The sequence below is a fragment of the Electrona antarctica genome (genome assembly GCF_951216825.1).
Source record: "Electrona antarctica genome assembly, chromosome: 18".
NCBI classification, from domain to species: domain Eukaryota; kingdom Metazoa; phylum Chordata; class Actinopteri; order Myctophiformes; family Myctophidae; genus Electrona; species Electrona antarctica.
This window is the reverse complement of record NC_136799.1, coordinates 27,095,906-27,167,994: the sequence shown is the minus strand read 5'-3', so window position 1 is coordinate 27,167,994 and position 72,089 is coordinate 27,095,906. Positions and strand designations below refer to the sequence as shown.

General features: G+C 42.7%; 2 protein-coding genes, 2 long non-coding RNA genes and 1 pseudogene across 10 annotated transcripts in view; all 5 read left to right on the top strand.

Annotated features, from left to right (window-relative positions):
• The window catches only part of aqr (aquarius intron-binding spliceosomal factor), an 88,647-nt gene extending 79,934 nt beyond the window's left edge, over window positions 1-8,713 (top strand). For 4 of the 6 annotated variants that reach the window (XM_079528505.1, XM_079528507.1, XM_079528504.1 and 1 more), the window contains exons 33-36: window positions 1,295-1,380; window positions 5,125-5,299; window positions 7,188-7,301; window positions 7,872-8,713. In XM_079528505.1, coding sequence (XP_079384631.1) covers window positions 1,295-1,380; window positions 5,125-5,299; window positions 7,188-7,301; window positions 7,872-8,483 — 987 coding nt within the window. In that variant the 3' untranslated portion in view covers window positions 8,484-8,713. The remainder of the gene's footprint in view (window positions 1-1,294; window positions 1,381-5,124; window positions 5,300-7,187; window positions 7,302-7,871) is intronic. The other 2 variants (XM_079528509.1, XM_079528508.1) reach the window with 2 other exon arrangements.
• A 4,431-nt stretch (window positions 8,714-13,144) lies between these two features.
• Window positions 13,145-16,693, top strand: LOC306942381. Its single transcript, XR_013792282.1, has 2 exons — window positions 13,145-13,381; window positions 15,902-16,693. It is a non-coding gene; the product is annotated as an uncharacterized lncRNA (long non-coding RNA).
• Window positions 16,694-23,795: 7,102 nt separating this feature from the next.
• On the top strand, window positions 23,796-26,953 carry LOC306942833 (actin, alpha cardiac muscle 1-like; annotated as a pseudogene). The gene is made up of 6 exons (XR_013792578.1): window positions 23,796-23,871; window positions 24,748-24,886; window positions 25,097-25,421; window positions 25,578-25,797; window positions 26,209-26,507; window positions 26,656-26,953. The product of XR_013792578.1 is annotated as an actin, alpha cardiac muscle 1-like (transcript).
• Window positions 26,954-28,482: 1,529 nt separating this feature from the next.
• On the top strand, window positions 28,483-31,392 carry LOC306941984 (gap junction delta-2 protein). Its single transcript, XM_079527635.1, has 2 exons — window positions 28,483-28,731; window positions 29,473-31,392. The coding sequence occupies exons 1-2, from the start codon at window positions 28,661-28,663 to the stop codon at window positions 30,317-30,319; spliced, it is 918 nt and encodes a 305-aa protein (XP_079383761.1). The 5' UTR covers window positions 28,483-28,660; the 3' UTR covers window positions 30,320-31,392.
• Window positions 31,393-33,640: 2,248 nt separating this feature from the next.
• On the top strand, window positions 33,641-49,206 carry LOC306941973. Its single transcript, XR_013792222.1, has 3 exons — window positions 33,641-33,834; window positions 41,194-41,262; window positions 48,759-49,206. It is a non-coding gene; the product is annotated as an uncharacterized lncRNA (long non-coding RNA).
• The last annotated feature ends 22,883 nt before the right edge of the window (window positions 49,207-72,089 follow it).

Here is a 72,089-nt window from a genome sequence, read left to right as displayed (position 1 = left end):
ATTGTTGCCTCTAGTGCTGCACCTGTTCTACATAGCAACAGGGAGACGCAAATAAATATTGGTCCACTTCCTTGTTTCAACCCCATCTATGGCACTACACACACAGACACCGTCACATGCACACCCTTCCTATTGGCCCTAAGGGGGCTTCAAGGGGTTTGGCAAGAGGTCCCAGAGTTGCTGAATGTTGCATTTGATCAGTGGGATGATTTATTTAAAGCTGTTGGTTGGTGGGCTAGTTGCTGTGGTCCTGGGGCAGTGGCCTCGTGATACCAGCTGCTGTCCTATTGATCCAGTATGGACTGGTAGAGGAAAACAGAGGACTTCTCCAGATGTCCTTCATATGGCCAATACTTATGTTTACCACTGCATTGATTGATGGCTTGTCGAGGCTATATTCACTGGAGAGAAGGGGGATATCACATTTCTTCTCTTCCAATGTGTATTTTTAGTAAAACGGTTGTTTTGTTAGCTAAGATAGGTTGGGACATCGAGTATGCAGCCAGTCACTTAATGTTCAGTACATACTGCTCATGGCATATAATTGTATGGTGATATGAATGCCACACACAGAGGAAAAACTAGCATACAGTATCTGTTGCATGTTCTGTTTTTACGTGGCTTATTGGCTTCTTGGGCATTCCAGCTAATCGCAAGCACACGAGCAGTATGTCGCCACTTATTATGCAAGGCTCTCACTCTCAACACAGATCTTTTACTCATCTGAAGCGGGCTGTGGAATAAGCACACTTCTCAAGAGGACAGAGGATTACCAGGGAATGAAAGCAAATGGGCTGACACGAGTTTCCTTTTGCACTGAGGAAGAAAATAAACCCATAGCTAGCTGCTTTTCCCGCAATTCTTCCATCACACTGAAATAGTCTCCCAGCGAGGCGGTGCGGCCCCCAGGTGCTGTGGCCCCTCAGTCCTGGGGCCTCAGGTAAGCTGTGAGCGGTGGAAGAATACCCCCTAAGCCGCATTAACGCCGCCAAGCTATACATATGGCCCACAGCGATAACGGAAATGACAACAAAAACTCATTCATCTTCGTAGTATAAAAACGAAACAAAAATTCTGCGTCTTCTCCGAATTTGGGATGGAAAGCTCTCTAACTTGCACTCTTAACGACTCTGCTAAATCCACCCCCGCCAACCTGCCACTACACACAAAAATGCATGTGCTCGAATACTCAGTAAAAAACATCAACATCATTCTGACTAGCATTGCTTAGCAGCAGTATCTTTATGCATTACTGTATGTGCATGATTCTTCATTGTCATGTCTGTGTGCTTAGGTGACAACAGTGGACAGGTTCCAGGGTCAGCAGAATGACTACATCATCCTCTCACTGGTCCGCACGAAGGCAGTGGGACACCTGAGGTAAGCAGTAAACCCATTCCCCCTGTCCCAAAATACACACACTTCACATGAAGGAACTACTCTACTTGAATCAAAAGAATAAAAGCATTGGGAAAAAGGACACTCCTTAGATGACTTTAGCTATCTAGAGACAACAATTCTCAAGGGATTTATTTTTCTTGTTTTCCTTTTTTAGCATACAACGTTGGCACACACAAAAAGGTTCTAGTTCTTGCTCTCTTAAGCTCTGCTTAATTTCACAGACGGGGGATAAAGGCAGCTTTTGGGACTGACTCATTCGGCAGAGGGCAGAATGAGTCTTTTGGAAGTTTTTTGTGTGTGTCGGGTTAAGAGAAGCCATTGTGCTGATGATTGGGGTGAGAATAACGAACAGACTGATCAAAGGCAATTCATAAGAGCGGTCTCTTGCAGGCTTTAAGTGACATGTTGGTTCACCACTGTGCAATGGTACAGTAGGTTTGATGTCTTTTCATCCTGTGTCCCATAGTTCTCGTTCTCCTTTCCTTCCTTGCTTCTCCTCTTAATATTTTGATTTATTTTCTATTTTTTTACTCTTTATAACCATGAATTGATATACAGTGTCTATAGTCAAAAAGCCTTTCATTTTTAGGGTTTTGCTGATGAGTTTTTAACGTCTTAATGCCAGACCACTGAGGCAAACTCTGCCTTCAGCACTTAAGCTGCTAATGTGCACCACATTGGTCTGATGTACCGTATAGTGACTCCAAGTGGAAACTTGCTCCTTACAGCCTCTTATCAACCCCTCGAACCGCCAACACACTTACCTGGCCTCACATTGGAAAGTCTGCAAATGGAGCCTAATTCCTGATTTATACTTATGGTTTCACGCCATGTTGCACACTGAAAATAGCCGATCTACAGGCTTACAATGCGTTGCAGTGCAACACATTATCAGCTTGTAGAATTTGAAGTGCACAACATCAACAACAAGTAGCAAATAAGTAATCCTTCTTCTTTTTCATACGGCCATACGCGCCCCCATTTCCCTGATAGCGAAGGGTGCAGATGAAAGCCGGCAGAGAAAACATTGAAGACTCCATTTTGTTTATTTATTTATTTTATCCCCGACCTCATCTCACAGATAAAGCCAGGAAATTGATGGCATTGCCTGTGAGAAGTGCAGTAGGGCCATTGAGAGTGGTAGTTTATCTTATTGGCGGTAACCCAGCCTGCTTTCCTTTCTGCTATCTTTCATTTAATGTTGTCATTTCATTCTCTGCCCGCACACTAGGAGGGATGGGTTTAGGAAGCACTCCCACCATAATACGTGCTAACGCTACAGTTATCCACTGAAGAGTACAAGAGACACTGCCTCCCCCTGCTTGCACCATGAAAGTAGTTCTCATTGGTGATGAATGCATTGTAAAATGTTTGCATCTTAACAAATTGTTGTATTTTTGAGTATGAGATATTTTATTAATACCTGACAACATTACAATTAATCACATCATTGGAAGTCATTCATGTCTTGTGCTGCTTCTGAATGGTTGAGTGAATGGCCTGTTAAGAGCAGTGATTCATGGGAGGTTCGTTGCTGTCGCTTGGATTTTACCCCATGCTGGGATCACTCTGGCATAGATTCCACCTCGCACCCATTCAACCCCCCCCTCCCCATGGCAACCTGCTGCCGTGACAACCACAGGGGATGCAGCTGACCATAAGTACAAGCTAACCCTGGATCTGACAGGAAAAACATTACTGCTGCAAGTCCCCCCCCCCCCACGCACATACACACACACACAGATTCCAACATCCTTTGGCATGTACAGTACATGATGCACTCACATGTGGGGTCACTCATTCTCTCTCACACACGCACACAGGGTATGTGACCACCTTGCCCTGTCGTGTCATGGAACAACTCAGGTGGGAGTCACTAAACCGAGCGATGTCCCCCGGCTACCGTGCTTCGTGATTCATTGGTTTGGCTCATCTCAAGCTCCGTGCTCATTGGTTGTCCGCTGTTGCGGTTTTGTCTCTGTGGCAATGTCGATGTACTTTAGAGTCTCATGCATGTACCGTGCAACCTCTTCAGCTTGAGATTTACAATGCAGTATTGATGCTATTGGCTGCACACATTAACTGACTCTTAAATCCTTCACATTCTTTTCCGTAAGCCCCCCCCCCACACACACACACACACACACAATTCATCCACACACTGTACATATTGCAGAGATTAATCTTCTTAATCTCATGCTCTGCTCATGTCCTCTCTGCATTCGGCATTTTTGGCTGCGTTAGTGTGTGTGAGTGAGAGTATGTGTGTGCTCATCATATGCATTCATACACATTCAACACATGGCGGTTGAGGGTGAGCCAAGTTGAGAGACAAATTATTCTACATAAAACCGAAGATTGTTTTGAATCAGCGTGGCCGCTGTGAGAAAGCCAAAGGTGTTATCCTTTCCTCCTCATATCATAACCTCTGCCACGTTTCCTTGGCCGAGAGAAAAGCTCTGCAAGTTATTTTTGTCTCTATGATTTATTGGCCAGATAAGGTATGCACTTCTTGGCAACAGCAACATTTTGCATATAGTTATACATGACATTAATGATGCAGAGTAGGTTCAAGTGTACAACCCACCTCCTTTTATCTTGAATAGATCTCACAGTTTTATGTCTCAAATGATAAAACATGACACTTGTCAATGCACTTGACATTGGTATCCTTCTCTATATATCATAATAGTCGCTGTCAGGCAGAAACCTTGGATTTTCAAATGTTATACTTTGTCTCATGAAAATCTTGTGCAAAACTACTGTAGCAAAGAATGTTGCGAGCGAGCAATTGTGGGATTGTACTGTACTGTAGATCAGCTACCTATGTTTCTAATTTTTCTCCTATAGCGTTATGCCCAAAATAGGAGTCCGTCTGTGGGTTTTCTAAATATTTTACCAATTAAAAGTATTAAAAGGTTTGACTAAATAACAACATTGGACATATCGAAACACTTTACTTTTCCCCATTGCTTGAAGTACAGTATGTATGCACTGTTGTACTGTTGCTGCCTGAGGTGGAATCTGTTTTTATTTCAACACCCTGTAGCTACAGCACTTATCTTACTAGGTTCCTCTAAAGTTAAAATTAGAATTTGTGTGTGTGTGTGTGTGTGTGTGTGTGTGTGTGTGTGTGTGTGTGTGTGTGTGTGTGTGTGTGTGTGTGTGTGTGTGTGTGTGTGTGTGTGTGTGTGTGTGTGTGTGTGTGTGTGTGTGTGTGTGTGTGTGTGTGTGTGTGTGTGTGTGTGTGTGTGTGTGTGTGTGTGTGTGTGTGTGTGTGTGTGTGTGTGTGTGTGTGTGTGTGTGTGTGTGTGTGTGTGTGTGTGTGTGTGTGTGCTTTTCTCTTCTCAGGCAGCTTAAATGTGGCATGTAGGCCGATGTGGCGTTTCACTATCACAAGACGATGTGTAAACGATCTTTTATTAAACACTTGGCCCATTGCAGACAGTCGAATCGACCCCTGGATTCGCTGATCCCTTAAACCTAGTGGATGGAGACTGGGCCAACATATCTGTCCTCTCTCTTCTCTTCCCCCGCCCTCTGTTCCTTTTTTATCTCCACCCTCAACTATAGCTAGCTTATCCTTCTCTAAACCTCTACCTCCTACACTGTTTATTTCATTTTAACTCCAATATGTTTCACTCCCCTTCCTAACTGATCCTTTCAGTTCAAGTTTCCACCCCCAGTTATTTATTTCCAATCCCTCTTCTTGTCTCATCCCAGGGATGTGAGGCGTCTGGTGGTAGCCATGTCCAGATCCAGGCTGGGTCTGTACATCTTCGCCCGAGTGTCTCTGTTCCAGAACTGCTTTGAGCTCACCCCCGCTTTCAACCAGCTCACCGCCAGACCTCTACAGCTGCACATCAGACCACACGAATACTTCAACCAGGAACAGCCCGTGAGTAGAGATGCACGCGCGTGCAGAGTCAGATGTGTTTTCCCAGAGCACCCTTATTTCCTATCCTTTTTTCACCACTTAAGCCCTATATTCCTTATACTGCAACGCTGTTCTCCAAGACTCCATCCTACCTCCCCCCATTTCCCTGTCTAATCCTGCCTCTATATTCTGAATGGAATTTTCATTCCTCTTCTTAGCCGTTGGTCACAAGTCTTACTGTGGCTTTAGCGCCCAAGGGCCTCCAGTCTGTTAACAGCATTCTGCAGGGGCTGTCTGCTAGCCAGGGGAACTATACAGGCCCTGGCTATAATTAACACCCAAAGGTCAGCAGTTCTGTGCTGCTCCCCTGGATGGAGACTGGCTCCCCCAAATCCTGCCAGAGCGAGACGGCCATTGTCTGGTCATTGTGCGTTTCACTGAGTGGTCTGAGTGGAAACACCCCTACCCCCACTTCCTCTAACACTGCAGCACTTGCTCCTGAGAGAGACAGCTCGTTTTGGGCACACGTGACCCCCGTTGCTGGGCCAAGTCTTATGTGGAGCCAGGCAACTCCTGCTGTTGCCTGTACCCTAATGCAGTTTTTAAGTCAGCCTCTTTTTTCTCCCATTTGCCTCGAGCATAGCTATTATAAATTGTTTAACAGTGTGGACGTGTAACCGGTTGCAGCTCTGCATGCAGCTTTATACATTTACAGCAGCTGATAACTGTGCTGGACAGACTGTAAAACATCTATTACTGCAAAATGGGGTTTGGGGAAGCACTTTGAGGCGCTCCGCCTGTGATAGTTTTACAGCCATAAAAGCATTAGCTTTACAACGCTGCAGCCCTCATTGTGCTCACATCCACTTGCTGCCCAACAGGCCGCTGTGATTTCAACCTATTACCTCGCTAGGATGCAACGGTCCAGTTCAACCTATTACCTCGCTAGGATGCAACGGTCCAGTGTGATTTCAACCTATTACCTCGCTAGGATGCAACGGTCCAGTGTGATTTCAACCTATTACCTCGCTAGGATGCAACGGTCCAGTTGTGATTTCAACCTATTACCTCGCTAGGATGCAACGGTCCAGTTGTGATTTCAACCTATTACCTCGCTAGGATGCAACGGTTCAGTTGTGATTTCAACCTATTACCTCGCTAGGATGCAACGGTCCAGTTGTGATTTCAACCTATTACCTCGCTAGGATGCAACGGTTCAGTTGTGATTTCAACCTATTACCTCGCTAGGATGCAACGGTCCAGTTCAACCTATTACCTCGCTAGGATGCAACGGTCCAGTGTGATTTCAACCTATTACCTCGCTAGGATGCAACGGTCCAGTGTGATTTCAACCTATTACCTCGCTAGGATGCAACGGTCCAGTTGTGATTTCAACCTACTGTATTACCTCGCTAGGATGCAACGGTCCAGTTTCAACCTATTACCTCGCTAGGATGCAACGGTCCAGTTGTGATTTCAACCTATTACCTCGCTAGGATGCAACGGTTCAGTTGTGATTTCAACCTATTACCTCGCTAGGATGCAACGGTCCAGTTGAGTGAATGTACTGTACTCTTCCCCTCCCTCCTCAATGTGTTCTCTGCGGCCTCTCCCCCTGCATACTAATTCATCAAACCATACAACTGTGCAACCACTTCTTTTGATGTAGCGTGACCATTGATCTTCGGAGACAGCCAACAGGAGGTGTGTTTTTATTTAACAAGGCGCCTGGTGAACGATTTCAGCATTATTTCCCTGTACATTGTCCCCGCAGATCAATAGTTAACAAGAATGTACAGTAATACATTTGAGAATTTGTGATAACAAGGTAGGTAGTGGTACAGGCCCCCAGCATCCCTCTTCTGGGTACAATCTTTAACCATCTTCTTCTTCTTGTTCCTCTATGCAGAGAGAAGCTTCTAATCAGCCCAACCAGGTCATAAAGAACATGCCTGAGATGGCCAACTTGGTGTACAATATGTACATGCGCATGATCCAGACCCAGACCCAGCAGTACAGACAGGTAAAAAGCAGACAGCCTTCAAATAATATTCAAATCAAACTTATAGATGGCTAGCCTTCTGCAGAGCCACAACGTAAACATTGTAATAATTATATATTTATACAACACTTAAAAGACACATATCGCTGAAAATCATGCGTCGTCTTACAGTTTGCCATGCATGGTGCAGCTCTTAAAGCAGTCTCTCTCCCTAGTTGCTTTTTATCTTCTTTTTTTTTTTACTTTAAACTTTAATGCAGCGCTAGAAATAGGTCATGTGTTAGAGCACTGTTTTAGTTGTGAATGTGGAGACTTACCAGGCCACAAGCCTAACATATGCAGCAGCTCAACTGAGTTTGAACTCATGCCCTGCTGCTTTTAACGTTCCCATCCAGAGAGACATGAATGTTACATACCAGAAGGGATGCCATGTTTTGACACTAGACTAGATGTAATCTCAACACAGTTGGCTTCAACATAGAATGTTTTCAAGTGGAAATACACAAATTACAATTACAGTAAGCTGAAAAATATCAAGAAACATGAGGGGGAATGATTATATAAGAATCCTCTTTATCCCCCTGCCTACAGCAACAGCAGAAGCTTGCTCCACCCCCACAACAAACCAAGACCGTTGTAAAGGAAGTGACGACCATCTCCACACCAGACCAGGACACCCCCATGGAGCAGGAGAACCAGGAAGGCGAGGCGAAGAGCTTGGCGCCGGAGGCGGCGCAAACCCCCGAGGTGGCCACGGCGTTGGCGGCTCCACCCCAGATGGAGATGGAGCCAACCCCTGAGGTGGCCACGGCGTTGGCGGCTCCACCCCAGGAGAAGATTGAGATGGAGCCAACCCCTGAGGTGGCCACGGCGTTGGCGGCGCCACCCCAGGAGAAGATGGAGATGGAGCCAACCCCTGAGGTGGCCACGGCGTTGGCGGCTCCACCCCAGGAGAAGATGGAGATGGAGCCAACCCCTGAGGTGGCCACGGCGTTGGCGGCTCCACCCCAGGAGAAGATGGAGCAAACCCCTGAGGTGGCCATGGCGTTGCCGGCTCCACCCCAGGAGAAAACCCCGGCGGAGGGCACGGCAGAGAAGCCGGAGCCCCCAGAGGAGACGGAGGAGCACACCAAGATGCCAGAGCACCCCGGCAGAGACAGCGACAGCGATGGGGAAGACAGCGCAGATGAGCAGGAACCATAGTGTTCCATCTCTGCCTCATGAAGAGTGTCGGCTTTTGGAGGCTCATGTACCTGAAACTGTCCATTGCAGAGGGAGAGAAAGTCCATGACTGTAGAGTCAGTAATCCTGTTTTTTATTTGTTTTCTACTGGAGCCACAAATAAATCTGGAGAACAATGATATATTTGATTTTGTGAAACACCTTTTGTAACCAATAGTACTTTTTATTAAAAAACTAGACAAAATGCTCAATTGGATTTCTAGTCTGTGATATATTTTACTTTACACACATGAATAAGTATGCAAAATGCTCACTAAGAAGTCATTTTCTCTCAGCACCTCTTTTCTTATATAAGACACAATATAATATATTGATATGGTTCATCACGTTCAAGTCATGGAAACATCTCCGTCATGACATACATATAATACTTCATCCTCCCTTACCGTTTTGAAGCATAACTGGAATTTGACAATTTGATTGGGAGACAAGCTGCTACTATGCAGCCTTTGTAGGTCTGTCACCCACGACACCCAGCCACCATGCATGCAGGGTGAATTGCAAAGTGCATTGTATGGACATTATACAGTCACCCAGTCCCTTTTCCATTCATAACTTGCATATAGGTCCTACTTAACTGTGGAGAAGACAGATGAGGCCACAGCCTGCAGGCAGACAGACTCTAGTCATTACCGTGCACCACATGTTAGCTTGCTGTTACCTCATACCTCAGGCAGACTTGTCCACACTACACAACCCCAACCCCTACTGTCTCAGTAGAGAGGTCGGTTGCACAGCTGCTCCAGCCGCTGCATGTTTAACAGTCCTCACGTTGACTTTCATGCTGGTGCTGAGGATCATGCGAGTAGATTCATTCAGATGAACTAGCAGCCATTTGAATAATTATTTTGTAATGTCCCCAGTGGTGGGTTCTAACGGCAAGGTCAGTCGGCCCAACACTTTGATTCCAAAATTAGATATTTTGAAAACTTGAGTACATACATTTTTATGGGTGGAGATCCATGTAACTTGCTGAGCACTTTCATGCTCCCTGGAGGATGAACCCAAACGATTACTATGACCCCAATGCCTTTCCTAATAGAGCACCGACGTCCTGACATCACTGTCAGTAGAGGGCGCCAGTACACAGGTTTGTGTACTTTTTATTTGCATTGTAATCCCCACAGGGGGATTTTAGATCGCCTCATATAAGAACTGTTTGAAAAATAAACCAATCATCCCGGCCTTTTCACTCATATGGATATGAAGCATTGACTGAAGGTGGAAATGTACAAATATACCCAAAGAGTAACAAAATAAGCGTTAGAAACGAGTCCAACAACCCAGAGACTACATTTCCGGGTAGGCGGGTTGCTGCAGCTGCCCGTCGCACAACATAAACTGACATGTTAATTACGTTTATTTTATTTTATTGATATTTAATGTTTCGTGGTTAGTACGAGTCGAGTCACCGCCAGCTGAGCTTACGTCAACGAGGAATCTCAGGAACACAATTTGTTGACAACTGGGAGTGATGTATATTAGCAGCAACATTGCCTTCATATGTAGTTTCAAGGCTTTTGCGGCCAAATTAATTCCATTTTCTCCAGAAACTGGCTGTATCAAATATGAATGGACATCATTAACGACGCACAGCCACCCCCTGACAGAAAGGCCGGGATGATCGGTTCATTTTTCAAACACAGTTCTTATATGAAGCGACCTAAAATCGCCCTATGGGGATTACAATGCAAATAAAAAAATACATGAACCTGTGTACTGGCGCCCTCTACTGAAAGTGACGTCAGACTTCGGTGCTCTATGCTGCAGTAAAGCCACAATTTCCACTTTCATACAAGATATCTCAAAATAATGTATAATGGATGGATTGCCATGAAACCTTCTGACCAAATTCATGCTCTCCAAAGGATGAACCCTAATCGTTTGAGTAACTTTGAGTAACCCCCTGACCTTTCCTCTAGCTCAGGTTTTTTACACACACATCTCATAATCTAATAGGCACATTGCATAATGAAACCCACTTATTTTTGTAGCCCTGTGGCCTTTCCACAAGTACCACTCTTGTGACAAAGTCTTATTTGTTATGTAACTTTATTTAAAGCTTTTAGTGTAATTTACAATGTATTAAGGCCGTTTCAGACGGAGAGCGAGTGATGTAGGCGGTCTCGCCTGGATCAGCGTGTCAATCGCATCTGCTCATGAGGTGCGCAGGACGCGTAGCGTGGGGGGGGAAAAAGCTCACCGCAATCCAGGTCTAGTCGCCCATTAGCCTAGTAGCCAATAAGTGAACCCGGACATGTGTACACCAACGTTTTATGTTAGAAATGTTTAGTATGGGTCCCCAGCATGTAGAAACTGCCGGATGCTAACTTGCATATGTTGAGCAATTTTCATAATTGGCATAATATGGTGATACCATTAACAACCTATAGAAGGCAAAATATTCAAAATGTCATCATGCTTTATCTAGCATGTGATGTGTCAAACTAGGGGGTTTTCATGATGCTGAATCCATTCCAAGCATTCGTTTTGCAAAAAAAAACACTCATTGGGCTTAAAACGGCCATGTCCATCCTCAATTTGTGATGACGGCATTGTCCGTTTTTAGCCCAATGATTGTTTTTTTTGCAAAACTAATGCTTGGAATGGATTCAGCATCATGAAAACCCCCTAGTTTGACATGTCACATGCTACATAAAGCATGATGAAATTTTGAATATTTTGCCTTCTATAGGTTGCAATTATGAAAATTGCTAAACATATGCAAGTTAGCATCCGGCAGTTTCTACATGCTGGGGATCCATACTAAACATTTCTAACATAAAACATTGGTGTACTCAACATGTCCGGGTTCACAATGGGGCTCTATGGGCTGGCTACTAGACTACATGGGTTGAGGGGAGTGCGCACAAACGCGCGCGACAGTGCCCGGGAAAATACGCTCACATAATAAAATAAAAAATGAAGGCACCTGCCTCTCATTGACAATTAATTACTAAGACGTGTCAGTCGCTCCCTATCTAAAAGGCCTTTAAAGGAGAACTTCGGGGTTTTTTTCAACCAAGGTGAGTGTTAATTTGCTGCTTTCTTTCGTTGTAGCGATTTTAGCTATTTTTATAATACGTCCTTTTTCTTTATTAATATTTACTATAGTTCTACTAGACCCAAGGAAATCTGGACAAAAAAGATCACAGGATCTACTGAATGTGAAGGTAGGGGGATGCCATACTGTGTGTCGTAGGCTCAATATGTCAGTTTGTCACATTCAACAGATCATGTGATCTTTTGGGGACAGATATAATTTCTTGGGGTCTAGTAGAACTAGTAAATAATAAAGAAATAAATCACCATATTGTTTTGTAAAAGAATACATATTTAGGACCATGTCTGAATGCCCCCGCCCCCTCCCTGTCAAAAATCGCTAAAACGAAAGAAGGCAGCAAATGAAAAAACAACATGAACTTTGGTTGAAAAAAAACGAAAGTTGTCCTCTTATCTACAGGTGATTAATTTCTAGCCCCATGCAGTGAAAGGACTGGACACTAATGATTGTGACGGTTCAAATTGGCCCAAATAGAGGGGTGCCCGTGGGGCCTCTACAGCGGTGCCCGTTGGCCACTGGCCTACTTGGAACGATGCAAGTTGGAAATGAATGCCCCACCCAGATATTATGTATGTGTCCCTTTACAATTACAATTTAGGCATTTAGCAGACGCTCTTAATCCAGAGCGACTTACATTAGGCAAGAACAAAAGTATATATATATATATGGAGTTCTTTGTCAGGCATGCCCAAATATGGAGTTCATGCAGACGTCAGAATGATGTCAGGCCTTTTTGGGGCGGTTCTGGACAACCGTGCGTCCGTCCGACCGACTCGACACCGGCAACTGCACCCCCTGTGGTGGTTCGGAACACGCGTGTCGATTTTGAAGTTGGTGGGGCGAACGGTTCTCGAGTTACGTGGATTACACACAAACAGACAGTAGGGTTTCCAAGGCTAGACAGACAGAGACTTGGTGCATTTATAGATGGATTGCGTCTAAGTAGTCTACAGTGAGTAATAGTAAGCCCATATGTGGGAATGTCAATATATGGACATTTTGTGACAGTCTCATGATAACCAGTGTGGTTGCCGCAACGCAAGTCACACTTGCAAATAAACCAAGTTGGTACAACAAATGGATCTCCATATGTGGGGCTGACTATCATCACCTGGATCTCCATATATGAAGATCACGACACTGACCTCATCAAACCCTGGCTAGCCGTACATGGTTTGACATCCTAGATCTGAATATATGGAGCCGGCCAGCAACTCTACATTTGGCCTCACTGACACCAGATTAATAGTTTAACTCCTGCTTCTCAACTGCCGTATTAAGAAGCTCTGTTGTTTCAGCGCTTCTTACCCTCAGGACTACAGTAGGCTATATCTCTAAATTATTGACATACAAGATATGACCGAAGCCAGGTGTGTATGTATATATTATATAGTGTGTGCAATCCATAATTCTATAGCCGTTAGCTATGAGAAGGATCAACAACCCTTTTTTATGACATACATAAAACTACCGTACATATTGTTGGGAGGTTACAAAAACTGCAGAAAACCCATGGCAACAACTGCAGTCACATGAATGTCCACATTGTGTAATATCCTCCCCCAACTTTAGGCTGCTAATTACTACATATCTGTTTAGTACAAGCTTGACTGTTGGGCATTCTGTTCCCTGTGGTACCTTGTTGTAGTAAATTAGGACTAAGTGGTGGGAAGTGGCCACTGTGCACCCAGACGATCCCTTGGAGCCCCAAGCAGGGACTTGAGACTGGAAGCAGCATCCACGGTCAGGGAGGAGAACAGGCGCTCGCTTTCTCCACAGCTTTCCATTGCTGAAGGTGAACATGTCTTTTATACTCACGCGACAGGTATTCATTAGGTTCATTGATACTTTGCAAAGCACTCTTAACTATTGCTATGGGCTGGTTTGTCTCTAAAACTAACAGCATGCATTGAAACCGTTGTGTACATTTGTTCATGATTACAGTTAGGGCAGTAGTGTATTTTTTGTCTTCTGAACATACTCAAAGTTATCTTAAGCTAGCCAATCATTGCAATATAATTGTTCCTTTTATTTATTGTAATGTCATATTGTGGAGGTGTGTTTACAGTAGTAGATGAGTTGGCAAGCTGTGATTTGATGGTAACATCTTATTAATCTAAATACCTGCATTGATCATATTTTACTCATTTAGCACAAATGTTTCATGAAAACAAATCGATCGGAAAGCAGAAGAAAGGGAGTGACTGCACTCCTGACTCTCATAACATTCCACCGTCTCTGCATAATGGCTTTTCAATGCCTGCATTGTCTCTAAATCTTTTGATAGGCTGGACGGCGTCCACAAAAAGCACGAGATGTGCTCGTGTTTTGTGTAATTCATGACCACAGCCCTAGCCTTACGTTGTGTGACTGTCTCAACAGGAAATTGCATACCACAAAGCAAACTAGGAAGTGTTGGGAGAGGAAGAAAAACACACTTTAAACTGTATTAACTGTGGTGGGGAATCCCAGCAAACTAGACTTTGACATTGATAAAACCACAATATATACAATCTCAACCTCAAGGCTTGATCTCGGACCAAATATTCGTGCACATTTATTTATTTATTTTTACTTTCAGATTCAGTTCTTGTTTTTGTTTTTTGTTTTATAATACATGAATGCAAGATTTGCACTGCAGTGCACGGTAAAGGGTGTGGAGAAGAACAGCTAGGGTTAGGGAAAATAAAGAGTAAGAGTAAGTAAACAATATTTAATTATATAAAGAAAAACTTTAGCAGAAAAAAAACGATTTAAATAAATGTACAAATCAAATAAATGTATTTGTTTTTTAACCCCTTTTCCTCCCAGTGTAGTCATTATACCAATTGATTCCTCTCCACACACATTTCTGTTTGTTGTCACTGCTGTATCCTACTGACTCACCTGCTAGTGAGGAGCCACCACCGGGAGGATGTAGGATTTCATTCCTCTCCTCCCACCAAATACTCCCTGCTGACAATATCACGCTCCCCGCTCGGCTTCCATCCCTCGAACACGGGCAAATTGGGAAAGAACAAATTAAAAATAAATTAAACAAAAATAAAACGATTTTCAGAGGCCGTATATAGAGACCCTCGACAAAGCACCACGATGGATTGGAAGTAACCCACAACCTCCGCAGTGGTGCGCATACACTTGACTACTGCCCTAACTGAGCGCCCAAAACAAATATATTTATAACCAAATATATTGTCACTGTCGGGCAGAAACCTTGTACCTTCCATATTCATCTTTTATTTTTCATAATGAGATATTTTATACATCGGCTTGTGACAGTGTTGTACAAAAGTAGAGAAAATAGCTGGTCTATTTATCTGAAGCTGTGAGCTTGTAGATTGTCTGTTTTAGCTTTGAAAATATGTAAGCTTGGCTATAATGACATTCCAATAAAAGGTATGTCGGGTTAAAAGTGGTTAAAGCTTGTCTTTGGAGTTTATATTGAACCAATGAAACTAGTATGAGCTTGTAACTAAATAACTACATTAGATCCATTCAAACACATTTCCTGAAAAGTAATGGTTTGTACATTAAAATTTGGTGCCTGACAGTGATTATATGAATCTATATGCACTAATCTTTTAAAATATTATTCCCCTTCGATCCCTCATCTCTCACATACTGTAGCCTACTGAGTGTCTTGAAATGTGAATTGCATGAAAGCAAACCTATTTTATAATATTTCTGTGTGCATATCATTTGCACCTTACACTGAATAAATCATCAGGCAGATGGCATTTACACATTCCAGTTATCTGTGCTTCATTGCAGATAATAATCAATCTGGATCCCCAAATGCCAACACGCTGTGTCACGGATTGTCATTTGTTATAATGTTGACAGCTAAATATTAAATAATGCTTTATTACAGAAGTCATGCATGATCGCTACTGTTGGCAGTGGCCGGCCAGACACGCACTATGGTTGTTGCATGGCACTGTCGGCTTATCATGCTTTGTCAAGACCACAGCTAAATCCTGACAAGTACATCCAGATCATCAAACGGGGCACGTTCCAATCTGATAATCTCCCTATCATCACTAAAGTGGTGTGGACAGGCATTGGGACTCTATTCCTGTTATTTCTGCAGAGACTGATACTCTGACATGGCCAATGGCTTCAGAGATGGAAGTCCTGTCTTACAGCAAGACTCAAACTACATTTCCTGATCTGTGATGATTAGTGGAGTTAATTAAAATGTGAATTAGCATGTTTTGAATATAATAATATGGTTTTAAATTAGACCATTCCCATACGTGTCTTATGAGTATACCACAACCTTTTCTCCCGTGCTCTCAACTTCTTTCTCTCCCAGACTAGGATGGCCAGTTGTGGGTCATGTTTCTGGAGCATCATCTGGTTGGTGGTTCTTGTGTGCGTGGGTTGGCCACTCAGCATTACCCTGGGGGCTCTCTATGGCCTCGTCACCCCGCTCACCACCTGCATTGGCCTGGACCGACTCTCTGACCTGCTACTGGAGGGAGCCAACCTGGGTCGAACCTGCGCCCAGAACATGAGGCACGGCAAGCCGCTGTGTTAACCACTTGACCACTTAACCACTTAACCACAAAGGTTTTCTAAACCTTGTTTCTTGTTTTTTTATTTGAGCCTATGCTATGCCCAAAATTGGGACGCCAGGGTTAAAGTGGTTAAGATGATCTAACAAGACATCACATGGGAAACAAGTACACAATTGATATTCTTCTAAAGAGAAGTGTGTTAATTTTCATTCTGAGAAGAGACGTCTTGTAAGGTCTGTTTTATTATGAGATGTCCCGAGGAGATTTGAGACACTTTGGTTTCAAATACTGATGTGAAATGTACACTGAGAAAACTTTATACAATGTAAAATAAACATTTGTCCAGAAAGTCTGGGAAATGGCTTTCACTTGCTTGGTGAATATGTAGTAGTCATGAATTTCACATTTGTGTGGGTTTGTCTGCAATGAAATAGGCTTTTTGTTCATGGTCTGTGATTGCTGTTTAATTCATGATGACACTGCTTGGGGCAGATAAGAATGGAAATAGCTTTTTAACAATGAAGACGCTCAGACATGTAAATGAGTATATTGAAACTTAAAATATGATTAAAATGGCTTTGAACTTCTGTTTGTTGATTGAGGTGTTGTAGACAGAATTTGGTAGACCATTTGCACTGGTCAGGTCTTACCGTCTTACATAATATAAAAAGCCCAAACATTTGCAAAAATAGCAATAAATACAAAATGTTAGCAAAATTGTGTGTGTGTGTGTGTGTGTGTGTGTGTGTGTGTGTGTGTGTGTGTGTGTGTGTGTGTGTGTGTGTGTGTGTGTGTGTGTGTGTGTGTGTGTGTGTGTGTGTGTGTGTGTGTGTGTGTGTGTGTGTGTGTGTGCGTGCGTGCGTGCGTGCGTGCGTGCGTGCGCGTGCGTGCCTGTGCGTGCGTGTGCGTGCACTCAAAATACAATTAGTAAATGCACAATGTAAGGTGTGTGCATGCGTGCGCAAACCGCTGGTGGGAAACATTTAACTTTAATTTCATGAAATCAAGTGGGGCTCGGATCAGGCTGAAACCTTGCCCAAATTTGTAGTCTATATGTCATTGACGACTGACATCAAAAGCCTGACTGACATTGATTTCCACTACCATGGCCTCACACCCCTCCACCCCACACCGCTCACTTGTACCACCGTTTCTAGTACAAGGAATGGGGCTAAGTGGAGTCAAAGTGGTACTAAATGAGTGCCTAAAAAGTACCCACTTCAGGGTGGGTCTGAGCTGGGCTAAGCGGGGCCAAACACTTCATAATGCCTGATCACTCACTGACTTTTTATATATACAGGATCATAGTTCTGTAATGCATTATAATAGATTGTATTGTATTATAATCACTCTCAATCTATTTGAGTGTGTTATCATTATCATAGTTGTAATACAATATATACTTTATATTCTATTATAATCAGTTATAATCCATATAGTGTATTATCATAGTTATACATCATAATACTCTATATTGTAATATAATTACCTATCTTAGGGTACTGCGAGGGGCTAATGTATTTGTATGGAAACGGTAGATATTTGATGCCGTGTGGTGCTAAAGCTGTAGTTTGAATCGGGCTATAGATGACTGGAATTTCAAAAAGAAATATAAAAGTTAGTCCGAGATCCACATTGGAGCCACACTGTTCCTATTTGGACCCCAGGATCCACATGGTTTGATTGATCTTTTTCTCTTTTCTCCTACTCACACTTTTTGGTTTAATCAACAGGTATACAACATTAATTGTGACCTACTCACACTTTTTGGTTTAATCAACAGGCATACAACATTAATTGTGACATTAGCTGTTTTTATGCTGCATAATAATGGCATCCTTGAGTAACCTTTCATTAAACTGAAATCAAGCTGTAAAAACTAAGTCACTCTGGATAAGATAATGTCTGCATAAATTGTAAGACCTTTTGCAATCACTGCTCACTCAGTAGTACCGATTCTCTGTCAATTGCAATTGGCAACCTGTGCCTGCTAAACAAACAATCATTGGTATTGACAGTGTCCTTAAATGACTTGTAAAGGTGGAATTAAGCCACGTTTTACCCCAGTGCCAGGTGGGGTAACACATGAAAAAGAATTTCAGCTCAAAATAAATCCCCCAAAAGTGCTGTGCACTGTACACAGTACACCATGTTGAGTCTGAAAACAAAGCTCTTTCATGTCACTTCTGACTGACATTGCATTGCCAGCTGCCTCAGAAAGCGTTCAGATCATGTCGGTATGAAGCTTAACCTACAAATCCCAGTAGGTGTCGCCTACGCAATTTTGTTATGTAGCACATTCAAATGTTATTCAACTCAAAGAGCTATTTAACCTCATTTTAGGCTGTCCCTGTTGACTGAAGCCACTAAAACTCAGTGATGCTTTTTGGATGCTGGGTTCTAATCCTTGAGCAATTTCTCAGAAAAAGGACTGGCTGTAATGCAATATCTATGTCTGTCATAAGAGATCCTGTTACACTATGCTTTTTCTGTGCTTGTTCTGCTCCCAAACGCCCAGAGGGGCAGAATAGCACTTGCCAAAAATCGCCTGATTTTAATTTCAACTTTGTTCTTTCTCTTTTATTCCCCTCAAGAAGCCTTTGGCAGAGAATGCAGTGAGCATGGCTTGGACAGTGTGTATAGGATCCCAAAGCCAAGTGGGTGGATGCACATGAGAGAGGGAAAGAGATGCCTGCATGGGTTTAGCTGCTGAAGGTTTCATTTGGGTTTGAGTATGGAAAAAGCTTGCTCCTTATTGGCTGCAAAGTAACCATCCAGAGTGATAATTTAACTCTGAGTGTAAAAGTGAAACCTAGCTTTACGACCGAAGGAGTAACTTTGTACACTCCCAGAATTAAAGGGGGAGGGTGGGCGTGTGTGCATTGCATTGCATGCAGGCAAGCATGCAAGTGTATGCATGCATGCATGTGTGTTACCACCCAGAGCGTTTATACTCTAGCTTGGCATTTCCTAGCTCTCATCAGGCAGGTTGCATCCTCTCATCTCTGGTCTACATGACTCCTATCTCCTTCCGCTCATCACCTTTCCCTTAAGCCAAATTCCAATACCCAAAATCTCGGCCACTCGCTCACTCACACTCGTTCACTCCAGCATGGTGGTGTTATGGTGAAATTGGTGACCTGTTGAAATATGTGATGTGATGTGGGTATTGGAATTTGGCTCTAGTAGTCTGTCTGCCGCCTATCTCCTTCCTCTCTCCTTGTCGGCCTCATATCTCCTTTCTCCTTGTCTGCCTCATATCTCCTCTCCTCTCTCCTTGTCAGGCCTCCTATCTCCTTCCTCCCCTCTCTCCTTCTCTTCATGCTTCCTATCTCCTTCTTCTCCTCTTCCTCACCTGATATTATAGGCTCTCACCAAAGGGCACAATCTGCCCCTGACCAACAGGGACTGTGCAGTGAATATATTCAAATACATAAACACTCTCTCTCTCTCTCTCTCTCTCTCTCACACACACACACACACACACACACACACACACACACAGCCATGCACTGTATGCAAATACAGGCTGATTTGTGACAGTAAGAGTTTGCGAAAATATGAAGCACTTCAGGGTGTGTTTGCTGAACAAGCTAAATTGCAATTCGTTCATTCGTGCATTTTGAATGTGATCCCTGCCAACAGTGGCAGGTTATTGTTTCCTTGAATATGGATAGACTATCACTTGAACTTCTCTGATGCTCTGAGCTCTTTATAAACAATGTGCTTTCAATTCCTGCAGCATTGTATTGGTATCACATATACAGTGCGATATTGATTTCTACTTAAAATGTTGAAGGTTTAAAGGAGAATTCCATACTAAAAGGCTTTCTTACCTTTCTTTGTAGTTGTTACGTCCCCACCAAAGAGGTCCAGGTGTTTTTTTGTGCAAAAAGCTCCTTATTGGCTATTTCCCCTACCATAAGCCCTAAATGAATTGCATTGAATTGAATGGGAATTGAATGGGGCTATGGGGTGTTGTGCTAATTCGCTTATTTCCATCGCTCAACTTTTTTTTTTTTTGTATATATCCTCTCTTCATAATGTAAATAATATCCCAAGTGGCACACTTTACTACTTATTTCGATGGAAAAAAGCGAATTAGCACAACACCCCATAGCCCCATTCAATTCAATGCAATTCATTGAGGGCTTATGGTAGGGGAAATAGCCAATAAGGAGTTTTTGCACAAAAAAAACACCTGGACCTCTTTGGTGGGGACGTAACGACTACAAAGAAAGGTAAAAAAGCCTTCTAGCATGGAATTCTCCTTTAATGGTTTTTGTTTTACACAATGCTTTGAACAAATCCTATCCCACCGGCTACATATTTATAAATATGTTTTATTATGATGATGAATATCATTATTCTTTTAACAAATTTGTAGTAGATTCCTTTGAAGAATATTTGCATACTGCATACTGTGTCAGTGATTTTGAATTACATTTTACAGTCCATATACCTGCAGGGTATAGTTGACAGTACGCTTAAGATCTGTACTCACCTAGCACAGCTCAGGCCTTTAAATCAAGCCCAACTAGGCCACACAAAGAACACACATTGTACTGGGCTATATTTATACCCGATTTCTTCCTTGAGGTGGCAGTAGATAGGTGTGTGATCACGCAATGTTGATTTGACCTTGGTGGAAACAGCCTTGAAAATAGTTTTATGTAAGAATTTGAGAAGCCTCCATGTGTCTCTCCAATTAAATGTGCAGACAGGCACTGCTGCAAGCCTTTTACACCATTAGTTGCTCTGGGAATAGGCTAAATAAACACAGTTTTCATTAATGACCATTAGCCAAATCCCTCTCTGACCAACAGATAACCCTCTATTCAATCTGCCATGTTAACATGTCATCTGAAAATGTAGGCATTATGCTTACACTCAAATAATATCACATCCATATCATTGTAATGTTTTTCCAGGAATGAACGAAGCAAACACAGTCACATTACTTTATTAGTGTATACACTGTATACTCCTGTATATGGACAGTCTCAGCAAAGTCATGTACATACAATGTTAACATTATTTGAATACTGGGGCAAAATGATGCTGGGAGCAGGCCTGGATTCATTACATAAGAGCAAAATAAAGAGTCATACGGTGAGGGGTGAAGGGTTATGGCTCGGGGTCAGGTGACAACAGCATATGATTCATGTGGCTCTCTGTGCCCTTTTATCCTGTCCTCCTTGTGGTGGAACCGTCCACTGCTCTTAGTCAATGTTATTTTAAAGCCGTTGGAGCTTTCTCTTTCTCTGTTTTGTGTAAACTGGCAATGTCATCACTGTCTTGTTCTTTGCTCTTTTGCAGAATAAAAAGTGAGGCATGTGTCTCTATAAAGCCAAGCTTTTTTATTTTGTTCTATTAGGCTGTCTTTAGTGTCTTATATTAGCCTACATACTATACAGCATTGTTGCAACTTGCAACAATGCTGCCTATTGTTAGGCATTCTTAGGCCTATAGGCCTAAGCAACAAATAAATAAAACAAAAATGTTTAACCAATGTATTCCGTTCGCCAAAAGGACCTGTGTTTTTATACTTTTAAACATTTTAAATAAACTATAGGCTTAATCATTCAATACAAAACGTGTTTAATCATTTTCAGGGTATAAGTAAACGTTCATTGCTGGTAGGCCTTAGTTAATATATAGGTTAGGCCTATACTACAAATATAAAATACGGTATGAGAACATTTTCAATTTGCAAAGCCAGTTCACCATAGGCTATATGCCAATGCCATCCATCAATAACCCAAATGTTCACGAGCAACTCATTATGAGAATGGATACTCATTGATTTTATGCTAATATATGTTTCTCTGATAAATATATCCTCACATTTGACCTTTGACGGGTGTTAAGAAAACAACAACGCAAACAGTTAAAGTAACCATAGGTCTACTCTACACTAAAGCAATCGTCAGCATCCCATCCCTACTAGCTGGGTCCCAATTCGTTAAAATCGTGCACTTGGTGACAAGTTTTAGATTTTTGGCATGGTGGTGGTATGGTTATAAGGTTTTCAAAACCCATCGCAAACTAGTTGGGCTCGCCCCCTAGTGGTCTGTTTGCAATGAATCTAATATTAAATGGGTCAGTATATGGTTACAAATCAGAATAATTGATAAATTAGATTTTCCAATGGATTCTATTAGTATTGGGTATGCTAAATGACATACAAAAAATTGGGGAAAATAACTTCTGGAAAGGCATTGTTTTCAAGATGGCGTCCACGGTGGCTGCAGTGAGCTTAAAATGCCTATAAACTGGGATTTAATACATAAAAAATTATAACAATTATGCACTTGGTGACAAGTTTTAGATTTTTGGCATGGTGTTAGGGATGGGCATAAGGTTTTCAAAAACCATCGCAAACAAATTGGGCTCGCCCTATAGTGGTCCGTTTGATTGCGTCCACGATAGCTGCAAAATGCCTATCAAGCTGGGATTTAATATGTATAAAATCATATCAATTATGCACTTGGTGACAAGTTTTAGATATGTGGCATGATGTTAGGTATGGGCATAATGTTTTCAAAAACCATCGCAAACAAGTTGGGCTCGCCCCCTAGTGGTCTGTTTGCAATGAATCCAATGCTGGCCTATTTAACATAGGATTCATTGCAAACGGACCACTAGGGGGCGAGCCCAACTCGTTTGCGATGGTTTTTGAAAACCTTATGCCCATACCTAACACCATGCCAAAAATCAAAAACTTGTCACCAAGTGCAAAATAGTTATGATCTTTTATGTATTAAATCCCAGTTTATAGGCATCTTAAGCTCGCGGCAGCCATCGTGGACGCCATCTTGAAAATGATGCCTTCCCAGAAGTTATTTCCCCCCAATTTTTAGTATGTTATTTAGCATACCCAATACTAATATAATCCATTGGAAAATCTCTTTTATCAATTATTTTGGTTTTGAATATACTTTAAATTTAGATTCATTGCAAACAGACCACTAGGGGGCGAGCCCAACTCGTTTGCGATGGTTTTTGAAAACCTTATAACCATACCTAACACCATGCCAAAAATCAAAAACGTGTCACCAAGTGCACGATTCTGTTGATTTCAGACGAATTGGGACCCAGCTATAGCCTACTCAAAGAATATTCAGACAGCAGCAGCGTTGATGCGAAAATCCCAACTGGTGGCATTTTGGAATTTCTAGTCATAATCATCTGCAACTGCTGTTGCCAGCTGTGTTTAACAAGTGCCTCGATTGGTAGACTACCCCACGCGCCGCCGCCACATTTATGAATAGGCCTTGTTGTTTTACGAAGTGAACAACATAAGTTATATGACTGATATAGAGGCTACAGTTCTAACTTTATTTGCACCTGCCTCTCAGTCGAAAACAATACGGTTCCAATCGTTTCTTATTTGAGCGTCCTCCACAATAATATTGTCCCATTATGGAAACCTATGGGACAATATAATGTTTCTGTTTGATTGGCCCTGTCGATCATTGTCTCCCTGCCATAGTTTCCCTCATCCCTACATGGGCCACGGGCAGGGATGGTCCGCAGTCCGCACGGGAGTTCCCATAGCCTCTCTATTCCATTAATGGACTCGCCGATGTCAATGGGGCGAGGGGCTACCAAATATGGAGAAGGGGGCACACTTCGACACCCACCTTCAGCGGGCTCGCAGCCCCATCTCACGGACTCTTGTCAGAGTATAAATTGTTGCGTCCTGACATTTCGGCACCCCTGGTTTTATTCTCAAGATCGGGCGCCCGGTGCTGAACTGCTGGTGAGTAGCCTGAGAGGAATACCCTGCATAGAAGAACTCAATAATGCCATCGTTAACCAGAGGAGTTTACCATACGATGATGGATAAGGGTTTTTGTCAGTTCCACTGGAAAGCTTTTTGACTATATTAACCAACAAATGTCATCTTCTAAACTGGAACGAAGGTTTACCACAGAACAGAACGCGCCTGGTCAATCAGCTTACCTCGGCTTTCATTCAGGGATCATGGATTTTGATTGATGTGACATGGTATTTAAATGATACTTCTGGGAATCCACCCGTAAAAAGATAATTATTCAATAAATAATTGCATTTTCTTGCAAATCGGAAATGAGATTGATTGATTGATTGATTGATTGATTGAATACTTTATTAACATTTTGCACAAAAAAAAGAACAGGTAAATAAGTACCAGTTCAATACAAGGTCTGCTAAGAAGAGGATTTAAAACCCAAGAAAGCCTATGGCTTGTTTCCATTGGGGTCCTTGGTACTAAATTCAAGATATGCCTACTACATAACATGCTGTGAAGCATGAATGTTTTCTGAAATAGCTACTAACCCTATAGCTAGCTATTATCAACAGTCCTGTTATTGGGTTTTTTGGGCACTGATTGAACTGAAATAACCCCTAAAGCCAGGCTTACTGGTTCACAAAAAACTTGTCTGTCTGTCTGTCTGTCTGTCTGTCTGTCTGTCTGTCTGTCTGTCTGTCTGTCTGTCTGTCTGTCTGTCTGTCTGTCTGTCTGTCTGTCTGTCTGTCTGTCTGTCTGTCTGTCTGTCTGTCTGTGTGTGTGTGTGTGTGTGTGTGTGTGTGTGTGTGTGTGTGTGTGTGCGCGCGCGCGCGCGCGTGTGTGTGTGCGTGTGCATGTCAACAGAAGTGACACAATGTGTGACGACGAGGAGACTACAGCTCTTGTGTGTGATAACGGCTCCGGCCTGGTCAAGGCTGGGTTCGCAGGAGATGATGCACCGCGCGCCGTCTTCCCTTCCATCGTCGGTCGCCCCCGTCACCAGGTAGGCCTAACATATAAGCAACGTATAGGTTGTACGCCTATTAATAGCCTTTGTTGTTCTGGCACCACCAGCTACAAAGTTAAACTATAGGTCCATTATGACCGATTTGGTATCAAGTCTATGTCACAATGATGCACTGTGGCAATCGCATGTCCAGTGATGTCTGTGTGGTGAAGTATTAAGACCCTCATGATCTTTGTGTGTTGTCAGGGTGTCATGGTTGGTATGGGTCAGAAAGATTCCTACGTCGGTGACGAGGCTCAGAGCAAGAGAGGCATCCTGACCCTAAAATACCCAATCGAGCATGGCATCATCACCAACTGGGACGACATGGAGAAGATTTGGCACCACACTTTCTACAACGAGCTGCGCGTGGCCCCTGAGGAGCACCCCACCCTGCTGACCGAGGCTCCCCTGAACCCCAAGGCCAACAGAGAGAAGATGACCCAGATCATGTTCGAGACGTTCAACGTCCCCGCCATGTACGTGGCCATCCAGGCCGTGCTGTCCCTGTACGCTTCTGGGCGTACCACAGGTGTGTATGTGAGAAATAGACAAGTGTCAACACCCTCGCATATATGGCTGCGTAATTATGCGTGAGCAGTTGTGTTGACAATAGGCTTTTAAAGAATATATGACTCGATTTGAACTAATGGTTTAATGAGTGTGAACGTGTATTTGCCATGTCCAGGTATTGTCTTGGACTCTGGAGACGGTGTAACCCACAACGTGCCTATCTACGAGGGTTATGCTCTGCCCCATGCCATCATGCGTCTGGATTTAGCCGGTCGCGACCTCACAGACTACCTCATGAAGATTCTCACTGAGCGAGGATACTCTTTCGTCACCACCGGTAGGCACAAGCCGCAATGCAGCCAGAACGAGACGGCACTAGTCAAGCACTTTGAATTGTAGGAGTTGAGGCATATAATTTTGTTTGACTCTGTTCCACAAACGGAGCTTGTAGATCAGTATCGGTTATTATTAGATCGGTAGATCAGATATTATGTCACAATTTGGCCAATGTTTGATCAGTTTTCATAGTATAATTTGTTCAATACTTTTGATTTTATTTTTTATTTTTAGGCATTAAAAAGGTCTTAAATTGTCACTTTACTGTCATCTAAGGACACCCCTAAAATCATGTAGGGACTCCCCTGGGTCCTGACCCACAGGTTGAGAACCACTGCATGATAGGTCCTGCCAGAGTCAATATTTCATACATTTAACACAGTTCTTTAGCAGCATGCAAAGCTGTAGCTTTGATTTGTTGACATTTTGCTCCTTGGAGTGCAGCTGTTCATGGGAGCTGTCCATTTCAGCACCTGTTCAGCTGCCAGTGCGTGTGCATGTGGCCACCTGTTTTACAGTGATGCAAATGTGCCCTTTGCTCTGAGGGTAAAACGTTGTAGAAAAACAGAGTTGTTCATTGTTTATAGGTATGGAATCTGCTGGCATTCATGAGACCACGTACAATAGTATTATGAAGTGTGACATCGACATCCGTAAGGACCTGTACGCCAACAACGTGATGTCAGGAGGTACAACCATGTACCCTGGTATCGCTGACCGCATGCAGAAAGAGATCACCGCCCTGGCCCCCAGCACCATGAAAATTAAGGTAATGCATTTTGATATGTGTTTGCTTTCATGTATGTGTTCTACTTATGTAGTCTATAATAACTTGTCTAATCCTTACTGTCTACCCAGAATTTGTGCATGCATGTGCCTGGGGTTCTTACTGTTTTGTTCCCCCTTGTGTTTACTAGATCATAGCTCCCCCTGAGAGGAAGTACTCTGTGTGGATTGGAGGCTCCATCCTGGCCTCTCTGTCCACCTTCCAGCAGATGTGGATCAGCAAGCAAGAGTATGATGAGGCTGGCCCCTCGATCGTCCACAGGAAGTGTTTCTAAAGACTGAACTTTTATCTCCTTCCGTGCAAAACCAACTTATTGGTCTACTGCCCCAAAACTGCCATTCGTGTTGTCGTCAATCACCAGTGTTTGTTTACACTCAAGTGCAATTTTTATGTGGATATGTACAGGTTTTTAAATAAACGAGACCCGGGACTTTGTGTCTTTATAACAGCTATACCTTTTGAATGCTTTATCATTTTAGACTTAAACCAGAAAATGCAGGGTTGACTTTCTGTTGTTGCTGATTATAAGAAGAGGATTCACAAAATAGTAGACCATTATATAAGCATGTGTGAACCTTTCTGTCCTATGTGTCCGTGGAAAGGATTACTGAGCGGAGAAGATAAGCCACCATATGAGAAATTAACTGCACGTATATGAAAACACAAGGCCTGTCACGTGACAAGTAATCCAACCTGAGAGAACAGGTATGCCAAAGAGTAATTTATACTCCACGTGGATGGAGTTGCTTGCCAAAAATAAATTGTAGATCAGTTATTTTACATACTATCTGTGCGCGTGTGTGTATTAACATTAGTAGTTATATTTTTACGTTTTACATGAATTGTAACTTCACACAATGATGCATTGAAGTGTTATTATCAGATAGGCTATACACACATGGGTCTAATTTTAGTGTACACACGCGTGCACAGCGCGGTGTAATGAGTTGATCATATCTCTGGGCAATCCATACAGGGCGGAGTCTATGTTTGCTTCTATTTTTAATGCCACGCTCACAGACAGACGGGAGGCAGGCAGTGGGCTGGGTTGCAGTGTAAAGCGATTAACAACTCGGATGCTTCTTTCACTCAGTCACTGTATCCAGAGCATCATTTTTGCCTGGGGTGGAAACTGCAGCCTCGCCAGCCCATCGAGCAGCCTGCGACATATCGACAGATGCCGCTGTAAGCACGCAAGGATGTCTGGTGCAATAGCCTACTCACGATTGTATAAAGGTGTACAGTATAGCCTATAGCTACTGTATGCTTCGGCTTCTGTTAAAAATCAACACGTAAGCTATTAGTCGCAATAGCCCAACATAATAATTACAATCATTGATAGGGAAACAGTCCCCAAGACTCCATCTTGACCTTTGAGCTCGGGGTGCACGGTACGATCCTCAAGCCCTGTGTGTGTAGTATCTGTCCCAGGCAGGCACCGTTCAGGCTCAGTCACCTCTATAACGTTTTAAACCACAGCGACACCCATTGCGGTGCACTGAGTTTATCAGCAATCATTTTTTTAATACCGATTAATCCCGTGACGCCGATGACTACACATCGAATATTGAAAATGAGAAACCCTGGCGTCCCCTGGCCACGCTCCACCACCAACCTGTCTGCGCCGTGACGCAGGGGTGGGAGTGGAGAGGTGGTGGTGGTGGGGGGGTGGGGTCGAACCTACTACTTAAAGGCGGATTAACGCTGGCAAGACATTAAATCCAACCTCCCTCCATCCAGACGCAGCGCTCTTGCCCATCAACCTGATCTGAAGATCGAAAAAAGGAGGGCTTATAGTAATCAGCCCTTCAGACTCCCATGACAAGGAAAAGTGTGCAGGCGACGTCGCGCGAGCGCTCGGCAGCAGACACACACAGAAGAACGCTCACTTGCCCTCGCGCTCCTCGCACCACAGGCTGCACACACACACAGAGAGACGCGCGGAGAGGAGGCGGACGGCAGCTCTATAGCATCGCCTCGTTCTCCATGCATTTTCTAGATCGAATCGGACATTCCGGAGACTGACAGCAACGAGAGGGGAGAGAAACGGGACGAGGAATTAAAAAAAGCACATTTTCGGAGGATTTTGAGGAGCAGAGTGCCGTTGTGCCCTCGTCTTCTCCGGATGATCAGAAATGGGGGAATGGACTATACTAGAGAGGCTCCTGGAGGCTGCTGTCCAGCAGCACTCTACTATGATAGGAAGGTAAGAAAAAAAAAAGAGCGATGAATCCTATCCCAACATCGACAACAACTGAAGAAATGCAGCAGCCTCCAGGATCCTCTTTAGCATGGTCCCCAGTCCCCCATTTCTGTGTTGTGGATTTTTCTCTTCTTTCACAGGTTTTTTTCTTTTTTTTGGTCTTCTTCCCCGCCGTGAGACCCAACTAATCCAACTAACAGCTGTCTCTTTATGACCCGGGATCACTCTAACCTAAACTAAAACACATGTGTCATCCATCGATTCATTTATCCATCCATTCATTCTTGTTGTGGTGCTTGAGTGAGGGTCGTGCACTTTAGGAGGGGGAGAGAGCTGGCGTTACCATCCATTCCATTAGCCTAACAAGCTCAGACACAATAGTCACAAAAGCAATACACATATAGCGTCCATGCCCATTACAAATAACTATTTCAATACTGGTAAAGCACATCGACACGACCACATAGGCTAAAGACTCATCGAAACAAAAATCAACACGGTAAGAAACACACGGCATGCATTCTAAATCCGCGCTCCAATCGAGCAGTGAGATTGTTCAGAGCAGAGCGTCTGATCTCAGCACCGGACAGCTCCCCACGCACACCAACCAACACGCCAGCTCAGGACTCCGCTGAGCGCATGAGCCGCAACGGCAGCGCACAGTTAAATATTTCAATTAAATATTACCAAATAACACATATTCGCACCCTTATTTTCACATTGTTTGTTATGCTTGCTTTTTAGGATCCTACTAACTGTGGTGGTCATCTTCCGGATTCTTATCGTAGCAATAGTTGGAGAGACCGTCTATGATGACGAGCAAACCATGTTTGTTTGTAACACCTTACAACCGGGCTGCAACCAGGCATGCTACGACAAAGCATTTCCCATTTCACACATTAGATATTGGGTTTTCCAGATCATTATGGTGTGCACTCCGAGTCTCTGCTTTATCACATACTCGGTGCATCAGTCGGCAAAGCAGAAGGAGCGGCGCTACTCAACAGTCTATTTGACTCTGGACAAGGCCGATACAGATTCAATGAAAGATAGTAAAAAGGCAGTGAGTAAAAACGCTATTGTTAACGGAGTACTTCAGAACACAGAGAACTCCACCAAAGAAGCCGACCCTGACTGTTTGGAAGTCAAAGAGATGCCCAGTTCGGCCATGAGAACTACTAAGTCGAAAATGAGGCGACAAGAGGGTATCTCGAGATTTTACATCATTCAAGTGGTTTTCAGAAACGCCCTGGAAATAGGCTTTTTGGTGGGTCAATATTTCTTGTATGGATTCAACGTCCCGTCGGTGTACGAATGTGATCGATACCCCTGCATAAAAGATGTCGAATGCTACGTTTCCAGACCTACGGAGAAGACCGTGTTTCTGGTGTTCATGTTTGCTGTCAGTGGGTTTTGTGTAGTTCTGAACCTGGCAGAACTCAATCATCTAGGGTGGAGAAAAATCAAAACGGCTGTCCGCGGCGTGCAGGCTCGGAGGAAGTCCATCTATGAAATCAGAAATAAGGACTTGCCGAGAATGAGTGTGCCCAATTTTGGCCGCACTCAGTCCAGTGACTCTGCTTATGTGTGACACATGGGGAGGGAGTCCGAAACCGAGACAATGTTGCAGTGTGTGTGTGGGGGGTGGGGGGAGGGGGGAGACACATGGAAAACCCCCGATGGACATGATGGACAGCTCCGCACGCCTGATCGTGTTATGACTTAAGAGTGGGCAGATTTTTCATTTGGTTTGTCTTTTAAGGACTTCATGGCAAGCGTGCATTACACGTTTGTTTACTTATTTATTATTGCACTGATGCAACTTTTTAGTAACCTTTATACTCTGTAAAGCGCTAAATGGAGACCATGTTGACGTGTTCACGTATTTACTCTTTGTTGGGCTGTTACTGTACTTGAAGAGTAAATGCAAATTGCACTAAAGAGGTGAACACTTGAGAGCCAAACCTAACCCAATATGTGCTATCGACGGTGTTTTTAAAATATGTTTTTTCCACCGATTTTTGACACCAACCTATATTTAAGTGACAACATGAGGTTGAGGGGGGGAAAAAATCTACCATCCAGATTTATATATGCATAGATATATAAATCAATTATGACTATGGATCGACCTAGTTAAAATACATCAGCGTCATTCATGTTTTTAGTTGCCTGTGTTGCACCACTGACCTTAACATATGTAACCATTCCATTGCTATAGCTGACTTGCAAAACAGTATCCGGTGGATTTGCTGCAAAAACGCTAACGTCTGTGACTTCTTTAATTTATACACACACCAAAGCGCCCACTGCTTTCATTTGTGAAAAAGTGTTTTCTTGCTTTTGTGTAATCAAGTGCCATACTTGTATATAAACATAATATATGTATACATATAAATATATAAATATATAATATTATTCATCATGAAAGCTAATTCCCTGCTTGGATTATGCTAAATGCCGCCCAATTTTAATTTGCTTTAAATGTATTTGTTGTGATTTAAATGGAAAGGATATAAGATTTTCTCTATTTTATTTTGCAAATGACATGGAAAAGAAATGAAGTGCTAGTCTTTTTTTATATTCAAGAAGGAAATGTCTCTCCACAATCAAAACTGATCTAAACTAAAAAAAAAAAAAAAGAAAGAAAAAAAAAAGCACAAATTGACATTTTTAAACAAAGAATGGGCAATAAAAATCTGCTCTGGTGCTACAGTTTTTCATAGAACGGTTTTAAATGTAACCAAAAACAGACCAGAAAAAAACAAACATCGTTTTCTGTCTAAAATAAAAGTGGGATTCATGTACACCAGAAACGTGTGCGGTGCAATACTGTGTGTGTCTGTCTGCTACTGTGTGCAGTGTGTGAGTTTTGGCTTGGTGCAGTGAAGACATTAGCCACACCCACTCTGTTGTGCTACTCCAAGAGAAGAACCCCTCCCTGTACAGGAGACAAGGTGATCAGGATCTCATCACTTGGTGCTACTATGCAGCTGCAGTGTATTTATATTATGGGCCTTCTACTTCCATGAGACACATCAATAGTTTGTCGTCTATAATGTGTGGCCTGAGGGGACTGCTATATGACATGCATCCTAACCAACACTGCCTCTCAATCTCAGTGAGTGAGTACATTTGATGTGTGGTGGTCTCTCATGGTATACTTAGTAGGCTATAGTTTGTGACTTTGACCAGAGAGACTAGAGAGAGAGAGAGAGAGAGACATTACTGTGTACACTGCAGGAATGACAAAGAGTTTATCTTCATGCCAAATATTGTGGGAGTTGCCCATACTTATGCTCGATGAGCAGAGCAGACCTTCTTCTCTGAGTGTAGCCCAGACTGAGGAGAGAAGGTTGTTCTTGAAGGTCAGAGAGAGAAAAGGGGAAGTGGAGGAAAACAAAGAAAGACAAAGTGTTGAACTATATGCCCACACTGGGGAGCCAGAGAGAGAGAGAGAGAGAGAGAGAGAGAGAGAGAGAGAGAGAGAGAGAGAGAGAGAGAGAGAGAGAGAGAGAGAGGTTGTTTGGGGCTGACCATTGCGGGTGATCCAGGGGAAGGGAGGATGCTTGATGCTTCCCGTGCTAGGATGACTCTGCAAAGCCTGCAGAAATCAAAGAGCAGCTACAGATGCATCCATCTCCAACTCAGCAGGGACTTTAGATTCCTCCCAAACTTGAGAACTTCCGGGGAGAGAGAGAGAGAGAGAGAGAGAGAGAGAAAGAGAAAGAGAAAGAGAAAGAGAAAGAGAGAGAGAGAGAGAGAGAGAGAGAGAGAGAGAGAGAGAGAGAGAGAGAGAGAAGCAGTTTGTCAACTTGCAATGATGCATTGCAGTGCTTGTCTTTTTTTCCCGTCATTGTCTCCTCCTCTTTCTCCCTCCCTCATTCCTTCTTACTTACTATACTCAATCTCAATTTTCTCCTCCCAAGGCTCATAGCTCTCAGTTCTGTTCTGTTTTATGTTGCAGCTGGTAAATTTCTGCACAGGCCAAAGAAAGTGAGTTTAGCTATAGAGTACTTCCTTTTGTGCAAAATCTCTAACAGTGTCAGCCAGATAACTGAGGGGTGTTTATGAAAGAAACCGTGCAAGCAGAAATGTGTTTTGTTTCAAAGGTTCCCAATACTCTGGACATACTGTAAACGATTGAAGCACAGTAGCTTTAATTCACTGTTACGCTCTGACTGTAGTTTTTCCTGCTACAGGAAACCTGGTTTCATATCTACATCTAAATGCCAAAATTATTGGGTTATGTATGAATGCAATTATGCATGCTGTGGTGCATTTACATCATGCGAGCATCAGAGGGCTCAGTTAGATACTACACTGTACCTGTGTAAAATCTTCAGTTTGAATTTAGCCATTTGTAATTCTGAGTGTACTACGGTAATATAAGCACATTCAGAGTTAAATGCACAGGATTTTACAGTGTGCACACACACCAATTCTCACATTAAAGGCAGGTGAAACCCAAAACTTATTTTGTATTTGTTTGTTTTCCGGTGCAGGTTAAAACTACAGCAGGGTAAAGAAAATATGGCAGACCGCATAAGGCTGATGTGATGTAATTGTAAGCAACACAAACGCTAATAAAATTTATAATGTTATGTTAGAGGTAGAGTACTGTACGTGAATAAGCATTGACAATACCTTTGACTACTGTCAATGCTTGCTTGCACATTGGCATACCCACAACATGGGCACAACTAAATGTAACACACCAATTATTAATTTGATTGTTTGCGAGCCTGCCATGTTTTTAATCTTTTTTGGAAAACAAACGACAAAATCAGCCTATAGGGATAGCCCTTTAGGCTGGTTGATTGGAGGGGTTTGGCCTCTGCCTCTGATAGGCCGAGGTGTGGCTGAACAAGGTGACATTTGCATACAATTGACAGCACCTGTAAGCTGCTGGCTCTCTCAAGAAGACAGTGGAAAAAAAGACACATTTTGTGTTGCTTTTTGGACGTATAACCTTGGATTTCCAACCTCTACATCTAGAACAGATTCAACTGAAGGATCAACAGAACAACAAATCCAACATAAGGACTGTATCCAGACTGGGCAGGCCTCAGCTGAAGGAAGTGAAGATGGTGGCCTGCATTCAAGGTGAACCATAAAAACTGTTCCCCACACACCCACTTGCCACTGCCAGTCTTCTCAAACTCACACACTCAAATGTTAGGGTGCTTTTAATTACCCACAGAATACGAGTCAAACTGCTTTAACACTGTCTGAGACTTTGTAATCATGAGACCTGGGTTTACAAGAGAAGGGGAGAAAGAGTCAGATACACATAGAGAGAGCTAGCAGCTGGTGGTATGATAAATGTAGGTGGCATCTCCCACAGTTCATGTTTGCACAACCAAAACAAACAAGACACACACAATAAGAGCAATCACATAACATCAAGGAAGGACTTATGCATTTATATAGTGGCCTTGTCTATACAGACCATAGCAGAATAATGCCAACTCTGTCATTTCTCAACCGTTTCGGACGCGGGGCGGCACGCCGGATCCGATCCGGCCCGGCCTCCTGGCCGCGTTCCTGGGGGTCTGGATGTCCTGGGGACCCCCCGGGGACCCCCACATGGTAACTCTGTCATCCCCCCCCCCGGGGACCCCCACATGGAGTTGCACTACTCACTTCACACAGGTGTGATTTTTGAGTAACATGGACATTGTTTAATAGTTCGGTAGAATACTTTCCAATTCCACTTCTATGTTGTTTTGTGTGGTGTGTATTTCATCAGTCAGTACAACTGCTAGGCAGTTTGAACATCCAGCATTATTGGGTCCTACTGTAGGCCTACTGTATATGTGCTATGTGGTTCTCAACCTTTTCAGGCCCCCCAAAATAAAAATGTGAACTGGGGACCCCCCACCCTGACAAGCACTTGCGGATGAGCGTTTTTTGTCACCCGAATCCGCGTGTGTATGTTTATAATCCGCCCGTTATCCGACTCCAATAATTAATTATTCCAATTTATAAATCCGCAACCACCAGACCAGATTGCGGGTGGTTGCCGATTGTGAGATTCTGCCGAGATTTTAAAAGCTATAATAAGCCTATAGATAGATGCCATTCATTTATTTCCCGCATTATTTAACCTGCGGTTTATCCAATATTAATTTATAATATATTTGAATGACCCAAATCCACCCTAAACTGTGGTTAACCGCGGCTAAATCCGCTATCCGCAGGTCTCTAGTAGGAGTTTTTTGTTGGGCTCAGTTCCACAGATAAATATTGTGAAAATATGTACCTAAAGGTAATATTTGACGATTTGGCCAATGTTTGAATTTGTTTTATAGTATGTTGATTACTTTTGACACAGTAATGGTCTTATTTTTCTGTTTTGTTTCTTTAGAAGTATTAATACAAAGTTAAACTGTTAGGCCTACTTTAGAAATGAGCAGATGCCCTGTACACTTGCATTGCATGTTTACTGTTGAATCTTGCACATGAAGCAAATCATCTAAAGTTTAAATACTTAAACTTAACATATGGTTTGCAATAACAATATAAATCTGAAAAGTAACTACAACTAAAGTTTTCAAAAAATTATAGTGCAGAAAAAAGTACAATATTTTCCTCTGAGATGTAATAGTCAATTGAAATAAATAAATAAAGGAAATACTCTAAGTAAAAGAACAGTAAGCCTACCTTGACATTTTACTTAAGTACATAAACACATAATACATCAGATACATAGAAATAGTCATCAAGGATCATAAGTAAGAACCTAATCATATATGTGTGGACTTTTAAATGATAGTGGATTTTAGATTTGAGTTTTACACCATTTGGATTTTTAGATAGGCTATTGCATTTTAGATTTGAAGTTTTATATTTGTGATCGGCAAAATAATTCAGTGTTTTTAATGGCACCTGTCTTTTAAAACCTGTGATCATGCTGAAAGTTGAATAAACATAAACATAAACATAAATCATCATTATAATCATCATCATTCAAGTGCCCTCGAGATCTGCAACACAATCGTCTTCCACTGGTCTCTGTTGCTCATTGCCACAACAAGTCTATGCAACAAGTGCATTCACAGTCAGTCATGTGTGCCTACTCAGAACATCTGGAAATGTGAGTGGTCTTGTTCCTCTTGATGGACAGGGTAGACTGTCTCCACAGAAGAATATCCTAAATGACCTGGGCTTTTGCTCTGTGGCAGTGTCCAGCAAAGCAGTGCCACAACAACTGAGATGGGGGGGATGCCTCCATAAATCTGAGCTTTAGTAGGATGGTTCCTCCATGAAAGGTTCTGGACACGCATCCATAAATCTGAGCTTTAGTAGGATGGTTCCTCCATGAAAGGTTCTGGACACGCATCCATAAATCTGAGCTTTAGTAGGATGGTTCCTCCATGAAAGGTTCTGGACACGCATCCAAGACCATCCTGAAGTTCCTTATTCATTGTCCATGTTTTGGCACCATAAAGAAGGATACTTTGCACACAGGCTTTGAACAGGTTGATTTTGGTAGGTAGCTCTTGAGATGTCTGACTGCCATATAAGAGGAAACTAAAAGTATACACTATAGAATGTCTACAATATGCTATCTAAATTACATCATTTTAGCCTTTGCATACGCCTGCAAGGTCATCGAGGCTAGGGCAAGTGCTACATCAAGTGCTGCATGCGGGCTAAGGTGGAGTCTGAAGAGATGAGTTTTCAGATGACAGAAGATTGGGAGTGAGTCTGCAGTTCTAGTTGCAATGGGAGGGTTGGATCACACTTTGAAGATATGGGGGTTCCATACCTTTTGGTTGCTTTGTAAGCCAACATCAGTGTTTTGTACTCTGTGTGGGCAGTAACCGGGAGAGAGACACGAAACGGGGAGAGAGAGCTGGGGAGTGACATGCAGAAAATGGTCTGGCCAGCCCAGGGATCAAACCGGGACTCGCTGTCAGGCAATTTCAAATTGTAATGTACATAATGTTTCCCTGTCCTATCCCGCAATAGCCAAATTCCAGCCCCCCCTTTCCCACTTCTCTTTTACATATCGTTGCTGTCGGGAGGAAATCATAACTCAATTTTTGATTTACTTTTGTATAAATCAGTACTATTGAACACCCTTTATGTCTGTGTCTTGTTTTGAAAATATTGAACCTAAAGCAGCTAACTCCACCAGCTCTCCCCCTCTCATGCAAGTCATTGACAATATATAAAGTCACAACACCAACTTTGATAAGACAGTATTGCTTTGTTTTCAAAATATAAGTTTTCTTAATTTCCTGAAAAATAAAAATTCTGGAGTTTGGTGGTTTCTTCCCGACAGCAGAGATATACTGTAATCGTCGTGTATAGTACATTGTCAGGGACAAAAGGGATGGCATGTCCCATTATCCTGTGAATTGAAGATATCTTCCAGGCCATAAATATAAATTCTCACTGTTGTTTTATCCTTAAGGGTCAACTTGTTCCATTTGTACTCTCTCAGAGTTATAAACACAGAGGATTTGACGGTGTAGTAAATGTAGTGATGGTAGTGATGGCTCCCTGGCTGGCATCAGTGACTGATGCACCTGGAACATCTTTTTTTATGATCCATCTTGGCAGCCACCTTACATCATGCTGACATCCCCACTAGATTAAAAAGTTAGGTGGGGGACAATTGAATTCACTCAGATTACAAACCCGGAACATAGTACTTCTACAGGACTGTATAAGGCATTCAGCACAATGTATATCAAGAATCATTTATGTTGTTAACTTGTACATATTGACTAATTTCCTCACTGCCCGGCATTCAGAGTTCATGATGTACACTCTACTCTATTCTATTATTCTCTTTTATTTTTCTGATCATAAAATAAAATACAAAATTATAGTAGGGATCTAGGTAGCGAAACTAATATCTAATAGTATTCTAAAACTTAAAAAGAAATACAGAAATAGAATATACAGGAAATGCACATTATCAACTAGCTGACAGCACTGATACTGTAGTGTACAGTATACCCATTCATGAAATTGACAGATTATGTAGGCTACTTTTGACCTTGATTTTCATTAAAGTTTAATTTAATCCATTTGTTACCTGATCATCATTCCCTCCATATTCATGAAAATGCACCCATCAATTTTCAAGGTATCTTAAGTTGTTCCCGACACACAGACACACAGTCATTACAATTCAGTCAGGTTATTGTAATGACTCCTGCATAGCACTATGACGGAAAATTCTCCATTGTCAATGGGAATTTAATGTTTGTGTAACACAAAAATAGACACTATTAGCTGATTTGCTCAGACACTATGACGGAAAATTCTCCATTCATTGTCAATTGGAATTTAATGTTTGTGTAGGACGGAATTCTACACTAATAGCTGAATATAGGAGCCTCAAACATAAACAAGCTCTGTGCTTTGCCTGGCTTTTCTGTAATTAAAATGCAAAGAAATTATGCAGGAACTTTCACCTGTGAGTGAACAATCCTCCTACAAATATGTAAAAGGGAAATGCTGGCTCTAGGGGAACGCTGCCTTAATTCTGCCTTTTGCACAGATTATTGCATGCAAAAGGAAAGAAATAAGAAATACATATACACAGTGAAACATGGCTCTTTTTAATCTGCTCAGAGGAAGCTATGAAATTAGCCTCTGGTTACTGCTGCAGCACAAATATATGCACAGCATAACATGGTAAGGCTTTGCACAGACATGGCATGACATATAAAGCATGGCATAGGCAGATGTGGCAGACGTTTAAACAGAGAGATGTAGAAACAGAATGTTTCCATGTGGAGGAGGATGAAAAGTACTGCATTTGCATAGTATGACTGAGTTTCTGCCTTTCCGTCTGCCCAACTGGAAAATCAGCATACAGCCTGTTGGGGCTGTCATGTGGTTATCTCTGTCTCCAGCCACAACAGTTTCTTCACCCCTCGGTTTGGAGTAAGAGGCAGAACACCACACATAAGTCCCCTTTTTTGTCTTCTCAACTTCTCTCCATTAAGGAAACTCTTAGTTGACAAAGCCACAAAGGGCCGCATAAGATAAGATAAGATCTTTATTGTCACTGTATGAGACATACAACAAAATTCCGTTTAGTGCAGCACAACATATAACAGTATCAAGAGAGAACACAAGAGACAACGAAAAAACACTGATGGGGCAACTTCATGGCATAAAACTGTTAGTCCGTCATAGTCCAGTCAAGTCATCTCAATCCATTAATAAATATTCTAATGCACTGTTAAAATAGTAGTAAAATACACCAATATCAATACCAACATCATGCCTGAGCCAATACAGCAAAATTTGGTTGGATGGTTAGTCTGGTGCTGGGGCACAGATGGCTGGAACAGGGTGATTTGGTAGGCTGATTTGGTTGTCCAGGGCAGCAGAAGTAATAAAAAAATAACAAACTATGGGACAGCCCTGATGCCAGATTAATTTCTGATCCATTTTTTGTTTTTAATATGACCTCTGGATTAAGAGCGTTTGTGGATTATGAATAGATTTGTCCAACCAAGGTTCACCATGGGACAGCCAGAACCTGTATAAGGACACATGCACCTGCACCTAAACAAAAGATCCTTCATATAACTTTGCCAGATTACACAGTAAAATCCTCAGTGTTCATTTATCCATCTGAGTTCAATTAACATTGAGGATTAATAGGAAGGAGAAAAGATAGTTTATATTCATATTAATAATTCATCCATTTTTATTCATTCTTAATGGAATTAAGCAGTGCATACATTTGTACACGTTATTCTTAGCTCACCAGGTTTTTATTTTTCCTTAGCAAGAAAGGAACCAGGAAGCATTTGCAGCATGGCGCCATATACTGCACCAACTCTGCCTGGCAAAACTAGTTTGTCAGTCATTAATGCAAAGTAGACACGGCCCACACTGCGGAAAAGCAGACCCTTAACGATTTCCTTTTTGTGCCATTCTCAATTCTCCTCCAGAGAGGGTGGGTCATAGTGACACGCACATCTCTCCACTTCTCCATATACACTACATGTCTACAATCCCACTTAACCTCCTCTCTGCTCCATAAAGGCTTGTATTACAGACTTTCCTCACCGCATAGCCTATCGACCGTGATAAATGTTTAAGTTCCGCACCGTTGGACAGCCAATAAAAATCAGTGGCGGGCAATGGTTAATCAGACAGGCTGGGGTTCAGGCCAGGGACTCACATGCATATAAAGAGACATTAAGGTCAGAGTTAGATGCTGTACCTTAAGTATGTATAGAGATTACTTTTGTATACAGCATGTTTAAACACAAAAAGAAAGAGGGATATGAGAAAAAACATTGTTTATTGGCCTGCGTCCCCATGGGAAAGAGAGTAATGCTTACAGTATACAGAGTTTGATCTTACAATAATACAAACATGTTGCTTTTTATTTGACTGACTGGAAATGGGGGGAAGAGAGAGAGAGAGAGAGAGAGATGAATATCATAACTTTCGATAATGAATGTGGCTTCTCCATCAGACTCCCTGTGGAGTAGGATATGAGGATATGATTATGTTGGTGGTATGTAATCTCTCCTCTGCCGCTACCTGATGTAGTCTTCTCCTGGTCTATTTCACTGTGGTTTACCTCTGCACTCTGCTTGAACCAAATGTATTGCCGCTGGCTTTTCCAAGCTGTTATTTCTGTGTATTTCTCCCCTTTGTTCCTTCTCACTCCCTTGTTCTCCCTTCCTTTTGCTCTGCCTCCAACACGATTCCATTCTATTCTCTCCTACTCTACTCTATTATAAACTACACTTTTTTTTCTTCCTGCTTATCTAATCTTGCTGTCTTCCACACCCCCTCTCCAACATTTTTAGTTTTTCTTTTACTGTACCTCTGTCTGTCTGTCTGTCTCTCTCCATCCCCTCATCCTCTCCCCAATGTGACACCACTGTGGGTGTGAATCACGTGCCCGCCATCTTGCTGAGTCCAACACTGAGGGGGTGAGGTCACACTTTCAGAGCTGACTTTCAGGGTTTTCAGCATAGTATATAAAGTAGTGCTCTGAAATGCCTTGATTGTGGAAGAACCAGGTGCGTTCAAACTGAGGAATGGTATATGCAGGTGGATATACCTCTTAAGCCCCATTTAATAATTTGTCTTATGAAGGTGAAGTGTGCAAATGGATCGCCTATTTTTGAAACCTTTTGGTAATTCTTTGCCTATAAGGGACGCCAGATTGAAAGTGGTTAAAGATTAATCAAGCTTTTAGGTGTATTGAAGTTGAAGTCACGCTTCAAAACAGTTGTGTTTTTACAATGTTTCATTGACACCTGAAGACATCATCATCCACATCAGTGCATTGACAATTCAAATATTTAAATAAAATTTGCCCATTTTAATTCTCAATTCAAATGAGGCAAATGTCATATGTCTGAACAGAATGGTGTGTGCAAAACATTAACGTAGAGATGTTTGGAGATATTTTGCAATGATCTGTAAAGAATAAAACATTTTAATTCCTTTCATGTTCAGCTTTACCTTTAAGGTCTCCAGTCTAGTCTCATTTCACCCCCAGAAGAAACACCCATGACAGAGCTAAAGGTATGTATGCAGTTACATTTGTTATATAATTATAATGTATTTATGTTTGTATTTTGGTTGCTTGTGCGTGTAAGATGTTTTGAGAATTAAACCTTGGATCAAAATGTAAAGTGTATCGCATATCAAAACTATAGGAGAGAATATGTTTTATAGAACAGTCAGATCTCTGTGCATCTGGGAGACAGGATGCAGATGGTAACTCTATAACCCTGATTTGCCCAAGGGCTTTAACCCACAAATACTCCCAACAGTGTGTCAGAATCCAGCCTCTACCCATGCTAAGCTTAGGCTGTGTCAGGAGATTTGGGCAACATAGTACAGTAATCGACACACACATAAATATGCAAAATAACAACACATGCATTCATACTGTGCACGCACAAACACTGCATGCACATGCACATGCTGACTGCAGCATCCCCAGTGTTTTAATGGAGACAGGGTCTGTAGGGAGACATTTTGTAGCAAACGTATGCTGGAGTCGTTGTAAATGAGGTGTTAATTAGACTGAGAAATTGCAGTGTTAGTTCCTCCCTCCAACTCTTTGAGCATGCATGTTCTCTCTGTCACGCACGCACGCACGCACGCACGCACACACACACACACACACACACACACGTGAGTGAAATTACAAACACTGCATATACTTTAGGGGCTGCTATACGGTGTGCGTGTAGACAATGTTAATGATTCTGAATTTCTGACTCTACTAGTGTATGTCAAGTGCTCTGCTTCTCTCCAAGAGTAATGTAATCATGAATGCAGATCTCTGTCAATGAGCTGTTGTAAGAATGGAACACTACAATTCAACACACACACGCACACACACACACACACACACACACACACACACACACACACACACACACACACACACACACACACACACACACTGCAGACACACACATGCACGCACAGTTTCACCAACCCTCCTCCAGTCCACTTTAATCTGTTCTTTGGACATATCATGCATTTGGCAACAAAACCAATCCACTGAGTCAGAATGGCCTCATTAGCGGTATTACAGCATTAGAGCAACACTGTAGGGTTTGGCACATCAGAGAACATTACAGGAGTGGAAGGACCCTAAGAGGACCCGGTTGAGGCCAGCACAGCAGCACACGCAGAGAAACATAGCTGCAGGCCTGCTGATGCAGTGGAATCTTTAAAGAAATAGCTTAATGGTATTCCAGGATCAATACACCTCTAACAGATGGGTCCTACCTGCTGAATGTTCGTTTCTCCTCACTCTAACTCATTTAAGATTCTCACCCCTCCCAGAGAGCAGCACGCACACTAGCTGCTCTCAATGCTTGTCATTCAAGGGCATGCACTCCAGTGCCAGCCAGTGGTGTTAGTGTCAATATTAACAACTGTGAAGTGTGAACGGTGTTGTATCTAATAAAGTATCAATACAGTATCTACCACAACTTGCTGCAATTCAAAACACATTTGAATGAATAAAATGATGTTTTAACAGATCTGTAGTTAGGGTAGTAGAGTATGTTAATATCACTAGCACATCTGCAATGTTTGGCGGTGGTCTAGTGTTGGATAATAGGACACATATAGGACTACTAGTTGACAGGTGATACTGCCTGAAGCTCATACGCGCAATATTTCCCCTTGACAAGCGCAACGGTCTCTTGGATGAGCAGTAGAACTGTGTTCTCTCACACACAGGACCCGGGTTCATATCCCTGGTAGGAAGTAAAGGTTACAGATTTAAGGTTATTCAAGAGAGCCACTGTTCTTTTGTTTTTTTTCACTGCTATAACCTTCTCAAGGGTTAGATGCCTGGTAGGAATATACTCTCTTTCTTTCATAGCTATCAGACTAAAGCTTAATTTACAGTTGGTCATTCAATGTACATTTTGCCTTCTCTCTAAATCTCAAGGTAAGGGACCTTTTTATACATTAGACATGTATTTTGTCAGTGAACTGTGTGAAAAATGCAATCTCCCAAATTCTCATCTATTCCGAATGTTGTAAAAATGAATTCCTTCCTAAATTTTCTCCCTAATTCGTTAACTGACAACATTTTTGGGAATGGGAAAAGGCCTCATTTAAAATGACAAGATGATTTGCTTTATGTGCAACATTGTTTTCTCATCAACAGTAAACAAACCAACAGTATAAGTATATAGCCTGGTATCTACTGTACAGTGACAATTTTGTCAAATATTACATAAGAGTCAACCTTTATTTTGTGAAATAGCTAATCTACAAGCTTGGTCGTGGCCTGAAAAGTTTGAGAACCACTGCAATACATGTTACATTTATGGCAAGCTAATGGACAAGTTATTGGGCCGGGCGTGTAACAAAGGTCTATGCTTATTTTGCACATAATTTGTACCAGTATATTGAATTATTTATTCAAATACAGTCAAATACAAGACACAACAGTACTATACATCAAATGACAGAAAAGTAAACTTAACACTACATACTATATAAGAGAGTAAGACACACATACACGTACAAGGGAACAAATGGGTTTTTCCTAGCAAACACCTGGGGAAACAGAAATGTTTGGTCACGCTAGGCAAGTAGCTACAATATATTCAGTGCAATACACTACATATAAGAGCAAGTGCAATATTCTGTAGTGCAATATAATATAATGGCAAAATATATGTGATGTCGATAGTGATTTAATACTGCTTGTGTGTCCAAGAGTCCCTGGGTTGCACCATAGCCTATATGGTACCTATAGGTACTGGACCACAGTAGAATGACAGAGAGGGGTTTAAGGGTTTTGTATTGTGCATTGAAAGCTGCTAATGGAGATATGGTATTTAACAATAGTGTGCATAAGCTATTTACTTAACCTGTGTAGTTTATGTAGCCTAGAGGTATGTTAGGTTAGATCGGTTTAAGAGTTGTTGAAGGTTTTAAGGTTACCTGTAACATGATGAGTCTCACACTGATTGAATAGCTTAGTATAAAAGGCTGCAAGAAACAAACAAACACAGATCATTTAGCTTATAGGACCTGGGCTGGTGGTTGCTACATGACACATGCCATTTTTGCTGCTGGTGCCATTTTTCAATGCCTGTAAACTTTGGTGAATAAAACACCCTTTGCTTGCACTTTACCTCCTGACTCGGTGCTGATTTCCAGCCACTTATTGTGCCCGTCTTTATGGGGGGCCAGGTGTCGATCAACTTTTTTCCACCTACCAGGTTCTGAGAGGGGGTGGGACTAGACATCAAAGGGGGCTTCAGCCCCTGCTCTTTTACTCTTCTGTAAAACAACTGCCCTTTCCAGACCACGAATGCAGCATTTACTATGGTGAAAGAAATGCAAATGCACCCCCTTTCCATGCCATACCGGAAGGCAGCATTCAGGAGAATAGCTTTTTTCCAACGTTTCCTGAACTTGAATGCAGCATTTTTGCGTTGAACTAATTTGTTTCAAAATCCATGTCGTACACCGCATCTCCAGTAGATAAAGAGTGCTGGGTTGTGCCCCAAAAATAGCTAATCTACAAGCTCTAAACGCGTCGCAGCGCAACGCATTGTGAATTTGAAGATCTGCTATTTTCGCTATTTTTGTCCAAAAGTGCCCTCTTACGGGCCTCTCTAACACTCTCTGTGCGTTCATGAGTCCGAGTGAAAGAAAGATGTGAAAACGGTGATGTTTAACTATTGATTGCGGAATTAGTCCCCCAAAAGATTTCCGCCCGCTTCCAGTGCACCGCAAAGCCAGTGAAGTCGCCCACCCCCCATGCAATTTCCTCCAGCCACCTCCAGTGAGGCTGGTTAAATCCGGCCCACACACGTGCACGCACGCACGCACGCTCCCTATTATAGTTTTTTGTTGCTGTGCAGTTGCAGTTGATATGTATGTAGGCCTATTGCAGAAGAGGATTTCCATATGAATATAAGACCTCCTTTATAGCACACCAGGTCATTACTGGGATTGGACTGGGCCTCTTTCATTTAGCCAGAAGGCATAGTGTAGCACAGCATAAGTACATAATGAATCTCCTGTGGGGGCCTTGGGTAGGGTGAACCTATCAGAGAGAAGTGGAAAGGACATTAACACACAACCAGAGCCGGATTTACCTTGCTGAGGGCCCCCGGGCTGGAGCAAATCTGAGGGCCCCCATTGGGGCGCGCGGCGAAGCCGCGCGTCCTGCGATTTGGCCGAGCGGCGCAGCCGCGAGGCCGAAAAAAATTTGGGCTATTTTGTTTTCATTTTGGGGTACCCAGGCCCCTAAAAAGAGAGGCAGGCAGGCAGAAGCTCTCAATGGTTTAACCATAATACAACTAAATACAATAACAATACACACATTTCACTTGAATTGGATTTCACTTTACAATTTTATAATTAAAAAAAAAAAAACAAAAAAAAATATTTTTTTTTTTTTTTTTTTTTGGGGCCCCCCTAGTCGGGGGCCCCCGGGCTTCAGCCCACCCTAGCCCAACGGTAAGTCCGGCTCTGCACACAACAGAGACCTTGGTTAAGTCACAGCAGCCAGCCACCACTGATCAATCTCCACACTGCAACTGCTACTGTTACTACCACTGTTACTATAGCCATATTCCCTCCACTTTCTTTATTTTTAACGGTATTCCTATTCCCTTCTCACCTTCTGCTTGTCTCACCTTCCATGTGAGAAAGACCATGGGCCTAATTCAGGAGGGTGCATGATCCTGTGTAGATCCTCCATGCCTCATTAACACAATAAAAGCCAAGGCAACCGGAAACCTCACATCAGACGAAAAACATCATCACTCCTCAAAATGGACAGATCTACAATACAAGCTACAACACGGAGTCAGCCAGGACACACCGACTTGAAGAGTTGTAGATCATCACAAGACCGCAAACGACTCCGAGTCCCTCACACGATTGATCTGAACATTATTAAAATAGGCTATAGCCACCTCAAGTGTAGTAAGAATACGTTTGTTTACAAAGTTTTAGCGGGGGGCGGACTTGTAAGAAATCAGCAAGATTTGGCTTTTGGTGACTAGTTTCTGCATTTTGGTGTGGTGGTACAGGTAGGTATGGGTATAAACTAGGACTTCAAAAAGCTGTGCAAATGCGTTTTTCAATGGATTCTGTTACCATTGGGTGTGCTAAATAACATACTAAAAGTTTACGGAAAACTAACAACTTGAAAGGCATCGTTTTCAAGATGGCGTCCACAATGGCTGCTGGGAGCTTAAAATGCCTGTTTCATTCCAAAGTTGCAAAACGACCACTAAGGGGCGAGCCAAATTAGTTTGTGATGGTTTTTGAAAACCTTATGACCATACCTAACAGCATTGTGCAGGAGGATGCTAAATGCACACCAGTCTTAGTAGTGGTGCCAGCTCACGGCAGAAACATCTAAAGAGTAAAGTCTTAAAAAGACAAAAGAGTGGCCGCACACACTGATTGCCAAAGTGCCGATTATTTAGTAGGATGCAGAGTAGGAGCCAACGTTTCGGCAGGTACAACTGCCTTCTTCAGGGCATATCGCAGTTGTACCTGCCGAAACAGAATCCATTGAAAAATCTCTTATCAATTATTTTGGTTTTCAATCATACCTATATCCAATATTTGAGTCTGTGCAAACAGACCACTAGGGGGCGCTCCCAACGCGTTTGCACAGCTTTTTGAAATCATTATACCCATAGTAACACCATGCCAAAATTCAGAAACTAGTCACCAAAAGCCAAATCTTGCTGATTTCTTACAAGTCCGACCCGCTATTTTAACTTCACGACCAAAGGCACATGGAAAGGATATAGGCCTATAAGCCCTTTCTGAACAATTGCTCACTCACCTTTAGCGAGGTAAAATAAATATGATGCTGGAATCTGCCAATCAGATTTATTTCACATGTTCATCTGTCCTTTGGATGAACATATCCACTGTCCGTCCTACATCGGAAATGGAGTAATGGACACAGCTAGATTTCATCCATACTGTATCCTCAACAGATGGTAAGACTGCCTTCATGTGATGTGGTCAATATTATAAATTAATAGTGCGACATTGGAGTTGGCATGAAAGCCCTATATGCGAAACAGTGGCCACACTTACAATACTGGCAAACTCATGAGGGAACTAATAATTTCAGCTCAACTGAAAATAAAATGTAATCTGTTGAATTTGCATCATGTCTACAATATGCATCCAACCAATGGATCATTTGACATATAGGCCCATTTGTTTTAATGTTTGATATTATATTTGAGGTTCGGCAAATCGGCACTATTCTAATTGATTTTGCATGAAGAAGGCATTCTAATGACATACCAGTGCCTAATCAACCACTTTGAGGGCCCTGGAGCTTTACCAAATCAAAAGGCCCCATGCACGCGCAATTCTCACATAACACAATCAAGAACAACACTTTTTGCATCCAGTGAATGAACGCGTGTGCGTTCAGCACACCGCCAGCACTATCGCCGCTGCTCCCATAGATTTATAAGCCTGCTCCCTGATGCCGGATCTGCTATATTTGAGTCTCCGTGCACTGAATGGTTAATAAAACACTAGCTGGGTTCCTGTGTTGCCTTACATTTTTCGACAGAGGAAACAGCTGTACATTTTAAATGGTCTCACACAAGGCCCTGCAAGCTGCTCCAGTAAATTCCATTGTTAATCCGGGCCTGGCCATATGCAAGCTTTGGTCCCATGTAAGTCTGCCTACGAGCGCTTGTGAGAAAGAGGAGTTCTGTCAAAATTTGCAGACGAAAAAAGATTGATAAATCAGGCTCTGTAATTTGCGTGAATGCCGATAAGTATAGCCTACATATGGACGTAGACGAGCTTAGTGAATGAGGCCCCATGTTTGTTTGTGTTCTTTTCATTTGTTCTCTCCATCTTCTCTGTCTATTGTTTCCTCTTATCCCTCTTACCCTTTCCTCCCTGTTGACAAAGAGAGTCGAGAACATGACCTTTCGCACACCAGCCATATGCTCAGCCAAACCTGATGCTTCCTCATCCACAAATCCCTGACTTAACGAGTGTGCCACACGTAGCATGTTCGTGGTGGGAGGTATTCTGCAACCTCCCCGACATAGCCAGCAGAGCAATGGCCCATGGGACTATCTAAGAGGCACCATCATTGCCTTCCCCCTCTCAGCAAATCCCATCTACACAGCTGATTGATGCACAAATAAAAGCTTCCGTCAAAGCCTCGCTATCGTGCCGTCGCGGGTGCTATAGAGTGGGGGAAATTGATGCCAAGTGAATGTTTGAGACACACTGGCCATAAAATTATGCTCGCTTCTACAGTTTAATGTCATCTTGGCCAAAGGCATGTTGTAGGTGATGAGGCAGATGGGTTGGGGAAAGGGTGTGGAATTGCACACGCATGTATATTCATCAAGACAGTCTCTCTCTCTCTCTCTCTCACACACACACACACACACACACACACACAAGAAGACATTCATGCATATCTCTCTCTCTCTCTCTCTCTCTCTCTCTCTCGCTCTCTGATTGCCTGAGTGTGAGGGAAGGTTTTAATTATGTTTTCTTTTATTCAGACGATTAATCCTGGACCACAGAGCACAGGGGAATCCCCCCGGGAGACGTCACGCACATGGAGGAGCTGTGCTGTTATCCTGCTTCTCTGTAGCCTCCCTCTCTTTCTCTGAACACACACACCACACACATTAATACACGCACGCACGCACGCACGCTCGCACGCACGCTCGCACGCACGCACGCACACACGCACACACACAAATACTCAATTCCACTTTATAAGTTGTATGTATCCATGGCTGCTGAATGACCTTGGCTTGACTGTTTTATTTGCCAATAACCTACTCAGGCTGTTTCAGCATCTCCCTTCCTTCATTAACATATCATAAAAGGTAAATCTATGCAAATGCATGTAAATGGCTGCACTCTGTGTAACATGCAACGATTACAACCAAATATAGATTCACAGCTGTCTTGTATTTTGTTTAATGTCTTCTATTTGCTGTAATTATGTTGGGATTATAGTATCTACACAGCCTGTGAGGTGTAAATCTTATAAGAGGCATGTGTAATATATTTTAACACAGTGGTATTATTATTCATACTGTATGCTCCATGTTATTTAGCATGTCTGTCGTGTTGAGATGTTTACAGTATTATTACAGTATGATAAGGTGTTATGTGTAATGTTACCCTGCTATACCAGAATTATATATGTGGAGGCAGTTTTGTGTTTTCTGGATCCATGTTATTGGTGCCATCCTGACATTACATGCCTTCCTGAGTAATCTTCTTTCTAGATATCTAAATATCCTTTGATCAACCGCAACAATATTTACAGATAGTTCGTAATGTGATGTATTGCTTTCTTCCCCTCTCCAATTTTAGTCATTTCCAATTCTTCCAATTCTTCCCATGTCTGTATTGTGTTGGGGCGACTGTGGCTCAAGAGGTAGAGCAGGTCGTCCAATGATCCATGGGTCAGCGGTTCGAACCCCGGCTCCTCCTGGCTACATGTTGAAGTGTCCTTGGGCAAGACACTGAACCCCAAATTGCTCCCGATGTGCTGGTTGGTACCTTGCATGGCTTCCGCCACAATCGGTGTATGAATGTGTGTGTGAATGGGTGAATGTAATGCACAATCTATGTAAAGCGCCTTGGATAAAGGCTCTATATAAATGCACCATTTATGTATAGTTCCTGTTACTGCCAGACACTACTGTTGGTCTGGATAGTAGTGGAGAGGGTGCAGACAACAATGTCTCTTCCGATATAAAAAGAGTCACCAGCAGCTTCTTTCAGTTTGACCGAGAGTGTGTAACGCATACAGAGGAACACACTGTACCCTCCCAGTTCGGCTTCCTGCTGAACAGGCACATAGAGACAGAGAATGCCCTCCCCTGCCGGCTGCCCGGCTTCCCACCCGCGAACATGGACAATATTGTGTTTGCCCCATGCAGTTTCCATGGTGGTGGAGACTGAGCCACTGGTGCCCCTGACACCCATATTTACTCATGTTGTGAGGCCATGGATGTAGGATGTAGGCAGTGGTTGTATTTACAGTTTTTCACAATTGTTTACACACACAAATCGATGTACTTCATGTACCTAATCGCTCGACAGAATTTGCACTACATCACACGCATTAGACTGTACGTATTTGCTGTATATTTGTGTGCTGTTATGTTTGACTATGAGAAAGTAAGCCTACACTGAGTCATTTTACAAAAGGAGAAATATGGCTCATTCTCCATAGTCATTGTCAATCATTTGTGTTCCATTTCTATGATTGTGTTTTAAAATTTTCACTCCATTGTGCTGTGAATGCTGTGGTAGTGTGCAGCAAATGCTTAGTTGTGTGTACTCAATGAATGGTATGTGTGTGTCATTTGTAAATATGGCTGTGTGTACCAAATGAAAACATGAGTACCATTTTGGGAACAGTTAAGAGATTTGATGGCAAAGAGTCATCATGGAAAAGGAGAGTCAGGGTTTAGCATTTTGTGTGTGAAGTTTTCAGTTTTGTGTGTGCAGTTTTGAGAATGCCGTTAGGTTGTGAAAAACGTGTGTTACAGTAACAATCGTGAAAAACTGTAATAAAGAATATGCACTCAAAACATTTTCTGTCAAAATGTTCAGTGAACCCCACCACCTAACTGAACCCTCACATGACTGAAATAGAGTGTGAAATATTTGCTTAAACATTCATGAGCCCTGCATTAAAGATAAAAAGAACAAAGGATACGTAGAGTTGTGCGTGGGGGGGAAATCTGAGGTGAATAAGAGAGTGTGTGTGTTAGAGAGAGAGAGAGAGAGAGAGAGAGAGAGAGAGAGCGCACACAAATGATAACAATTGAGAAAGAGATGGTGAGAGACCATGTTTGACAGACAAGAGAGAAGTAACAGAGAAAGACAGAGAGGGGAATAAATGGAAAACGGGGAATGTATGGGTCTCTTCCACCTGCCCAGCTGCACGGCCTCGTCATTTGGGCATATCACCTCAGATGATAGCAGGAGTGTTCTGTGCACCGTCTAACGTCAGCAGCCATCAGCACCCAAATGGCTTCATGCATTTCACTCAGTCTCCATCAGAAACCTACATCAGCCATAACTGTTTGCTAGCCTTTCGATAAATAATGCAGTGTTGTTTACTACTGCGAGAGGAGAGTGAAGGCTCAAATCTCAAAAACGTTTGGATGATCCGATGTTGCATAATTCAACAGAGCTGGGGTGGAGCTCTGCTTTGGCATGAGGATTTGGCTCTTGATTCATAGATTTCCCAGCTGTTTACTCACTTGCCATGTTGCAGAAAATAGGACATAATTTACATTGTTTATGAGTGTAATTTAAAATCATTATGGTGTCTAGACTAATAGTCTCTGTAGTCATCTCCATATTTGACAGGCAGGCAGGCAGGCAGGCACGCACGTTACACACACACACACACACACACACACACACACACACACACACACACACACACACACACACACACACACACACACACACACACACACACACACACCACACATTCCTGGAAATTACAGACAGACAGAGTGAGTGAGAGTGAGTGAGAGTGCGATAGAGCGATAGATGGCACCATATTTGGAACATGTCAAATATTCCCCTGTTCACTCGTCGTCCCTAACCACATCTGTGACCCCCAACCCCCCTTCTCCTCTGTAGCTCCAGGATGCAGTCACATAAACTAAACACATAAGAAAAATTGTACATTTTTGACCTATTTCCATCCAAAATGTTGTGGTTGCCCCGGGATCCTGCAGATGGCATGTAGTTTTGAAGAAGTAGTAAAATTGATGGTATATATACTGTATATACACTGAGGAAGGCAACATGTCTGCCAAAACTTGTATCCACCCAGTGACCCCCCAGTGACCCCCCCAGTGTAGTATACTGGTAGTATACTGGTATATATTATAGTAGTATACTACTAGTGACCCCCCAGTGACCCCCCAGTGACCTCAAGCCAGTGTATACTACTAGTATACTGGCAGTATACTGGTATACTAGTAGTATACTACTAGTGACCCCCCAGTGCCCCCCAGTGTCCCCCCAGTGACCTCAAGCCAGTGTCCCCTCAGTGACCCCCTAGTGTCCACCCAGTATACTACCAGCCAGTGACCCCCCAGTGCCCTCTGTGTCCCCCAGTGTCCCCCCAGTGCCCCCCCCCCCCAGTGCCCCTCCAGTATACTAGTATAGTATACTGCCAGTGACCCCCTAGTGCACTAGTAGTATACTGCCAGTGACCCCCTAGTGCACTAGTAGTATACTGCCAGTGACCCCCCCAGTGCCCTCTGTGTCCCCCAGTGTCCCCCCAGTGCCGTCCCCCCAGTGTCCCCCCAGTGCCCCCCCCCAGTGTCCCTCCAGTATACTAGTATAGTATACTGCCAGTGACCCCCTAGTGCACTAGTAGTATACTGCCAGTGACCCCCCCCAGTGCACTAGTAGTATACTGCCAGTGACCCCCCAGTGCCCTCTGTGTCCCCAGTGTCCCCCCAGTGCCGTCCCACCAGTGTCCCCCCCCCCCAGTGTCCCTCCAGTATACTAGTATAGTATACTGCCAGTGACCCCCTAGTGCACTAGTAGTATACTGCCAGTGACCCCCCAGTGCCCTCTGTGTCCCCCAGTGTCCCCCCAGTGCCGTCCCCCCAGTGTCCCCCCAGTGCCCCCCCCCCAGTGTCCCTCCAGTATACTAGTATAGTATACTGCCAGTGACCCCCTAGTGCACTAGTAGTATACTGCCAGTGACCCCCCAGTGCACTAGTAGTATACTGCCAGTGTCCCCCCAGAGAACATGGTGAGCCACAGGTTGTGGGTTCATGTCCAGTCCTTCTGCTCAACACATGTTTTAAAGAGTGACGTCCAGAAGAACACCCTAAAACTGTGATATGTTACAGAGAGCATGGTGCACGGCTTCCTCTATTAAGACACTGTATATGATCCTCAGGTTGTGGGTTCGAATCCAGACAAGGCAAGGCTCTTCTATCTGAATCATAGATGGGGGTCTGTTGCCAAATACCTAATACTTTGGGTGTCCTTCACATGACGATGTGTGAGATTCATTGTGTTGATAAGAAGAGGCAGCTGAATGGGTAGAGAGGCTGCCTGGCAAGCCGAAGGTCCTGGGTTTGAATCCTGGCAATGTGGCAAGGCCCTACAGTAACTGTTCCTTTCATCATTTTTTAGAAACCTCCAAAATCATGAAAAACGGCATACTATAGTATGTCTTCTGAAACCATAAACTATAGTATGACGTTTTCAAATTTGAGAAATGTATAATGGGGCCCAATGGCAGGTTATGGCACGTCAAAAAACGTTTCAGACTTATTTAACTTTAACTTAAACTTTGGCATGCTACTAGTCCTACATACTTACACCTAGAAACCCCATTCAAACCCATTTAGGTTCATCTTATGGTGGACATGGTTTGCGTGAAAATTAATCTTTGAAATGTAGAAATATAATGCTTTCAAATTTGAGAAATTTATAATGGGGCCCAATGGCAGATAGTGGCACGTCAAAAAATCACTTTCACCTAGAAACTCCATTCACACTTTTTATAATTCAGCTTACTGTGGAGACACATGCTGGAACTTTTTACTTTGAAATGTTTTGTAGTTTCTGAGTTATTTAACTTAAACGCCCAATGCATTCTCAATGGCAATAGCACAAACTTTGGCATGCTACTAGTCCTACATACTTACACCTAGAAACCCCATTCAAACGTATTTAGGTTCATCTTATGGTGGACATGTTTGCCTGAAAAGGAATCTTTGAAATGTTTCATAGTTTTAGAAATATAGTGCTTTCAAATTTGAGACATTTACAATGGGGCTCAATGGCAGATATTGGCATGTCAAAAAAGCGCTTTCACCTAGAAACTCCATTCACACTTTTTATAATTCAGCTTACTGTGGAGACACATGCTGGAACTTTTTACTTTGAAATGTTTTGTAGTTTCTGAGTTATTTAACTTAAACGCCCAATGCATTCCCAATGGCAATAGCACAAACTTTGGCATGCTACTAGTCCTACATACTTACACCTAGAAACCCCATTCAAACCTATTTAGGTTCATCTTACGGTGGACATGTTTCATTTTATAAATATAGTGCTTTTAAATTTGAGAAATTCAGAATGGGGGTCAATGGCAGATTTTGGCAAGTAAAGATTTGAGTGGGGTTTGGGTCAGGGGACCTTAGTATAATTGCCTTATTTGAATCTGAATCCAACATATAAAAAACATATTTGTGATTTTTGTTCGTTTAATTTGATTCCAGCAAACAGATATTTGCTAGTTTTTCCTATTTTTGTTCAGAATTGAAAAATGGGAAAACGTAACCAAAAAATCACAAAAATGGTGGTGCCTTAGTATAATTCTGTTTGAGTCCAGCAAATAGAAATTTTCTATTTTTTCCTTTTTTTGTTCAGAATTGAAAAATGGGAAAACGCTAAACGAAAAATCACAAAAATGATGGTGCCTTAGTATAATTCTGTTTGAGTCCAGCAAACAGAAATTTGCTATTTTTTTCCTTTTTTTTTTTCAGAATTGAAAAATTTGAAAACTCGAAGCCAAAACCCAGCTTTTAAAAGCTGTGTCAAAGTTTTCAGGAGAAACAAAAGCACGCAAAAAAAAGCTGTTCATTCCAAGCTTCAAAACAAAAAAGCTGGTATACATAGAGATACAGTATGTAGGACTAGTAGCATGCCAAAGTTATAATTCTTTTCAGACAGCTTACTATAGCATGTCGTTTTTCGTGATTTTGGACTATTTGAAAAAAAGATGAAAATCATGAAAAAACGACATACTATAGTTCATGGCTTCGGACGGCATACTATAGCATGTCGTTTTTCATGATTTTGGGACACTATGTCAGAGCCAGGACTTGAACCTGCAGCCTCCTGATTCCCAGGCAGGCTCTGTACCCAGTGACCACTGTGCATGCTGTTCTTAAAAGGCCGAATAGATAATGACAGAAGAGCCAGGGACTTGTTTCCATTGTGGTTCATAAACATTCAAACGTCTAGAGATAAACAACAGCAAAAGAAACAATAGACAAATCTCCTGTTATTTTATTTTTTGTATTTTATTTTTGTATCAATGTTGTACTCAAAGGGAACAGCAGACTGTGTTGTGGCATGTAGCAAGTAGATCAGTGACTTAGCACACTGGCTGCATGATCTGGAGATTGTGGGTTCAAACCCCACTCAAATCTTTACTTGCCAAAATCTGCCATTGACCCCCATTCTGAATTTCTCAAATTTCTCAAGCCTGAGGAAGGTCGCAAGACCGAAACGTTGCTTGCTTTGCTTTAATAAAAATCTCTGAAACCAGTAAGTGGCAGTGTGCGGGTGTCCCTCCTTCAACATTGTATATGCCTCGTCATCATCGCACCTGCTCCAAACCTACCGGGTGTGCGGAAGTCATCTCTCTATAAGAATTTCTCAAATTTAAAAGCACTATATTTCTAAAACCATGAAACATTTCAAAGATTCCTTTTCAGGCAAACATGTCCACCGTAAGATGAACCTAAATAGGTTTGAATGGGGTTTCTAGGTGTAAGTATGTAGGACTAGTAGCATGCCAAAGTTTGTGCTATTGCCATTGGGAATGCATTGGGCGTTTAACTTAAATAACTCAGAAACTACAAAACATTTCAAAGTAAAAAGTTCCAGCATGTGTCTCCACAGAAAGCTGAATTATAAAAAGTGTGAATGGAGTTTCTAGGTGAATGCATTTTTGACGTGCCACTATCTGCCATTAGAATTTTTTCAAATTAAAAGCACTATATTTCTAAAACGATGAAACATTTCAAAGATTCCTTTTCAGGCAAACATGTCCACCGTAAGATGAACCTAAATAGGTTTGAATGGGGATTCTAGGTGTAAGTATGTAGGACTAGTAGCATGCCAAAGTTATAATTTTTTTCGGACGGCTTACTATAGCATGTCGTTTTTCATGATTTTGGAGGATTTGAAAAAAATATGAAAATCATGAAAACACGACATACTATAGTCCATGGTTTGGGACGGCATAATATAATTTGTCATATTTTCATGATTTTGGGACACTATGTCAGAGCCAGGACTTGAACCTGCAGCCTCCTGATTCCCAGGCAGGCTCTGTACCCAGTGAGCCACTGTGCATGCTCTTCTTAAAAGGCCGAATAGATAATGACAGAAGAGCCAGAGACTTGTTTCCATTGTGGTTCATAAACATTCAAACGTCTAGCGATAAACAACAGCAAAAGAAACAATAGACAAATCTCCTGTTATTTTATTTTTTTTAATTTATTTTTGTATCAATGTTGTACTCAAAGGGAACAGCCGACTGTGTTGTGGCAGGTAGCAAGTAGATCAGTGACTTAGCACACTGGCTGCATGATCTGGAGATTGTGGGTTCAAACCCTACTCAAATCTTTACTTGCCAAAATCTGCCATTGACCCCCATTCTGAATTTCTCAAATTTAAAAGCACTATATTTCTAAAACCATGAAACATTTCAAAGATTCCTTTTCAGGCAAACATGTCCACCGTAAGATGAACCTAAATAGGTTTGAATTGGGTTTCTAGGTGTAAGTATGTAGGACTAGTAGCATGCCAAAGTTTGTGCTATTGCCATTGGGAATGCATTGGGCGTTTAACTTAAATAACTCAGAAACTACAAAACATTTCAAAGTAAAAAGTTCCAGCATGTGTCTCCACAGAAAGCTGAATTATAAAAAGTGTGAATGGAGTTTCTAGGTGAATGAATTTTTGACGTGCCACTATCTGCCATTAGAAATTTCTCAAATTTAAAGCACTATATTTCTAAAACTATGAAACATTTCAAAGATTCCTTTTCAGGCAAACATGTCCACCGTAAGATGAACCTAAATAGGTTTGAATGGGGTTTCTAGGTGTAAGTATGTAGGACTAGTAGCATGCCAAAGTTTGTGCTATTGCCATTGGGAATGCATTGGGCGTTTAACTTAAATAACTCAGAAACTACAAAACATTTCAAAGTAAAAAGTTCCAGCATGTGTCTCCACAGAAAGCTGAATTATAAAAAGTGTGAATGGAGTTTCTAGGTGAATGAATTTTTGACGTGCCACTATCTGCCATTAGAAATTTCTCAAATTTAAAGCACTATATTTCTAAAACTATGAAACATTTCAAAGATTCCTTTTCAGGCAAACATGTCCACCGTAAGATGAACCTAAATAGGTTTGAATGGGGTTTCTAGGTGTAAGTATGTAGGACTAGTAGCATGCCAAAGTTTGTGCTATTGCCATTGGGAATGCATTGGGCGTTTAACTTAAATAACTCAGAAACTACAAAACATTTCAAAGTAAAAAGTTCCAGCATGTGTCTCCACAGAAAGCTGAATTATAAAAAGTGTGAATGGAGTTTCTAGGTGAATGCATTTTTGACGTGCCACTATCTGCCATTAGAAATCTTTCAAATTTAAAGCACTATATTTCTCAAACGATGAAACATTTCAAAGATTCCTTTTCAAGCAAACATGTCCACCGTAAGATGAACCTAAATAGGTTTGAATGGGGATTCTAGGTGTAAGTACTGTAACATGGGAGCACGAAGCAAGAAGCTGCTTCTAGCTTCCTTGGTGTTAACACGGCTTAAGTCTGATTATGCCTTTGGTTTTTTTGCACTACTGATTGTTACCCGTTTCCTTTCTTGTCAGTTAAAATCATCATTCATCATCACTTCCATCTTGTCCATCACCTAACCCTAACAAGACACTGAAGTCCTTAAACCAGAAACCCTACCCTAACCCTAACCCTAACCCTAACCCTAACCCTAACCCTAGTTGTCTGGTACCAGATTGGTTACCATATGGTACCAGAACAAAACAAACAAAAAGCATTGTGAATTGTCTGGAACCAGTGGCGCAGTGTGTTAGAACGCTCCCACATGATCGGGAGATGGTGAGTTCAAACCCCACTCAAGTCTTTACTTTCAAGACGGATTTCAGAAGAAGAAAACCAACAAAAAAGCAGTTGAATTGTCTGGAACCAGTGGCGAAGCTGCCACATGATCGGGAGATGGTGAGTTCAAACCCCACTCAAGTCTTTACTTTCAAGACCGATTTCAGAATAAGAAAACCAACAAAAAAGCACTTAAATTGTTTGGAACCAGTGGCGCAGTGTGTTAGGACGCTGCCACATGATCAGGAGATCGTCAGTTCAAACCCCACTCAAGTCTTTACTTTCAAGACCGATTTCAGAAGAAGAAAACCAACAAAAAAGCAGTTGAATTGTCTGGAACCAGTGGCGCAGTTTGTTAGGACACTGCCACATGATCGGGAGATGGTGAGTTCAAACCCCGCTCAAGTTTTTACTTTCAAGACCGATTTCAGAAGAAGAAACCCAACAAAAAAGCAGTTGAGTTGTCTGGAACCAGTGGCGCAGTGTGTTAGGACGCTGCCACATGATCGGGAGATGGTGAGTTCAAACCCCACTCAAGTCTTTACTTTCAAGACCGATTTCAGAAGAAGAAAACCAATGACCTATCAACCAACACATTCAAAGGCATATTAATCCATTTTCTTATCAAGTTGAAGGCATCCCGGATTTTGTTGAGGGTGGGTTGGGTGTTTCACGGTTTCTCATCAACTCCATGTTAAATCACACAATTACCCCCCAACGGACACTAGCCCTAACCCTAACCCTAACCCTAACCCTAACCCTAACCCTAGTTGTCTACCAGATTGGTTACCATATGGTACCAGAACAAAACAAACAAGAAAGCAGTGTGAATTGTCTGGAACCAGTGGCGCAGTGTGTTAGGATGCTGCCACATGATCGGGAGATGGTGAGTTCAAACCCCGCTCAAGTCTTTACTTTCAAGACCGATTTCAGAAGCAGAAAACCAACGACCTATCAACCAACACATTCAAAGGCATATCAATCCCATTAATCCGGTTTCTTATCAAGTTGAAGGCATCCCGGATTTTGTTGATGGTGCGTTGGGTGTTTCACGGTTTCTCATCAACTCCATGTTAAATCACCCAATTACCCCCCAACGGACACTAGCCCTAACCCTAGTTGTCTGGTACCAGATTGGTTACCATATGGTACCAGAACAAAACAAAACAAAAAGCATTGTGAATTGTCTGGAACCAGTGGCGCAGTGTGTTAGAACGCTCCCACATGATCGGGAGATGGTGAGTTCAAACCCCACTCAAGTCTTTACTTTCAAGACCGATTTCAGAAGAAGAAAACCAACAAAAAATCAGTTGAATTGTCTGGAACCAGTGGCGAAGCTGCCACATGATCGGGAGATGGTGAGTTAAAACCCCACTCAAGTCTTTACTTTCAAGACCGATTTCAGAATAAGAAAACCAACAAAAAAGCACTTAAATTGTTTGGAACCAGTGGCGCAGTGTGTTAGGACGCTGCCACATGATCAGGAGATCGTCAGTTCAAACCCCACTCAAGTCTTTACTTTCAAGACCGATTTCAGAAGAAGAAAACCAACAAAAAAGCAGTTGAATTGTCTGGAACCAGTGGCGCAGTTTGTTAGGACACTGCCACATGATCGGGAGATGGTGAGTTCAAACCCCGCTCAAGTTTTTACTTTCAAGACCGATTTCAGAAGAAGAAACCCAACAAAAAAGCAGTTGAGTTGTCTGGAACCAGTGGCGCAGTGTGCTAGGACGCTGCCACATGATCGGGAGATGGTGAGTTCAAACCCCACTCAAGTCTTTACTTTCAAGACCGATTTCAGAAGAAGAAAACCAATGACCTATCAACCAACACATTCAAAGGCATATTAATCCATTTTCTTATCAAGTTGAAGGCATCCCGGATTTTGTTGAGGGTGGGTTGGGTGTTTCACGGTTTCTCATCAACTCCATGTTAAATCACACAACTACCCCCCAACGGACACTAGCCCTAACCCTAACCCTAACCCTAACCCTAACCCTAACCCTAGTTGTCTACCAGATTGGTTACCATATGGTACCAGAACAAAACAAACAAGAAAGCAGTGTGAATTGTCTGGAACCAGTGGCGCAGTGTGTTAGGATGCTGCCACATGATCGGGAGATGGTGAGTTCAAACCCCGCTTAAGTCTTTACTTTCAAGACCGATTTCAGAAGAAGAAAACCAACGACCTATCAACCAACACATTCAAAGGCATATCAATCCCATTAATCCGGTTTCTTATCAAGTTGAAGGCATCCTGGATTTTGTTGAGGGTGCGTTGGGTGTTTCACGGTTTCTCATCAACTCCATGTTAAATCACCCAATTACCCCCCAACGGACACTAGCCCTAACCCTAGTTGTCTGGTACCAGATTGGTTACCATATGGTACCAGAACAAAACAAAACAAAAAGCATTGTGAATTGTCTGGAACCAGTGGCGCAGTGTGTTAGAACGCTCCCACATGATCGGGAGATGGTGAGTTCAAACCCCACTCAAGTCTTTACTTTCAAGACCGATTTCAGAAGAAGAAAACCAACAAAAAAGCAGTTGAATTGTCTGGAACCAGTGGCGAAGCTGCCACATGATCGGGAGATGGTGAGTTCAAACCCCACTCAAGTCTTTACTTTCAAGACCGATTTCAGAATAAGAAAACCAACAAAAAAGCACTTAAATTGTTTGGAACCAGTGGCGCAGTGTGTTAGGACGCTGCCACATGATCAGGAGATCGTCAGTTCAAACCCCACTCAAGTCTTTACTTTCAAGACCGATTTCAGAAGAAGAAAACCAACAAAAAAGCAGTTGAATTGTCTGCAACCAGTGGTGCAGTTTGTTAGGACACTGCCACATGATCGGGAGATGGTGAGTTCAAACCCCGCTCAAGTTTTTACTTTCAAGACCGATTTCAGAAGAAGAAACCCAACAAAAAAGCAGTTGAGTTGTCTGGAACCAGTGGCGCAGTGTGTTAGGACGCTGCCACATGATCGGGAGATGGTGAGTTCAAACCCCACTCAAGTATTTACTTTCAAGACCGATTTCAGAAGAAGAAAACCAATGACCTATCAACCAACACATTCAAAGGCATATTAATCCATTTTCTTATCAAGTTGAAGGCATCCCGGATTTTGTTGAGGGTGGGTTGGGTGTTTCACGGTTTCTCATCAACTCCATGTTAAATCACACAATTACCCCCCAACGGACACTAGCCCTAACCCTAACCCTAACCCTAACCCTAACCCTAACCCTAACCCTAGTTGTCTACCAGATTGGTTACCATATGGTACCAGAACAAAACAAACAAGAAAGCAGTGTGAATTGTCTGGAACCAGTGGCGCAGTGTGTTAGGATGCTGCCACATGATCGGGAGATGGTGAGTTCAAACCCCGCTCAAGTCTTTACTTTCAAGACTGATTTCAGAAGAAGAAAACCAACGACCTATCAACCAACACATTCAAAGGCATATCAATCCCATTAATCCGGTTTCTTATCAAGTTGAAGGCATCCCGGATTTTGTTGAGGGTGCGTTGGGTGTTTCACGGTTTCTCATCAACTCCATGTTAAATCACCCAATTACCCCCCAACGGACACTAGCCCTAACCCTAGTTGTCTGGTACCAGATTGGTTACCATATGGTACCAGAACAAAACAAAACAAAAAGCATTGTGAATTGTCTGGAACCAGTGGCGCAGTGTGTTAGAACGCTCCCACATGATCGGGAGATGGTGAGTTCAAACCCCACTCAAGTCTTTACTTTCAAGACCGATTTCAGAAGAAGAAAACCAACAAAAAAGCAGTTGAATTGTCTGGAACCAGTGGCGAAGCTGCCACATGATCGGGAGATGGTGAGTTCAAACCCCACTCAAGTCTTTACTTTCAAGACCGATTTCAGAATAAGAAAACCAACAAAAAAGCAGTTGAATTGTCTGGAACCAGTGGCGCAGTTTGTTAGGACACTGCCACATGATCGGGAGATGGTGAGTTCAAACCCCGCTCAAGTTTTTACTTTCAAGACCGATTTCAGAAGAAGAAACCCAACAAAAAAGCAGTTGAGTTGTCTGGAACCAGTGGCGCAGTGTGTTAGGACGCTGCCACATGATCGGGAGATGGTGAGTTCAAACCCCACTCAAGTCTTTACTTTCAAGACCGATTTCAGAAGAAGAAAACCAATGACCTATCAACCAACACATTCAAAGGTTGAAGGCATCCCGGATTTTGTTGAGGGTGGGTTGGGTGTTTCACGGTTTCTCATCAACTCCATGTTAAATCACACAATTACCCCCCAACAGACACTAGCCCTAACCCTAACCCTAACCCTAGTTGTCTACCAGATTGGTTACCATATGGTACCAGAACAAAACAAACAAGAAAGCAGTGTGAATTGTCTGGAACCAGTGGCGCAGTGTGTTAGGATGCTGCCACATGATCGGGAGATGGTGAGTTCAAACCCCGCTCAAGTCTTTACTTTCAAGACCGATTTCAGAAGAAGAAAACCAACGACCTATCAACCAACACATTCAAAGGCATATCAATCCCATTAATCCGGTTTCTTATCAAGTTGAAGGCATCCCGGATTTTGTTGAGGGTGCGTTGGGTGTTTCACGGTTTCTCATCAACTCCATGTTAAATCACCCAATTACCCCCCAACGGACACTAGCCCTAACCCTAGTTGTCTGGTACCAGATTGGTTACCATATGGTACCAGAACAAAACAAAACAAAAAGCATTGTGAATTGTCTGGAACCAGTGGCGCAGTGTGTTAGAACGCTCCCACATGATCGGGAGATGGTGAGTTCAAACCCCACTCAAGTCTTTACTTTCAAGACCGATTTCAGAAGAAGAAAACCAACAAAAAAGCAGTTGAATTGTCTGGAACCAGTGGCGAAGCTGCCACATGATCGGGAGATGGTGAGTTCAAACCCCACTCAAGTCTTTACTTTCAAGACCGATTTCAGAATAAGAAAACCAACAAAAAAGCAGTTGAATTGTCTGGAACCAGTGGCGCAGTTTGTTAGGACACTGCCACATGATCGGGAGATGGTGAGTTCAAACCCAGCTCAAGTTTTTACTTTCAAGACCGATTTCAGAAGAAGAAACCCAACAAAAAAGCAGTTGAGTTGTCTGGAACCAGTGGCGCAGTGTGTTAGGACGCTGCCACATGATCGGGAGATGGTGAGTTCAAACCCCACTCAAGTCTTTACTTTCAAGACCGATTTCAGAAGAAGAAAACCAATGACCTATCAACCAACACATTCAAAGGTTGAAGGCATCCCGGATTTTGTTGAGGGTGGGTTGGGTGTTTCACGGTTTCTCATCAACTCCATGTTAAATCACACAATTACCCCCCAACGGACACTAGCCCTAACCCTAGTTGTCTACCAGATTGGTTACCATATGGTACCAGAACAAAACAAACAAGAAAGCAGTGTGAATTGTCTGGAACCAGTGGCGCAGTGTGTTAGGATGCTGCCACATGATCGGGAGATGGTGAGTTCAAACCCCGCTCAAGTCTTTACTTTCAAGACCGATTTCAGAAGAAGAAAACCAACGACCTATCAACCAACACATTCAAAGGCATATCAATCCCATTAATCCGGTTTCTTATCAAGTTGAAGGCATCCCGGATTTTGTTGAGGGTGCGTTGGGTGTTTCACGGTTTCTCATCAACTCCATGTTAAATCACCCAATTACCCCCCAACGGACACTAGCCCTAACCCTAGCCCTAACCCTAACCCTAGTTGTCTACCAGATTGGTTACCATATGGTACCAGAACAAAACAAACAAGAAAGCAGTGTGAATTGTCTGGAACCAGTGGCGCAGTGTGTTAGGATGCTGCCACATGATCGGGAGATGGTGAGTTCAAACCCCGCTCAAGTCTTTACTTTCAAGACCGATTTCAGAAGAAGAAAACCAACGACCTATCAACCAACACATTCAAAGGCATATCAATCCCATTAATCCGGTTTCTTATCAAGTTGAAGGCATCCTGGATTTTGTTGAGGGTGCGTTGGGTGTTTCACGGTTTCTCATCAACTCCATGTTAAATCACCCAATTACCCCCCAACGGACACTAGCCCTAACCCTAGTTGTCTGGTACCAGATTGGTTACCATATGGTACCAGAACAAAACAAAACAAAAAGCATTGTGAATTGTCTGGAACCAGTGGCGCAGTGTGTTAGAACGCTCCCACATGATCGGGAGATGGTGAGTTCAAACCCCACTCAAGTCTTTACTTTCAAGACCGATTTCAGAAGAAGAAAACCAACAAAAAAGCAGTTGAATTGTCTGGAACCAGTGGCGAAGCTGCCACATGATCGGGAGATGGTGAGTTCAAACCCCACTCAAGTCTTTACTTTCAAGACCGATTTCAGAATAAGAAAACCAACAAAAAAGCACTTAAATTGTTTGGAACCAGTGGCGCAGTGTGTTAGGACGCTGCCACATGATCAGGAGATCGTCAGTTCAAACCCCACTCAAGTCTTTACTTTCAAGACCGATTTCAGAAGAAGAAAACCAACAAAAAAGCAGTTGAATTGTCTGCAACCAGTGGTGCAGTTTGTTAGGACACTGCCACATGATCGGGAGATGGTGAGTTCAAACCCCGCTCAAGTTTTTACTTTCAAGACCGATTTCAGAAGAAGAAACCCAACAAAAAAGCAGTTGAGTTGTCTGGAACCAGTGGCGCAGTGTGTTAGGACGCTGCCACATGATCGGGAGATGGTGAGTTCAAACCCCACTCAAGTCTTTACTTTCAAGACCGATTTCAGAAGAAGAAAACCAATGACCTATCAACCAACACATTCAAAGGCATATTAATCCATTTTCTTATCAAGTTGAAGGCATCCCGGATTTTGTTGAGGGTGGGTTGGGTGTTTCACGGTTTCTCATCAACTCCATGTTAAATCACACAATTACCCCCCAACGGACACTAGCCCTAACCCTAACCCTAACCCTAACCCTAACCCTAGTTGTCTACCAGATTGGTTACCATATGGTACCAGAACAAAACAAACAAGAAAGCAGTGTGAATTGTCTGGAACCAGTGGCGCAGTGTGTTAGGATGCTGCCACATGATCGGGAGATGGTGAGTTCAAACCCCGCTCAAGTCTTTACTTTCAAGACCGATTTCAGAAGAAGAAAACCAAAGACCTATCAACCAACACATTCAAAGGCATATCAATCCCATTAATCCGGTTTCTTATCAAGTTGAAGGCATCCCGGATTTTGTTGAGGGTGCGTTGGGTGTTTCACGGTTTCTCATCAACTCCATGTTAAATCACCCAATTACCCCCCAACGGACACTAGCCCTAACCCTAGTTGTCTGGTACCAGATTGGTTACCATATGGTACCAGAACAAAACAAAACAAAAAGCATTGTGAATTGTCTGGAACCAGTGGCGCAGTGTGTTAGAACGCTCCCACATGATCGGGAGATGGTGAGTTCAAACCCCACTCAAGTCTTTACTTTCAAGACCGATTTCAGAAGAAGAAAACCAACAAAAAAGCAGTTGAATTGTCTGGAACCAGTGGCGAAGCTGCCACATGATCGGGAGATGGTGAGTTCAAACCCCACTCAAGTCTTTACTTTCAAGACCGATTTCAGAATAAGAAAACCAACAAAAAAGCAGTTGAATTGTCTGGAACCAGTGGCGCAGTTTGTTAGGACACTGCCACATGATCGGGAGATGGTGAGTTCAAACCCCGCTCAAGTTTTTACTTTCAAGACCGATTTCAGAAGAAGAAACCCAACAAAAAAGCAGTTGAGTTGTCTGGAACCAGTGGCGCAGTGTGTTAGGACGCTGCCACATGATCGGGAGATGGTGAGTTCAAACCCCACTCAAGTCTTTACTTTCAAGACCGATTTCAGAAGAAGAAAACCAATGACCTATCAACCAACACATTCAAAGGTTGAAGGCATCCCGGATTTTGTTGAGGGTGGGTTGGGTGTTTCACGGTTTCTCATCAACTCCATGTTAAATCACACAATTACCCCCCAACAGACACTAGCCCTAACCCTAACTCTAGTTGTCTACCAGATTGGTTACCATATGGTACCAGAACAAAACAAACAAGAAAGCAGTGTGAATTGTCTGGAACCAGTGGCGCAGTGTGTTAGGATGCTGCCACATGATCGGGAGATGGTGAGTTCAAACCCCGCTCAAGTCTTTACTTTCAAGACCGATTTCAGAAGAAGAAAACCAACGACCTATCAACCAACACATTCAAAGGCATATCAATCCCATTAATCCGGTTTCTTATCAAGTTGAAGGCATCCCGGATTTTGTTGAGGGTGCGTTGGGTGTTTCACGGTTTCTCATCAACTCCATGTTAAATCACCCAATTACCCCCCAACGGACACTAGCCCTAACCCTAGTTGTCTGGTACCAGATTGGTTACCATATGGTACCAGAACAAAACAAAACAAAAAGCATTGTGAATTGTCTGGAACCAGTGGCGCAGTGTGTTAGAACGCTCCCACATGATCGGGAGATGGTGAGTTCAAACCCCACTCAAGTCTTTACTTTCAAGACCGATTTCAGAAGAAGAAAACCAACAAAAAAGCAGTTGAATTGTCTGGAACCAGTGGCGAAGCTGCCACATGATCGGGAGATGGTGAGTTCAAACCCCACTCAAGTCTTTACTTTCAAGACCGATTTCAGAATAAGAAAACCAACAAAAAAGCAGTTGAATTGTCTGGAACCAGTGGCGCAGTTTGTTAGGACACTGCCACATGATCGGGAGATGGTGAGTTCAAACCCCGCTCAAGTTTTTACTTTCAAGACCGATTTCAGAAGAAGAAACCCAACAAAAAAGCAGTTGAGTTGTCTGGAACCAGTGGCGCAGTGTGTTAGGACGCTGCCACATGATCGGGAGATGGTGAGTTCAAACCCCACTCAAGTCTTTACTTTCAAGACCGATTTCAGAAGAAGAAAACCAATGACCTATCAACCAACACATTCAAAGGTTGAAGGCATCCCGGATTTTGTTGAGGGTGGGTTGGGTGTTTCACGGTTTCTCATCAACTCCATGTTAAATCACACAATTACCCCCCAACGGACACTAGCCCTAACCCTAGTTGTCTACCAGATTGGTTACCATATGGTACCAGAACAAAACAAACAAGAAAGCAGTGTGAATTGTCTGGAACCAGTGGCGCAGTGTGTTAGGATGCTGCCACATGATCGGGAGATGGTGAGTTCAAACCCCGCTCAAGTCTTTACTTTCAAGACCGATTTCAGAAGAAGAAAACCAACGACCTATCAACCAACACATTCAAAGGCATATCAATCCCATTAATCCGGTTTCTTATCAAGTTGAAGGCATCCCGGATTTTGTTGAGGGTGCGTTGGGTGTTTCACGGTTTCTCATCAACTCCATGTTAAATCACCCAATTACCCCCCAACGGACACTAGCCCTAACCCTAGCCCTAACCCTAACCCTAGTTGTCTACCAGATTGGTTACCATATGGTACCAGAACAAAACAAACAAGAAAGCAGTGTGAATTGTCTGGAACCAGTGGCGCAGTGTGTTAGGATGCTGCCACATGATCGGGAGATGGTGAGTTCAAACCCCGCTCAAGTCTTTACTTTCAAGACCGATTTCAGAAGAAGAAAACCAACGACCTATCAACCAACACATTCAAAGGCATATCAATCCCATTAATCCGGTTTCTTATCAAGTTGAAGGCATCCTGGATTTTGTTGAGGGTGCGTTGGGTGTTTCACGGTTTCTCATCAACTCCATGTTAAATCACCCAATTACCCCCCAACGGACACTAGCCCTAACCCTAGTTGTCTGGTACCAGATTGGTTACCATATGGTACCAGAACAAAACAAAACAAAAAGCATTGTGAATTGTCTGGAACCAGTGGCGCAGTGTGTTAGAACGCTCCCACATGATCGGGAGATGGTGAGTTCAAACCCCACTCAAGTCTTTACTTTCAAGACCGATTTCAGAAGAAGAAAACCAACAAAAAAGCAGTTGAATTGTCTGGAACCAGTGGCGAAGCTGCCACATGATCGGGAGATGGTGAGTTCAAACCCCACTCAAGTCTTTACTTTCAAGACCGATTTCAGAATAAGAAAACCAACAAAAAAGCACTTAAATTGTTTGGAACCAGTGGCGCAGTGTGTTAGGACGCTGCCACATGATCAGGAGATCGTCAGTTCAAACCCCACTCAAGTCTTTACTTTCAAGACCGATTTCAGAAGAAGAAAACCAACAAAAAAGCAGTTGAATTGTCTGCAACCAGTGGTGCAGTTTGTTAGGACACTGCCACATGATCGGGAGATGGTGAGTTCAAACCCCGCTCAAGTTTTTACTTTCAAGACCGATTTCAGAAGAAGAAACCCAACAAAAAAGCAGTTGAGTTGTCTGGAACCAGTGGCGCAGTGTGTTAGGACGCTGCCACATGATCGGGAGATGGTGAGTTCAAACCCCACTCAAGTCTTTACTTTCAAGACCGATTTCAGAAGAAGAAAACCAATGACCTATCAACCAACACATTCAAAGGCATATTAATCCATTTTCTTATCAAGTTGAAGGCATCCCGGATTTTGTTGAGGGTGGGTTGGGTGTTTCACGGTTTCTCATCAACTCCATGTTAAATCACACAATTACCCCCCAACGGACACTAGCCCTAACCCTAACCCTAACCCTAACCCTAACCCTAGTTGTCTACCAGATTGGTTACCATATGGTACCAGAACAAAACAAACAAGAAAGCAGTGTGAATTGTCTGGAACCAGTGGCGCAGTGTGTTAGGATGCTGCCACATGATCGGGAGATGGTGAGTTCAAACCCCGCTCAAGTCTTTACTTTCAAGACCGATTTCAGAAGAAGAAAACCAAAGACCTATCAACCAACACATTCAAAGGCATATCAATCCCATTAATCCGGTTTCTTATCAAGTTGAAGGCATCCCGGATTTTGTTGAGGGTGCGTTGGGTGTTTCACGGTTTCTCATCAACTCCATGTTAAATCACCCAATTACCCCCCAACGGACACTAGCCCTAACCCTAGTTGTCTGGTACCAGATTGGTTACCATATGGTACCAGAACAAAACAAAACAAAAAGCATTGTGAATTGTCTGGAACCAGTGGCGCAGTGTGTTAGAACGCTCCCACATGATCGGGAGATGGTGAGTTCAAACCCCACTCAAGTCTTTACTTTCAAGACCGATTTCAGAAGAAGAAAACCAACAAAAAAGCAGTTGAATTGTCTGGAACCAGTGGCGAAGCTGCCACATGATCGGGAGATGGTGAGTTCAAACCCCACTCAAGTCTTTACTTTCAAGACCGATTTCAGAATAAGAAAACCAACAAAAAAGCACTTAAATTGTTTGGAACCAGTGGCGCAGTGTGTTAGGACGCTGCCACATGATCAGGAGATCGTCAGTTCAAACCCCACTCAAGTCTTTACTTTCAAGACCGATTTCAGAAGAAGAAAACCAACAAAAAAGCAGTTGAATTGTCTGCAACCAGTGGTGCAGTTTGTTAGGACACTGCCACATGATCGGGAGATGGTGAGTTCAAACCCCGCTCAAGTTTTTACTTTCAAGACCGATTTCAGAAGAAGAAACCCAACAAAAAAGCAGTTGAGTTGTCTGGAACCAGTGGCGCAGTGTGTTAGGACGCTGCCACATGATCGGGAGATGGTGAGTTCAAACCCCACTCAAGTCTTTACTTTCAAGACCGATTTCAGAAGAAGAAAACCAATGACCTATCAACCAACACATTCAAAGGCATATTAATCCATTTTCTTATCAAGTTGAAGGCATCCCGGATTTTGTTGAGGGTGGGTTGGGTGTTTCACGGTTTCTCATCAACTCCATGTTAAATCACACAATTACCCCCCAACGGACACTAGCCCTAACCCTAACCCTAACCCTAACCCTAACCCTAGTTGTCTACCAGATTGGTTACCATATGGTACCAGAACAAAACAAACAAGAAAGCAGTGTGAATTGTCTGGAACCAGTGGCGCAGTGTGTTAGGATGCTGCCACATGATCGGGAGATGGTGAGTTCAAACCCCGCTCAAGTCTTTACTTTCAAGACCGATTTCAGAAGAAGAAAACCAAAGACCTATCAACCAACACATTCAAAGGCATATCAATCCCATTAATCCGGTTTCTTATCAAGTTGAAGGCATCCCGGATTTTGTTGAGGGTGCGTTGGGTGTTTCACGGTTTCTCATCAACTCCATGTTAAATCACCCAATTACCCCCCAACGGACACTAGCCCTAACCCTAGTTGTCTGGTACCAGATTGGTTACCATATGGTACCAGAACAAAACAAAACAAAAAGCATTGTGAATTGTCTGGAACCAGTGGCGCAGTGTGTTAGAACGCTCCCACATGATCGGGAGATGGTGAGTTCAAACCCCACTCAAGTCTTTACTTTCAAGACCGATTTCAGAAGAAGAAAACCAACAAAAAAGCAGTTGAATTGTCTGGAACCAGTGGCGAAGCTGCCACATGATCGGGAGATGGTGAGTTCAAACCCCACTCAAGTCTTTACTTTCAAGACCGATTTCAGAATAAGAAAACCAACAAAAAAGCACTTAAATTGTTTGGAACCAGTGGCGCAGTGTGTTAGAACGCTGCCACATGATCAGGAGATCGTCAGTTCAAACCCCACTCAAGTCTTTACTTTCAAGACCGATTTCAGAAGAAGAAAACCAACAAAAAAGCAGTTGAATTGTCTGGAACCAGTGGCGCAGTTTGTTAGGACACTGCCACATGATCGGGAGATGGTGAGTTCAAACCCCGCTCAAGTTTTTACTTTCAAGACCGATTTCAGAAGAAGAAACCCAACAAAAAAGCAGTTGATTTGTCTGGAACCAGTGGCGCAGTGTGTTAGGACGCTGCCACATGATCGGGAGATGGTGAGTTCAAACCCCACTCAAGTCTTTACTTTAAAGACCGATTTCAGAAGAAGAAAACCAATGACCTATCAACCAACACATTCAAAGGCATATTAATCCATTTTCTTATCAAGTTGAAGGCATCCCGGATTTTGTTGAGGGTGGGTTGGGTGTTTCACGGTTTCTCATCAACTCCATGTTAAATCACACAATTACCCCCCAACGGACACTAGCCCTAACCCTAACCCTAACCCTAACCCTAGTTGTCTACCAGATTGGTTACCATATGGTACCAGAACAAAACAAACAAGAAAGCAGTGTGAATTGTCTGGAACCAGTGGCGCAGTGTGTTAGGATGCTGCCACATGATCGGGAGATGGTGAGTTCAAACCCCGCTCAAGTCTTTACTTTCAAGACCGATTTCAGAAGAAGAAAACCAACGACCTATCAACCAACACATTCAAAGGCATATCAATCCCATTAATCCGGTTTCTTATCAAGTTGAAGGCATCCCGGATTTTGTTGAGGGTGCGTTGGGTGTTTCACGGTTTCTCATCAACTCCATGTTAAATCACCCAATTACCCCCCAACGGACACTAGCCCTAACCCTAGTTGTCTGGTACCAGATTGGTTACCATATGGTACCAGAACAAAACAAAACAAAAAGCATTGTGAATTGTCTGGAACCAGTGGCGCAGTGTGTTAGAACGCTCCCACATGATCGGGAGATGGTGAGTTCAAACCCCACTCAAGTCTTTACTTTCAAGACCGATTTCAGAAGAAGAAAACCAACAAAAAAGCAGTTGAATTGTCTGGAACCAGTGGCGAAGCTGCCACATGATCGGGAGATGGTGAGTTCAAACCCCACTCAAGTCTTTACTTTCAAGACCGATTTCAGAATAAGAAAACCAACAAAAAAGCACTTAAATTGTTTGGAACCAGTGGCGCAGTGTGTTAGGACGCTGCCACATGATCAGGAGATCGTCAGTTCAAACCCCAATCAAGTCTTTACTTTCAAGACCGATTTCAGAAGAAGAAAACCAACAAAAAAGCAGTTGAATTGTCTGCAACCAG

Coding starts and splice junctions, on each gene's coding strand:
- LOC306941984 (XM_079527635.1), top strand. CDS start 28,661: ATGGGGGAATGGACTATACTAGAGAGGCTCCTGGAGGCTGCTGTCCAG. Junction 28,732..29,472: donor CACTCTACTATGATAGGAAG/GTAAGAAAAAAA, acceptor CTTGCTTTTTAG/GATCCTACTAACTGTGGTGG.